Below are 72,089 nucleotides of genomic sequence, written 5' to 3'. Positions count from 1 at the left end.
GGAAATAAAAGAGGACAACCAGCAATTTTGTTTCTGGTGAAAATATTCTTCAGAACTGAAAATATTCCTTGATAAAGAGAATAAATTCATTAATAGCAGCTATGCCTTAGAAGAAATTCAAGAGGAAATCTTTCAGAATCACAGAAAATTACAGCAGGCAGGATTTTGAGCCCACAGGCCATCATGAAGGACTCAAAAGTAGTAAGCAATAAGAATAAAGCTGGAAAAAAAACACACAATTCAATTTATATGGAGTTAAAGACATAAAAACACAAATTACTGTGTTCGACGTCAGAATGACAATTACCTTGGTTGAGATGGGGAAACAGTTACTGAATAGGAAGGTGCATGGAAGAAGCATCAGCAGAAGGTAAATACAAACTTTTTTATTAAAAAATTTATTTATTAGATCTTTGTAGGTTGCATAGTTTACAAATATTTTCTCTCATTCTGTAGGTTGTCTGTTGACTCTGTTTATAGTTTCTTTAGCTTGTACAGAAGCTCTTTAGTTTAATTAGGTCCCATTTATCAATTTTTGTTTTTGTTGCAGTTGCTTTTGGAGTTTTCGTCATTAAATTTTTACTATGGCCTTTGTCTAGAATGGTATTTCTTAGATTCTTCTCCTAGTGTTTTTGAAGTTTTAGGTTTTACATTTAAGTCTTTAATTCATATTAAGTTGATTTTTGTATATGGTGAAAGGAAGGAGTCCAGATTCAATCTTCTGTATATGGCTGGCCAGTTATGCTAGCACCATTTATCAAATAGGGAGTCTTTTCTCGATTGCTACCTTTTGTCAACATTGTCAAGATCAGATGATTATAATGTGCAGCTTTAAGTCTGGGTTCTCTAATCTGTTACATTGATTTATGTGCCTATTTTTGACCAGAACCATGCAATTTTGATTACTGTAGCTTTGTAGTATATAGTTTGAAGTCAGGTAGTGCAATGCCTCTGGTTTTGTTCATTTAATCTTCAAGATGGCCCCATATTCCTGGCTCCATAACTACTTCCTCTATCAGTCCAGCACATCCACGCAGGAAAAAAAAAAAAAAGATGTGAATTTACATTTAAAACTGGATCTCTCTGAAATTGGATCCTGGCAAGCTGGATTGTAAGCAAGTTTCTCTAAAAAATCAGGCTCAAGAAAGGCCACAGGAGGACTGTGCACAGGCTAGACTGCTGTGATTTGGCCACCCCTAGTCCTGCATGCAAATGCTCCCTGGAGTCCTCAGGCTCCAGTCTACTGATGCTGATGCAATTTGTTCTACTCCCTCTGTTGATGAACCAGGCTGAGACAATCAGGGCCAAGTTAGACACGTGAAAAATCGGAGTTTAAATCTTTGTCCAGTTTTGTTAGAATCTAAAATACTTTTCCATATACATAAGCAGTGGCTTGCCAGGAGATGAAGACTCTCCCCCCTACAGATCCCAACAGAGAGATGGAATCCGGGTCAGGATGATGTCCCCATTCATTGCTTAAGCATAAAAGAGGAAAGTGGCATTGATGGTGCACAGCAGGAACATACACCCAACAGCTCAATGACCTGGCCTTTCCCCAGTGCCTCCCCTTTCACCCGGTCTCCAGAAAGCCAGGCTCTAGGAGAACTGTTCCTGAGTCCCCAGGAACATGCTAGTAGGGAGTAGAGCTCAGAGGATTACTAGGGGAATATGATATTGGTCTTCCTGCTTTGGAGACCAGATATCATTGGAGCCTGGATTGATCCACATTTTCAGTTTATCAGAATCCAGTCTCCCACATTAGAGAGAGAAACAGACTTTTTTAAAGTAATCAGATTTCCCATCACTGTTCATCCTTCATGCTGATGAACTGTGAGAAATCTTAACCAGTGGCAAAAAGAAGGCAGAATATGGGGCTCACCAAACCAAGAATAAGGTGCAGCTAGTCTCTGAGTATTAAAAAGACCTACAGCTCTGAATAACGGTGTGTCTGTAAATGGTGCATGCATTGAAGAATCACGGTACCATCTTTGCACATCTGCAGTGAATTGCTTGACCTAATACTGGTAATTACAATGACTTAGGGATATCACAAAATTATTTTGAGAACATCTAAAATGCTTATGATAATTTTTATTAAAAAATTAATTTCACATTTATAAAAATGTAGTATATCACAAAGTATTCCTCCCCACAACTGAAATAACTTCACAGTATGTTGAAGAACTGATAGCTCCACCCTCTAAGGCTTTATACAATAAACCACATGTGCGTGCGTGCACACACACACACACGTTCACACGCACAAAGACATATTTTCCTACTTACCCCCAATACAATTTTAAAATTCATCATTCCATGTAGTTCTCACAACTGCTTCAAGGTTTGGAAATAGATGCCCAATAAATTCTTTGGTAACAAAATGTCCATCTTGGAGAAATATATTCTCCGCAAACAAATCTCCGCTGCCCTGGTATGCCCTCAAACACCTGAGGACACTGAGCCTGTGCTGAGTTACTGAGATGAGCCAGCCCCTGCTGATTTGCATGTTCCCAGAGCACAGCCCCCTGCCCTGAAGACTTATTGCTAGGCTGGTCACACCCTGTGCAGGAGTCAGACCCAGTCAGGACACAGCATGGACATGAGGGTTCCCACTCAGCTCCTGGGGTTCCTGCTTCTCTGGTTCTTGGGTAAGAAAGAAGAGCACTAGGAATTTATTCAACCCAGTGTGATCAGTACTGCCTGGGTCTTCAGGGATGTCTTCTTATAACATGATTAAGTGTGTAAATATTTGTCTTAAATGTTTCTAATTTCAGGGGTCAGGTGTGACATCCAGATGACCCAGTCTCCATCCTTCCTGTCTGCATCTGTAGAAGACACAGTCACCATCACATGCCAGGTGAGTCAGAGCATTAGCAATGATTTAGCCTGGTATCAGCAGAAACCAGGGAAATCCCCTACGCTCCTGATCTATGATGCAACCAACCTGCACCCCGGCTTCCCATCGCGGTTCAGTGGCAGTGGATCTGGGGCAGATTATTCTCTCACCATCAGCAGCCTGGAGCTGGAAGATTTTGCAGCTTATTACTGTCAACAGGAGTACAGTTACCCTCCCACGCTGTTATAAGCCAGAACAAAAACCCCTTAGGGAAGTTGATGTGTGAGGCTGGGCTACCCCAGATGCTCCTCCTGGTACTTTCATCTGCTGGAAGAATTTCTCAGATGCAGCCAAGGTTTGAAGGTTTTGGTAAGAGGGGCCAGGGAGGCTCTCTGCATTCTAACTCTTTCTTCCATGTCGTCCCAGCAGCAGAGACATGGCAATGTCTCTCCTGACTTAAAAAAGGAAAGCAATTATGACACCTGGGGAATCCATTTTATGGCCTCAATCAGTGTTGATACATCAAAAGATTAAGATGCTCTGCATATTCTAAGAAAAATCCTGTAATTATAAACAGGAAATTATAATTCAAAATACAAGCCTGGGGTCATGGTTATCAGGGAAGCCGATGCTTGAAACAGGGGAATCTCTGATGGTCCACCAGAAGCCAGAGTGCATCTAACCATGAAGGTCTGGGCTGCCTTACATGTGGTCCTTGGACCTGTCTAGGAAGTCTAGATTTGAGGATGCTGATGTTCTTGGCTGCCTGCAGCACCTCTCCATGTGATTTTCTAGTTCTCAATTCAGTCCAAGGGCCTACCTGCAGATGTCAATGAATATTGAATCATCCTTTTCTGACTTTTAAATATCATGAGAGGACATCTCATTGAGCAACTCTACAAGATACCATAAAGGGAAAATGGGTTTTGGGAGATGTACTTCTAGAAATGCCTATAATAATGGGGAGTTGAGAACTAATAGTGAAGTAAGGTTAATATTCTCCCAAATCTCAAAATTTTCTGGGTATGCAATGGCCCCAGAATACCCTTGCATGTGCTTCCATGTACTATTAGCAAGTTTGGGATCATTGCAAGTTAATTTCATTTAGTCATAAAGTAAAAAGAAAAATGAGAAACTTGCTTAGAATACATAGCAATCCTTTGACAAACAAATGAAAATCCTTTCTTGAAAAACCAAACAAGAAAACAAACTTGTTCACATAGTGTCTTTTTCCTTAATGTGAAAACAATTTGCAATTTAAAATTTGTCCAGATTTCAGCCACATCCTCAGCATCACTGAGCGTGTGACAAATGCAAAGTAGCAGATGCACCTTAGATGGATTACATGATACTCTCCTTCTTAACAAGTGCCCTGCAACAGAACCACCCTGCTAAGCCCTTCTTTGATAAGTCAGATAATTGTTAACATGAACAAGAAAATAAAGGGTTAGTGGTATTAGTCACTGAGTTTTGAAATGTCATATACTTTTACATACACTTTTTCACAAATGAGGCAATTTTCCCAATTTTCAATCAAATACTATTTAGTTTTAGTTTCTTCTCAAAATATTTCTCAATAGATTATCAGTTATTCATATTAGGACCATCAATTTGATAAAATATATCTATCTATATAAGTGGATGTTTAGATATTATATTTGTCACCTTTTACCCAGGTGGTCAAATCAGAAAAGGCTATTAGCTCAGCCTGAGTGTACAATTTCTGTTCTTGACCACACAGTTGTATCCCTGTGTCCTCCTGTCTCACTAATCATCTGGACTAAATGAGATGATGCCTGGCATGAGACTGTAAGAAATAAAATAGAAGCCTATGGTCCCATTGTGCTTCTTCTACCCCACATGTGCCTGGTTGTCTGTCTCCCTGGATGCATGGCAGAATCTGGTTGGAATGAGAGTTGATCAGAACTTTATCTTCTAAGTATAGTTTTCACTTCCGGCTTAGTGATCTCTCCTGAGGGTTCCGAAGCATCCTCAAAGAGTAACACTCAAGTAACCCCACCACTGCAGGTGCAAGGATGTCACAATTGCACAGATGAGCAGGACTCAGACTCTGACCCCTCAGAGTACCGATATCCACTCCCTGAAGACAGACAATGGTGCTGTCCAAGCAGGCAGGTAGCAACTCCTTGAGTGATTTTTAAACTTCCATACCACTCATTCTGCACAACGTTTTCATCAACCCAGACTCAGGACCTCTTCTCCTTAATAGTTTTGAGAAACTCTGTTCATGTTCCTGAATCTCATTTACTATAAATCTGTTCCTTTCCTCCAAGCAGTTCAACTATTTTGCTTTCCCAGTCTTTCTCTAGGTCTCAAGGAAGCAGTTTTATTAATGGTACTCCAAATTCCAATGGAATATTCATCCATTCTGGAATTAGAGCTTCACACACAGCCAGAAAACACCCATGCAACAGTCCACATCTTGGACTGGCCCTGAAGTCAAGCCTTTGGGGTTACAGAGAGAACTTAAATGCTTACAGTTTGTATGGCATTAGTAAAGTTACTTAACCTTCTGTTGCCTCAGTTTCCATATCTGCGATACTGTGACAATAATAGGTTCTACCTTATAGGTCTATTTACAATTTAAACATGGTAAAGCACTTAGAACAGTATCCAACATATAATATATGGTTCTATAAATTTTGATGGTCTTATTGCTATAATACTTAACACCATAATAATCATCATTTTCGTAACTCGACTAACCTTACAGAAACTTATGGGTAAAAGTATCAAATTCAGTTCAAGTTAATTTCATCTACAGCCCATTAGATGATAGAATGGGGTGTTTCACTACAACTAACAACTAGCTAACAACTCTTCAACTCCTAATGATTTGGTATTGATCGATGCTAACATGCTCAGACCTTTAATCATGCCCACCCATATCTGTCCAATGGTTTTCTTCTCAACATCCATTATCAAAATGTTATCCCATGAAAGATTCAAATATCGTATAGCTGTTGCTCTTTTTTTTTTTTTGAGACAGAGTCTCACTCTCTCGCCCAGGCTGGGGTGCAGTTGTGTAATCTCTGCTCACTGCAAGCTCCACCACCTGGGTTCACGCCATTCTCCTGGCTCAGCCTCCTGAGTAGCTGGGACTACAGGTGCCTGCCGCCACGCCTGACTAATTTTTTATGTTTTTAGTAGAGACAGGGTTTCAATGTGTTAGCCAGGATGGTCTCAATCTCCTGACGTCGTGATCCGCCCGCCTCGGCCTCCCAAAGTGCTGGGATTACAGGTGTAAGCCACCACGCCCGGCCGCTGTCACTCTTTTTAATGTAATCCTTATTCCATCTTTTACATCTTTTCTCTATCTAATATTTGTGCAGTATCTCACAACTTAATCTCAAGTTTTTTTGATATGCTTCTATGCTAACGATGTAGTTTATACAATATAGTTTATTCTCTTATTTGCTGGATTCCTGTGAAAACAAACTCTTTTAAGCTCAGCCCCTTCCAAGACCTCAGAGCCACAGGACACACACACACACACACACACACACACACACACACAGAGCTAAGTGAAAATGTATTAATGAGAGTGATTTGGTAAACTGAAGTGTCACTTCACCTTTTTAAAAAGCCATCTATTTTTCCTGGCAAGAGTTTTCAAGTTGTGTACATCTGATTTTTAAAAATAAGCCATGTGTGACTTTATCAAACATTTTTCTTCTAAAGCCTTTTTTCTCCAAAAGCCGAAGTCATATTAATTATATCCTGTAAAGTCTGATTGGCTCTTCTCTGATATTTTCTCTAGGTATATCCCAAAGTCTCCATTTTATTCTAATTTTTTTTTACCTTTCACAATCATCCAAAGGCACAATTCCATTCATTAGTCAACTACATCGTAAATGGAAAATTTGGAAAAGTACCTGTTTTTAGAAATGATTGTCAGGCATATGTAACCACACATTCCTTAACTGAAGGACCTGAATCTCATATTTCCAGAAATAGTGTCTGAACTATATACATCCTGATATGGCACAGATGGTGCATCAATCTCCTCAGGAGAAGTAGCTCAGTGTAAGCTATACCTGTCCATTTGATGTCTGCAAAATTCTACAGGTAGAAAACTCTATTTATTTATCTAAATTGTTGAGTTTTAACAACTGTACACTTGTAGATAATATCAAGTTTTAATAATTGCCTCTTTTGCTATCTCCAGGCTACCAACACTTCAGTGGCAGATGGCAGAAATATTTGCCATTTAAAAGTGAACTAGTTTATTTATTGCCAGGTTTGTTGGCTCATGGCTGTAATTCCAGCACTTTGGGAGACTGAGATAGGAGGATCACTTCCATCCAGGAGTTCAAGACCATCTTGGGCAGCATAGCAAAACCACACCTCTACAAAAAATAAAAAGTATGGCCAGGCCTGGTGGCTTGGACCCGTGGTCACAGCTAGTTGGAAGGCTGAGGTGGGAGGATTGCTTGAACTCAAGAGGTTGAAGCTGTGGTGAGCTGTGATCACACCACTGCACTCTAGTCTGGGGAATGAAGTAAGACCCTGTCTCAAAAAAGTAAAAAAAAAAAAAATTCTTCAATATTCTTTATTGTGCAGTAAACTTTAAATGGTTTAAGTCTTAAAAACAAAAGTTAAAACAGGTTAAAACAGGAATAGATTATTCCTTTAAAAAAAGTCAGCAAATAACCAAATATAAAGAGTGATTGAAGCAGTTGTCTTAGCTTTGTTTAAAACTTCCTTCCCAAAAAGTGTTTCTGCTTATATTCACTAATCATTACCAACAAAAAAACATGTTGACATTATATAGCTTCTGATATGATGCATTGAGGATACATCCCATCTGTAATATTTTCTCTAAAAATGAAAGATGTGAATTTAATCAATATAAGATATCTGATAAAACCAGTTAGAGGTACATTCTCCAAAGTAATTGGCCAGTACACTTCAAAAGTTTCAAGATCATGAAAGACAAATAAAACTGAGAAACTGGGGAATACTGAGGACAGAACAATTAAATAACTAATGAGATAAAGGATTTTATCCTGGACATAAAAAGGATATGACTGGAAAATCAGTGAAATCCAAATAGGATTGCAAATTACTTAACTAATAGCATTGTATCTATGTTAATTTTCTAGTTTTGATATTTATACTACAATACACTTGATGTTGACATATGAAGAAGTTGAAGAAAGAGTATATGGGAATAATCTTTATGATAGTATTCAAATTTTAAGCCTAGAAGCATTTCAAAATTAATCAAAATATATAAATAAAAACAACTAAGAAAACAGCATGGATTCTTATTAAACAACTTCATAAAATTCATCATATTTTCCACCTTTCACTATCTGTGTTTTTCTTTTCTGTTATAGAGCACCCTGGCTCCCACTGTGTAGAGTATATTCACTTATTTGCTCAATTCTAGAATATGCATAAGGTGTTTTGCAAATTGATAGTGCATTCCTCTGAGAATGAATGATCTAGGAATTAGGGTTTCATATCGTTAAGAGCTTTCTTTCTCTTTAAAAGTGAGGGTATTGAGTTCAAATTCTCAACTTCGAAATGGTTTATGTTTGTTCATACCGCCATTCTCTTTCAGTGTAGCTATTCAGTGTAGTTCATTTAAATTTGTTTCATGAAGATATCTCTGTTTATGGTGTCACAAAGAGTTAATTAAATCCTCCCAGCAAAAATAAACAACAAACATAAATATAAGTATAAAGCTAAAAAAAAAAGTTCAAAATATGTCAGCATTCTGAAAATTGACAAAACATTAAAAAAATAAGAACTGTGTACTTTTTATAAAAATGCCAGTGTTGTGAGTAAGGACAGGAAAAGTCTGTGGATTTTGCCTAAGACTGCTGCTTTCCACCCCACTTCAGTCAGCATGAATTGCAGAACTAGAGTTTTGCTAATATATGGACGGCAGCAGAAACTAGCAGCCTACGATCAGACTTCAGTTGCGGGTAGGGGGTTCTAGAGCAAGATGCTTCAGCATTTCCAGCTAAATGTGATGGACTGTGCAGGAAATAAACAGAAAAAGCCCACGGCTTTGCCAGTCCAAGATTATGGCCCTGGTTAGGGCAAGTGGTACACCACCTGAAAGTTAATAGAGGATTCCTGGAAATGACAGACTCATAGAATTGCTAAAATAATATCTACACTCATTTCTGGTGAATTAAGAGCTGCAGACATGAATAACAGGGATCTAAGTGGGCCCAGGGAAAAGTGAAAAGAGGGACATAAAGATTGGCTGCAGTTTGTCTGTGTTCCTTAAATCACACACAAACAAATTCGCAGAATGTATATTTATGAGCTCAAGTTACTTGAGCAAAATTTCTGCCCGAATCATTGGTGACTACTACCAAGCTATGAAAATACATCGGCAGCTCTTAGAAATCCAAATTAAATATTGAAGTTCAGAACGAAAAATGAGCAAATACATTAATAGGCAAATACCAAAAAGGAATTTACATTCTTCTATATAAGTCCAGGCAAGGTACTAAAAATAAACTCAATAATGCTCAGAAAAACGAAATAGAATCCAGAGAGATGTTCAAGAGCAGTCTGTCTATAATGTGCAGTTTTAAATTTAAAAAAAAAATACTGCAAAGAACCAGAAAAGTGTGACCTATATGAAGCAAACAAAATAAGTCAACTATAAAAACAGTCTGTGGATCCTGCTACTGACTCATTTTAAATACTGACTTTAGCAAAGATTTTAAAAGTTATTAAATAAATGTTCGAATTATTATTTTAAGACTATGTTCCAAGACTTTAAAAGACAAATATAAAGACAATGACTCAATAAGTAGGGACTTTCCATAGATAAATAGAAGCTATGACAATGGATCAAATGGTAAATCCAGAAATGAAAAGTATAATAATCCTATTTTAAAATTCTCTAGCTATATCTGACAGCAGTTTAAGATTGCAGAAAAACTGGTGAAATAAAAACAACACTCAAAATTAATCCAAAGAAAGAAACAAATTTAAAGAAAAATGTTTAAGACCTCATAGATTTCTAGATCAATCTATAATATGTAATGAGAATCACAAAGTTAAAGACAGAGAGAAAGTATCTAAAAAAAAAAAATCTGAAAAGAAAAGTTGCAAAATCTTTTCAAAAATAATAATAAGACATTAATCTATACAAAAATAAGACAATGAAACCTGTTCAGGACAAACACTATGAGATTCATAATGAAACACATTGTAGTTAAAATGTTGAAAGACAGAGAAAATTTTGTATGCATCAAGATTCCCGGTGAAAAACTGACTCACTATACACAGAGAAACAGGAATAAACCCTTTGGTTAACTTTTCATTAAGACCAACAAAGGCTAGAAGAGAGTAAAACGATATAACTAAATGAAGGGGTGGGGAGAAAGGACAACCAAGAATTCTATTTCCAGTGAAAATATCCTTCAAAAATAAAAGCAAATTAAAAATATTCCTTGGTAAATAAAGATGGACTCATTAATAGCAGATATGCCTGGAAGATATTCAAGAGGAAATCCTTCATAATCTCAGGTAATGGCAGCAGAAAGCAGCGGAAGTCCACAAGCAGGAACAAAGTTTTTAAAAATAGTAAGGGGCAAGAAAGAATATTGAAAATACACAAAAACAACAGCAAACAAAAAATCCTTTCCTTCAATTTATGTGAGATTAAAGCCAAGAACAACTTAAAACTACTGTGACAGATATTAGAATGACAATTACCACAGTTGGGATAGAAGGAGCAGTTGACTAAGATGGTGCATGAGGGAATCATCAGGATAATTTGAGTTTGTATAGCTCCATCTGGACAGTAAATAAACGTAAACTTTATTCAATTGCACATTAGAGATTTGTCCCCTATACTGTGTTTTATCTCTATTAATAAAAATGACAAAAGATAAAACCCAGACTCCTAAGCATAAAAAATTAAGAATAGCCAAATACTGATGAAACTCAACTTATTAGATGTGTAAAATGTGTTTTAGAAAGTACAAAATCAATAGAAATCTGATAGATAAAATGAAAGAAAAAATTTAAATATGACACTTCTGTCACTCGGGCAACAGCAACTTTATCTTTATTAGTTACCCTCTAAACATAGAGTATATTTTATGTCACTTTGTTCATGCAAGATGTACTCCCCTCTTCCCTTGACTTTTTCCATCCCACTGCACCCACCAGGAAATTTGCATATTGTCCCCTAAGGAGGACCTTCCTTTGTGAGTCTGAGATAAAAGCTCAGCTCTTACCTTGCCTTGACCTGATCAGGACTCCTCAGGTCACCTCACAATGAGGCTCCCTGTTCAGCTCCTGGGGCTGCTAATGCTCCGGGTCCCTGGTAAGGACAGAAGGAGATGAGAGAGGAGAATAGGGTGGGAGGGTGAGCTCTGGGGGCCCCAGTGCCTCTCATGTGTGTCCTGTCCCCGTGTTAGATGTGCACGTCTTGTCCTCTAGGATGGGGCATGTAATGTTTAGATTTGTGAGAATGAGGAAGATTTCAGAAAGAGCAAGGACCTTTCCTTGCTCTGGGGAAGGCTCTAACACGGAAAGAAAGGGATGATGTGAAAGAATTCTATAGACTCCTGCGTGCTCCATAAATCTTGGTTATTTTTGAAATTGGATGATTTTGGGATATGAACCAAAATTTTCACTCACAAAAATAATGATTAAGCATGAGAAAAAGTAACTGAAGAGAAATAATTAAAATGTCTCCTAATAATTACATGTAACCTTGCACGTCTCCTAATTATTTTAGGATCCAGTTGGAATATTGCAATGACCAATATACCCTGGCCACTACTCCTGGAGAGCCGGCCTCCATCTCCTGCGGGTCTAGTCAGGGCCTCCTACGTAGTAATGGAAACATCTATTTGAATTGGCACCTGCAGAAGCCAGGTCAGCCTCCACAGCTCCTGATCTATGAAGTTTCCAACCACTTTTCTAGGGTCCCAGACAGATTCAGTGGTAGTAAGTTAGGCACAGATTTTTGCACTGAAAATCAGCAGGGTGGAGGCTCAGGATGTTGGAGTTTATTACCGCCAACAAGATACAAAAGTTCCTACCACAATGGTATAGTTCTGAACAGAAACCTTCCTGTTGGGTGGCCGCAGCCATCCACCCCAGCCACCCACATATGTTGTTTGTCTGGGGAGCAGGCATTATAGAGCAAGATGATGGAGGACTCAGGGGATGGGCTGCAGCAAATTGCTCTGGACTGTGAGAACCTGGGCTACACCAACCCTATCAGCTGCAACAGCCTTGGCCTGGCAGAACTTACATGAGAGTGAAGGGAGTCCAAGTGCCCTCTGAATAATCACACATGGCAGCGGAGAAAGCTAAATGAAAGTTCATGCTAATCCTTCCTGTCATCCCTACAATTTTTTGTCAAATAGATCTAGTCAGTGTCACTGCTTTATAAATAAGGCTGGTTCATGGTAACCCAAAACTAATGTGCCTTTTGTATCTGATTTTTTTTTGAATAGTTACTGGTACACATGTGGCTGGATTGGTTTAGTGATATATAGACTTCCTCTCTCTGTCTCCACTTCACACTTAACACTTTTTCTTAGCATGTATCTCCAGTAAAGGGACAGAAACAACATTTTATATAATTGTGCCAGGGAGTACACAAATAAAACTGCTCACATTCTTAGTTTATGGCTACTAGATAGATTTTGTTAAATCTACTTAAAAACAGAAGTCATGTGTTCAATGTCTTTGATCACTCCCCAGAATGGCAGGTTGAAATAAAAAGAGAGATTTCGGAATTTTGAAAATAGTCAACCAAGCCTGGAAGAATTAGAAGGCATGCATTTGTATGGCATATTCAACAGAATTTTGAAAAATATAAGATAATATATTTGCCTAATAAAAAAGAAGAATGTTAGGATTTGGGACTGTGGCAATGTAGATGAGCATGAAGAACACATGGCAAAGGTCAACTTTTGGTGCAAACCCAGCTCCGTTTCCCATTGTGTTGGGGTCTCTGTGCTGGTAGGGTTGAGGTTGAGCTACCAACCCAGATGGAAATTGGTAAGTATTTCTTGGAAAGAATCGCAATGTTGAATAGACTCCTGCCTGGCCTTCAGGGCTGTGCCCTGATGTCACTGCAAGCTTATGGGAAACTTGTGTATCACACAAGGCTCTATCTAGGACTTTAGTGACTCAAGGGTTAAGGAAGTTCCTGTGCAAAAACACCTTAGGTCTTGTCACATCTTCAAGTCAACACAGCAGGAAATAGGTAAGCTTCCAAAAGCTGATTTTTCCCATCTCATATATCTGAGGATGAAATAAGGAAAAAAAATGATAATTCAGAAGACACCTTACATCAAAATAATTAAGATAGTAACCAGGGTTGAGATGGGACCGTGGAGATCAGCAGGAGATGCAGTGACAGGAGCTCAAGGCCCATATCTCAGACCTGCACAAAGGATAATCAGCGCTGCTTTTTAAGGGAAGTCCATGAGATGTGGGTGGGAGGTTTCACTCTACCATTTAGATCCAGCTGCCAGCCAGATCTAACCCAGACCTCAGCAAATATCACAAGAAATCCAGCCTGGTGTCAAGGACTCAGCTCTTGTCCTTTCTGTTAAGGCAGCGCTAAGCAACTGCCAAACTCAGGTGGATTATCTTCCCCAGGAGAATCCCTCTGCCTGGGCCAAGTCGCCCCTACACTCACATTTGAGAAATTTCACTAAAGAACACAATGATAGAATAGTATCAGCTCAAATGCAAAAATGTATTTCTTCTATAGAATTTTAGGTAATCTGTTCTTCATTTCTTCTATAGCACTCCTATGTCATCAAAATCATGATGCTTTTAAGTTATTATTTATTCTATTCTGCTTTTTCTGCACTTGTTTTTGTTTCTCAGCTAAGACCTACTGCATCAGAACTGAAAGCGAACTTTTTGAAAATTTTAAATTATAATATGGGAATTTCAACTTTGTTATTATATTGGAAGAAGTTCACATTGAGAAGCCAGCAAATGTGTGTGACATGATCACACCTGTGTTGAAAATGAAGGAAAATAATACAACAATTGAAGGAATGATGGTGATCATGTCAGAGTTTGTAATGCTTGATACTACATATGATTGTCGTATTCCAGTAATTAATATATAGAACAATATGCCTTAAACATACATTTAACAGAGTGTGCTAAAGTTTTTTATGCAGGACAGGGAATATCAATTATGGTGTTATGTAATGGTAGAAGTAATACAAGTTTAAATTAACAAACAATAAAAAGCATATATTTATTATAATTTGAGACCTGTGGCAATAACGCTGGCACTGCCCATGTTTCTGGAGGCAGCAGGCCAGTGGTGCTCACAGCTGTACATAGCATCCAGTACCTGTTCTATTGCTCATGCAAATGGTCTCACCTAGCCTAACATTAGACAGCCACAGTGGACTATTGTCATTATTGCGCCAAATCTTGTTTTATAGACTCCCTAATAATCTGTTTTCCCATGATTAAATATGACATTTTGAATATATTTTGAGAGAATTAGCTTACGATATTTATGAATCTCAAAGGAATCTTTAGGGAATCTTGAAGACATGTTAGTATAAACAAATATTAAGATATTTTGCAAATATTATACTATACCAACTGAAGGTAGGTCAGACTAAAATATCTCTTATAAAGAAAGTATGTTTTGCAGGCTTTCCATTAGGTCTCAGGCCTAGTCAATGTCAGCACACATAGGACAGATTTCACGCTCAGTATTTGTACTCTCATACTTGAGGAAGCTGAAGAAGCCACAACACCCTAGGGTGGCCCTCGCCCCGATGAATCACACTACCATACAATCCACTCCCACAGAGAGTAGGCAGGACCTATGACTTGCTTCTAACCAACGTTGTACAGTCAAAGTGGTGAGATGTCTTCCCAGTGTTGTATAGTATTATATAAGCCTTTGCAGACTGGAGAAAGACACTTACTGACCTTGAACAAACAAACAGCCATGTGTGCATTGCCTGTGTCAGCATCACATGGCAGGAAATTATTCACAAGCTCTAGCAGTTGAGAGCAGACTTCATCCAAGAGCCACACGTGGAACCAACCCAAACGCTCATCAATGATTGGCTGAATAAAGAAAATGTAGTACATATATACCATAGAATACTATGCAGTCATAAGAAGGAATGAGATTATGTCCTTTGCAGGGACATAGATGAAGCTGGAAGTCATCACCCTCAGCAGACTAACACAGGAACAGAAAACCAAACACTGCATGTTCTCACTCACAAGAGGGAGTTGAACAATGAGAACATATGGACACAGAGAGGGGAACAACACACACCAGGGCTTGTTGCAGGGTGGAGGTGAGGGGAGGGAACTTAGAGGATGGGTCAATAGGTGCAGAAACCACCATGGCACACTTATACCCATGTAACAAATCTGCACGTTCTGCACTTGTATCACGTGTTTTTTTTTTTTTTTTTTTTTTTTTAGAAGAAATAAAGAGAAAAAGAAAAGAAATTGAACCCTAAGTCATAGAGATGCAAGAAAATGAGTTCTGCAACAACCTGAAAGAACTTTGAAGTGCATGTGTTCTCAGATGAGTTTCATGTGAGAACACAGCCCAGTCTGCCTTTAATATAGTCCTGCGAAGCCCTGTGGAGAGAAACAATGAGGCCATGTGCAGATCCTGACTCAGAAACTGTGAGATCATAAAAGAGTGTAGCCGTAAGCTGACAAATATGTGGTATTTGTTTTCTAGCAATAAAAAGTAACACATGTATTAAGTACAAAAAATGGACATAAGAGCAGCCACTTACATTAAAAGCACATAATGCATGTGTACATGCATATATATATGCACGTGTATGCACATATATAAACACATGCATACGTGTGTGTAAAAACTGAAGGTATAAAATAAATTGTTTCAGCTTCCACCTTATGAAACTACATAAAGAAGAACAATTTAAATCTAAAGATTAAAAGCATGAAAACAGGCCAGGCACCGTTCCTCACGCCTGTCATCCCAGCACTTTGTGGGAGCCGAGGCCGGTGGATTGCTTTGAGCTCAGGAACTCGAGACCAGTTGGGCAACATGACGAGACTCCCATCTTTACAAAAAATACTACAAAAAATTAACGGGGAATTGGTGGCTCACGCCTGTAATTCCAGATACTCAGGAAGCTGAGGCTGGAGAATCGCTTAAGCCCAGGAAATGGAGGCTGCCCTGAGCCGAGATCGAGCCACTGCACTCCAGCCTGGGTGAGTGACAGAGAGACATACAGTCTCAAAAAAAAAAAAAAAAAAAAAAAAAAAAAAAGAAGAAGAAGAAGAAGAAGAAAATAAGAAATATTACAGCAGCAATCAACAATGAAACTGCTAACAGAAAAGTCATAGTGAACACCACGCATAGCAAAGACTGGTTCTTTGGAAAGAGCTATGTTGTTTAGTTTCTGTATGTTTGGAAATTATCAGTTTATGTTGTTTTCAATATTGATTTCTACTTTGATTCCTCTGTAATCAGACATTGTATTTACAATTATTTTAATTATTTTAACTGTATTGAGGTGTTATGTGGGCAGAATATATCCTGTTACGGAATATGTTCTGTGGGCAGCTGGAACAAAAAATGTGAACTTCCTCTATTACGGATTGGAATATTCAATAAACGTCAGTCAGGTTCTGTGGGTTGATGATATTGTTGGGTTCTTCTGTATCCTCGCCTGTTTTCTATTTGTTCTCTCAGAAGTTAAGAAGGGGTACTGAAGTCTCCAAGGGTAAATGTTCTTTTAGTTTTTGCCACATGCATTGCACTATGTCACTTTATTGCTTGGTGCATACACATTTAGAATGACTTTGTCTTCTTTTGGAATGACTTTTGTTTTTTCATTATGTAAATACCTTTCAGTCCCTGGTAACTTTCTTTGGCCCTGTAGTCTACTTTATCTGATGTTAATACTTTATCTGATGCTACCTCTTTTTAAAAAATATTTGCGAGGTATTATTTCCAAATATTCAAATTGTTTTATATACTGTTATGTTTGGTGTGTCAGACAACATAGTGTTGGAAAATTTCTTATTGATTCACTCATCACTATTTTCAGATTTCATAATATGCGTGTTTAATGTAATTATTGGTATGTTAAGGCTTAAGTCTGAACTCTGTATTTTTTGCTTTATGTTTTTGCTTCTCTGTTTTGTTTCCCTGCCTTCCTGGAGGTGACTCAAATGTTTTTGCAATTTCATTTTCATTTTACTTATAGCTTTTAAAATTATTCTTGTATTTCTTTTTATAGTGATTTTTAAATTGGTTGTTACAGTATTTCCTTTACATGCATAGCTTCTCACAGTATGTTGGTGTCAATATTTTATCATTCACATCAAATAATAGAATTGTACCTTCCTTTGTGTCCTGCATTCTCCCCAATTTGTAAAGTCAAGTATAGTCCAATAACCAGCTATTTGCCTTATATTTGGTGGAGTTATGGAGAGTGGTGAGTATTGGGAATTGATGATATGAACCCGGAAAAGAGGCCAGATGTGTTTCTTGTGAAGAATCACAGAGTTGAAGGAACCACTATTCCTAGGTGGAGCCTGCAGACTGCAAGTTTCAAAGGTATGTAGTTCATCAAGAAGAATTTTAGGTCTGTGTGTTAGTCCGCTTGTGTTACTATAAAGTAATATCTGAGGCTGGTTAATTTATCAAGTAAAGAGATTTATTTGGCTTATGGTTCTGTGGGCTGTACATGAATCATAGTGCAGGCATCTGCTTCTGGTGAGTGCCTCAGGCAATTTACAATCATGGCTAAAGGCAAAAGGGGAGCCAGCTTATCACATGATGAGAGGGAGCAAGAGAGAGAGAGAGAGAGTCAGGGAGTTGCTAAGTTCTTTAAACAACCAGCTGCCAGGTGAGCTTGTTACCTTGGAGAAGGCACCAAGCCATTCCTGAGAGATCTGCCCCCATGACCCAAACACCTCCCACTAAGCGCTATCTTCAACACTGGTTATCACATTTTAATATGAGACGTGAAAGGGAAAAGTATCCAAACCATATCAGTCTGCAATTATCCAGTGTCTATTGGAGTTTCTTTGCAAAGAGACCCAAGGTCCTGTGACTCAATCCCAGCAAAACTAATATAGTCCCGAAAAGACAAAGTGTCTAGGTTTGGAAATATCTATCATGCAGTGACATGCTAACCAGAAGGCCCAGTAGAGCAAACATCAACAGGGGAGCTGTGGAGATGGACAACAACATCCATGATTTATGTATGTTGTAAGAATGGCCTGACCAGAATTATGGACAAAACAACAAAAACAACAACAACAAAAACTCCTTGAGCCCTGAGTATGGGAATTTCTGCTTTTGTAGCCTAGTATCCATAGACTCCATGTATAATCAAACAACAGCCAATGTCCCATGGAAAACATGGGCTAAGTGCAAAGGTTGTTCTGTGCAACTCCGAAGGCTCAGCCAGATTCTCCTCTCTTAGGAGTGTTCCTCTGCATGTGCCAAGTCAGAGCTGTGTCCACATGCAAACTTGGAAGATATGATAGAGGACAATACGTCAGGTGAGTATCAGTTCAATTAGATAGAATTCTTTTCACTATGGAATTTCAGATCACTTCGTGCTCATTTCTTTCACTGTTCTCTGATGTCCCTTTTTTTTTTTTTTTTTTTTTTGGATGTAGTTGGTCAGCCTACCAGGTCTTTTATTCAGTTCTACATACAAGGTGACACCAAGGTAAGATAAATGAAATTCCAGTTTGGGTGCCTCCATCTCCCTCCCCTGGATCCTGATCCAGCGACTGCCAAAACCAGAAAGAACTGGGGTAGGGTGCTTGATCATGGGGAAGGCTGTTGTGGTTTGCCTGGTAGATGGGAAAGGTTTCACTTCTTCACAATTTGAATGACATCCTTGTCCTCCAACATATGGTCTTTACCCACTTTCTCAGGATTGTGTTTCACAGAGAGACCCCAGACCAGAGCATATTTAAATTCTTTGTAAGATTTTTGTGAATCTTCATGCAGAAATCCTCCACTGTGGTCCTGGAGTAAGAAAGCACCAGTGGGGATGGGTAATCTGGTAATTGGCCTTTGAGTTTGGTGTAAATTCTCACTAGTTTCAGATAGTCCCAGATCTTTTCCAATAGGTCATTAAAATTCCAGCGGTGATGGGCAGAGATGGGTACACAGTGAGGAACCTTATAGATGATATACAATTCCTCAATAGAGATTCAGTCAATCTTATTTAACACATAGATACAGGGGATATAAACTCTGTTTCCTTCCACCACATCAATGAGGTCATCAGCTGTAGCATCACTACGTAGAGTCACATCGGCATTATGAATCTTGTATTTGGCCAGAATGCTCTTCACAGTTTCAGCATCCAGCTCACTCTGGGGGCAAGTGGCTGTGAGATTAATGCCTCCCTTGTCTTTCTTCTTAAAGCCAATGTTGGGGGGGTTGCTGTTCAAGCGAATGCCAAAGCCTTCCAGCTCATTTTCATTTATCTTCTTATGTCCCAAAGGTTTCAGGACATCCAGAACAATCAGGATCAAGTTACAGGTTTGGGCCACTGCAATGATTTGACCTCTACCTTTCCCATCCTTGGCACCTTTAATGATACCTGGGAGATCCAGGAGCTGGATCTTGGCACCTTTGTGTCTGATGACACCAGGCACAGTGGTCAGAGTAGTGAATTCATAGGCTGCTACTTCAGAATATACCCCTGCCAGGTTACTAAGCAGTGTCGACTTCCCCACAGATGGAAAACCAACAAATCCAGTTCAAGCATCACCTGTCTTGGCCACATCAAAACCTTCTCCTGGACCTCCACCACCAGCACCCTTTGCAGTAATGAGTTCTCGACTAAGCTTAGCGAGACGAGCCTTAAGCAGCCCTAGGTGGTGTGCTGTGGCCTTGTTCTTTTGAGTCGGAGTCATCTCGGCTTCTATCTCCGTGATCTTAGCTAAGGTGCTGCTCATCGTGGCGAGTACCTTGTGTGGCCTCTACACTGTCTCCCTTCACACCAACGTTCTCAATATATACTTTTGTATTGTGTTCTTTCTATGTTTTTTTTTTTTTTTTTTTTGCAGTGATTCTTTTGGCCTTTCAACTGCTAAATCACTGTCCCAGGATATGGAGATTTCTTTTCAGGCTTAATAATAATTCAGAAATGACAATTTTTGTATTAAATTGTCATAAAAACAATAAAAGGTTTTGAAATAATAAGTAAATGTATTATTTTCATAGGATGTGGTCATTATCTGAACAGAAATCTGATTCCTATATTCCAATAGTGATTGTAGAGAAAATATATGCTTTGTCCATATTCCACTTAAAAATGCTCTAAAAATGTTTACGAACTAATAATGTGCACGTCAGTTACATGTCATGATGCGATATGATGGGAAAGTAAAGGAATGTTTGAATCAACAGCACAAAATATCTTTTTTTTTTTTTTTTTTTTTGGTTAAAGAAATGAGCCACATCAGAATTACTTATCTCTTAAAGGATGATGGATTCCATGGTGAGTGAAGTTAAAATTGTATTTCTAAGCAGAAATATCAAAAAGAAAGCATAGTTTATAGAAAAGAGTTTGTGATATCTAGAAAGAATGACAAGTCTTCAGAGACTTTTTATAGTTCTTTTCATTAGTAGGCACAAACATCCAACCAAAAATCTATTGATTTTACTTCACAATCTTCAATGTGGTGACTAAACATAGTGAAATTAAAATTATATATTTAAACTAAAAAGTCCAAAAACAATGAAAAGATAGTTTATAGGAAAGCGCTTGTAAAACAAAGAATGAGGAGACTACAAAATATATCCATAAGCGGGAACACACCTCCAACAAAATTCTAATGATTTCTCCATCACAATTATTAGTTTGGAGGTTGGAGATGCTGCCCATCCTCCTGTGAGCAGGACACCCATGGAGACTTTGCACAGGGTGAGGGCCCCAAATGCAAGCCTCCCTAGAGGGAAGGCAGAGCAAAATGGCAGAATAGAAAGCTCCACTCATTGTCTTACGTGCCTACCCCCGAGCAAGGACACGAAGTTAACAACCACCTATGAGAAAAAACATTTCATAAGGACTAACAAATCAGGTGAGGGCTCACAGTACTTGGTTTTAACTTCAAATCACTGAAAGGGACACTGAAGACATAAAAGAAAGAAAGAAAGAAAGAAAGAAAGAAAGAAAGAAAGAAAGAAAGAAAGAAAGAAAGAAAGAAAGAAAGAAAGAAAGAAAGAGAGAGAGAGAGAGAGAGAGAGAGAGAGAGAGAGAGAAGAAAGAAAAAGAAAGAAAGAAAGAAAGAAAGAAAGAAAGAAAGAAAGAAAGAAAGAAAGAAAGAAAGAAAGAAAGAAAGAAAGAAAAGAAAAGAAAGAAAGAGTCCTGAATCATGGATGCCACGCATCCCCCACCCGTACTAGCATGGTGCCAGGAGCATCAATTGGCACTGAGGGAGGGAGAACACAGAAATTGTGAGGGATTGAACTCAATGCTGTCCCGTTAGGACAGAAAGGAAAACTGAACCAAACTCAGGTGATGCTCACCCATGGAGGGAGAGTTTAAACCAGCCCTAGGCAGAGGGGAATCCCCGACCTAAGCAGTTCAAACTTCAGTGTCTGCAAACCTCTCCACAAACGACTATAACACTGTGTGCCTGAAAGTAAACTTAAAATTAGACTAGGCCATAAGGACTGAAACTCTTAGGCAAGTCGTAGTGCTGAACTAAACCCAGATATAGTGGACTGGGGAGTGAGGGCATGCAACATACTGAGACATCAGCTGAGAAAGCCAAGGGCGTTCTGGTGTCACCCCTCCCCTAACCCCAGGCTGCACAGATTGTGGCTCCAAAAGATAATCCTTTCTTCCACCTGAAGAGAGGAGAGAAAAGAGTGGGGAGGACTTCTTACATCTAAAATATCAGTTTGGCCACAACAGAATAGGGCACTGATCAGAGTTGCGAGGTCCCTGTTTGAGGCCCTAGCTCCCAGATGACATTTCCAGACATACACTGTGCCAGAAGGGAACTCACTGCCTTGAAGAAAAACACCCAGTCCTGGCAGCATTCATCACCTGCTAACTAAAGAGCCCTACACCCTGAATAACTAGCAGTGATACCCAGGTACTATATCAAGGACCTTGGGTGAACGTCTGAGACTTGCTGACTTCAGGTACCAGCACAGCCACAAGGAGGCGCTTGGGATCCACATTTTGAGGACTTGACACTTGGACAACTTTTGTGGACCTGCACTGGGACAAAGGGGAGCCCACTGCCCTGAAGGGAGAGTTCCAAGTCAGGTAGCATTCACAACAAGCTGACTTAAGAGACCTTGAGACTTAAGGGAACATTGGCGGTAGTCTGGCAGTATTCCTCATGGCATAGTGTGATGGTGGCTCCTCTGCTTTTGGAAAGGTGAGGGAAGAGTCAGAAGGACTGAATCTTATGGTTTAGTGCTAGTTAAGCGACAATACAATAGAATGCCAGGTAGACTTCTAAGGTTTTTGACTCTACTCCCTGACTCCTGGACTAGTCCCTGCATTTCTGGACCCACCCAAGGCCTGGGGAACTTCGTTGCCCTGATGGGAAGGGGACAGGCCTAGTTGACTTTGCCTGCTACTGAATGTATAGCCCCAGGGCCTTGAGCAAACATAGGCAGTACCCAGAGAGTGGTTATAACAAGCCTTGAATGAAACTCAGCACTGTGTTGGTTTCAAGTTTGACCCAGGGCAGTCATAGCCATGGTGATCATAGGGGAGCTGGTGTCACTCCAACCTCAGCTTTAGGTGGCTAAGAACAGAGAGAGACTTGGTGTGTTTGGGAGAAATTAAGGGAACAGAGCACAAGTCTCTTTCTGGTAATCCAGAGAATTCTACCAGATCATCTCCAAGATAATCAAGGTGACACCTCTATGAGTTTGCAAAAAACACAGTGTAATTGGGCTTAGGGTTCCCCCTAAAGCAAATACAGCTTAGGTCCCAACACCCAAATCTTTTCAAATATCTGGAAAGCCTTCTCAAGAAGGATGGCTACAAAGAAGCCCAGACAGTGAAGAGTACAATGAATATCTAACTCTTTAATCCCCGGACATTGAAGAACATCTACTAGCATCAACACCATCTAGGAAAATGTGACCTCACCAAATGAACTAAATAAGGCCCCGAAGACCAATCCTGGAGAAACAGAGATATATGGCCTTTCAGACAGATAGTTCAAAATAGCTGTGTTGAGGAAACTCAAAGAAATTAAAGATAGCACAGAGAAGGAATTCAGAATTCTATCAGATAAATTTAACCAAGAGATTGAAATAGTAAAAAGAATCAAGCAGAAACTCTGAAGCTGAATAATGCAGTAGGCATATGGAACAAGGCATTAGAGTCCTTAAGTAGCAGAATCGATCAAGCAAAGTAAGAATTAGTGAGCTTAAAGACAGGCTGTTTGAAAATGCATGATCACAGAAGACAAAAGAAAAAAGAATAAAATACAATAAAGCATGTCTACTGGGTCTAGAAAATTGCCTCAAAAGGACAAATCTAAGAGTTATCAACTTTAAAAAGGAGGTAGAGAAAGACATAGGGGTAGAATGTCTATTAAGAGGGATAATAAAAGAGAACTTCCCAAACCTAGAGAATGATATCAGTATCCGAATACAAGAAGGTTATAAAACAACAAACAGATTTAACCCAAAGAAGACTACCTTGCTAAAAAGGCATTTTATAATGAAACTTCCAAATATCGAGGATAAAGAAAAGCAGCAAGAGAAAAGAAACAAAAAACATACAAAGAAGCCCAAATACATTTAGCAGCAGACTTTTCAGTGGAAATCTTACAGGCCAGAAGAGAGTGGCATGACTTATTTAAAGTGCTGAAGGAAAAACAAACCAAACTTATACCCTAGAATAGTACATCTGGTAAAAATATACTTCAAACATGAAGCAGAAAAGAAAAAAAGACTTTCCCAGACAAATCAAAGTTGAGGAATTTCATCAATACCAGACATTTCCTATAAGAAATACTAAAGGAGATACTTCAGTAAGAAGGGAGATATTAATAAGCAATAAATAATCACCTGAAGTTATATAACTCACTGGTAATATTAAGTATACAGAAAAATACAGAATTTTTTTATTTATTGTAAATATTTGCATTTACAGAATATAAAAATATTTTAAGACTAACTGTGGTGTGTAAACAACTGTTAACCTAAATAGAAAGGCTAAACAATGAACCAATCAAAAATAATAACTACAACAATTTTTCAAGACATAGAACAATAAGATATAAAAAGAAACAACAAAAAGTTTGTTCACAGAGGAGCCTAACCCTATAGCCACCATCACCCTGTGCCATGAGGAGTACTGCCAGACTACTGCCAATGTTCCCGTAGGTCTAAAGGTCTCTTGAGTCTGCTTATTGTGGATAGAAACAACAAAAAACAACAAAAATGGGGGTATGTAATTAAAGCACAGAGTTTATATTAGGTTTCTTTTTACTTGTTTGTTTATGCAAAGAGTATTAAGTTGTTATCAGGTTAAAATAATGCGTTATAAGATAGCATTTGCAAGCTTCATGGTAACCTCAAGCCAGAAAACATACAACAAATACACAAAAAAATAAAAAGCAAGAAACTAAATCATATCACCAGAGAAAATCACCTTTACTAGAGGAAGACAAGAAGGAAAGAAAGAAGGGAGAGAAGACTATAGGACAATAAGAAAACACATAGCAAAATGGCAGGAGTAAGTCATTTATCAATAATAGCATTGAATTTAAATGAACTAAACTCTGCAATAAAAGGATATAGACTGGCTGAATGGATAAATTAACAAGACTTGTTTATCTGTTTTCTACAAGAAACACACTTCATCTATAAAGACACACATAGAGCAAAAATTAAGAATTGGAAAAATATCTCATGCCAATGGAAACCAGTGAAGATCAGGAGTCACTATTCTTATTTCAGACAAACTAGATTTCAAGACAAAATCGTAAGAGACAAAAAAGTTCAGTATATAAGGTTAAGAGGTCAATTAAACAAGAGGATATATCAATTTTAATTATATACGTACCAAACATGGAAGCACCCAGATACATAAAGGAATTATTGTTAGAACTAGAGAGAGAGAGATAGGCCTCAATACAGTAAGAGCTGGAGACCTCAATCTTTCACTTTCAGAACTGGACAGATGTTCTAAACAGAAAATCAACCAAGAAACATCAGGCTTAGTCTACACTATAGATCACATGGCTCTAATAGATATTTATGGAACATTTCATCCAACGGCTGCAGAATACACATTCTTTCCTCAGCACAAGGATCATTCTCAATGCTAGATCATAAGTTATGTCACAAAAAAGTCTAAAAACATTTAAAAAGTTGAAATATCAAGTATCTTCTCTGACCACAATGGGAAATAGAAATTAATAACAAGACGAGAATACACAGACACATAGAGACGAACAACATACATCCGGGCTGATAGGAGGGCAAAAGGGTGGGAGGATGGAGAGGATCAGGAAATAATTAGTGGGTACTAGGCTCTTGTTGACCAAATAATCGATATAGCAAACCCCCATGACACAAATTTATCTATATAACAAACCTACATATGTGCCCTTGAACTTAAAATAAAAGTTTATTAAAAAAAAAAAAAAAGGAACTACACACTGATCTACATCCAAAGCAATCTTCTGAAGTCTGACTTTGGTTAAATGAGATTAACATTTATGTTCATTTTCACCAGTGCAGCATTCAACTGAGAGTTCAGGAGGCGATGGATATGTGGATTTTGCTATATGAAAACTGATCCATAGGCAACAACAAGAAAAACATTTAGCTCGAGCTTTTGAAAAGGAGACTCCCCCAAAATAATATTTGTCTGAATTTTTTAAAAAGAGGAATCAGATTCCTTTATTGCCAGTCTTGAGAGAAGGCAGGCTACTTGTACTTCTGCCCCCTGACTTCCTGAGCCATTTATTCATGCTTACATGGTCATCACTTTAAAGAGTCAGCACATCTATAAGAAGAGCATCTAAAATTGGTAGAATGTCATACCCAAGTGGACTTCTTTGATTGCTCAAACTCAAATATCAAGAAAAGGTAAGTAAGAAATAACATGTTGTCAGGTGCCTTAGTCTGTATATGTGTGAGCTGTTTGTATGTGCTCTGAAACAGCTGTTTTCAATCTTTATTCCACTTATTTTATGAATATGCCCAAAACTTCCCCAGCAGGAGCTCCTCCTAGTATCACACCTGAAGGAAATACAAATTGTAATTAGACACGTCTGGTCCCAATGGATTTTGGATGCCTCCCTGAGGTCACACATCAGAGCCTCCCCTCCCTTCCAAGGACTGACTCCCTGATCCTCTCCATCAAGCCCCACCCATGGTGAGGGCCTTTGTTTCTACTGTGTTGAGTATAATTAATTATTACTATACTTTTTACATGCAGACTATGTTTATTTAACTTTAAAGTGATGCTTGATTCTCCTATAAATGTGTTTTTTCATGTCCAATATAACTTTTCAACTGCAAAAATAGTAGAATTTTAATTGAGGGAAATGCACCATATATTTTTTAATTTAAAAAATGCACACATTTTTGCATTTAATGAATTTTCACTTAATGTTAGAGTGTTCAGGAACAAATACAAGCCATCATGTGAAGGTTAGGTGCACGTGAGTAAATAAGATAAATTTTTGATTCCATGTACTGATAATATCCAGCAGGGAAATGAGCCACTCAGGGAATAATAACTACATGATAAAAATGAATAGAATAATTTCAGTCGTTGACAAATCGCATACGAATCAGGCAGTGGTTAGAGGTATCTGGAAGTTGTGGACATTTATTTATGTTGATCAGGAAGGATCTCGGGGTCATTCTCGAGATGCATCTGAGTGGTGAAGAGGCAGCCAGGTGACCATACAAACAAAGATCATCATGGGAAGGGCAGGGACGCGGAGATTTCAGATAAACCACTGTTCATTAAAATAAGTATTTTTAGCTCTTTAATAGTTAAAAATAGGCCATAATAATCAGATGTCTTCTGTGATTTTGTTCCTTTCAGAGTAAAATTTACTATAGTACCCTTCATTTAAAACCTTGGTCTGGGTCACACCCATGACATAGAACCTTCCCTGCTTCAGAAACTGGAGGCCCAAGTCTGCACCCTTGTTGCTTGTCTGCATGCTCCACAAAGCCCCTCCCTGCCACTCAAGCCCTTATCAGTGGGTGTTGCCTCTGGGGTAGGATCACTTGAGACAGGGGCTGCACTGGACACTAGGCATGGGCTCTGGCCCTAAGGCCCTGGCTTCAGCTGTGGGAGCTCCATGGAACAGGCCTCATATGTCCTGTAGAACTAGATAGAGACCATTGCTCAGTGAACACAGCATTCATCTCCCACTTGATAAACCAGCAGTGTTCTGCTGGGAAGCCTATCGAGCGAGACATCATTAATACTGGGAAAGATTTGAGTTTTGTTCCCACTTCAGATTCTAGTAGCAACACTCTAGTCCCCAGTTTCAAGCTTCTTCCTCAATGTCTCCAAAGGAGAGAGTTTCCATCACTGGCCTGGAAGCAGCAGAACTCAAGGAAGTTTCAAAAGATCCACCCATGTGCTCTGTTTACCTTGTCCACGGTCCACCCCAGCTTTGTGCAGTGGTCCTGGGACTGAGACTGTTTAACAATTAGCAGCTTGGTTGTCCTGATGACACAGCTGGTTATTGCTGTCTAAAACTGCTCTGTCTCATATCCTAAACACTAGCAGTGCATAGCCACAAACATGTAACTTAGAACTAATTAAAATCTAAAACATCGTACCTCAGTTACACTAGCTACAATTCCTGTGCTCAGTATTCCCATGTGACTCATGGCTAGCTTAGTTCACAGCATGAGGATAGACAACTTTATTATCTTAGAAAATTATTTTGTGTAGAGATGATGTGGATACTTGCAGTGTTATAGCCCAGAGCACAAACCCCAGCAGCTGGTCCTCTAGAAGGCTGAGGATCCCAAATGCTTCCTAGCCTGTGTAGATGTGCAGATGCTGTGGTTCTCAGAGGTGCTCCAGAAGGGTTTCTTGGATGGGAGGAATGAGACTGGCTTGACAGATCCACACCAGGAGCCCTCTGCATCCCACTCCAGCCCCTGCCATTATGCCCTGCAGGGTACCTCATGCCCCACCCTCTCTCTTCCAAAACCACATTTTGGCATGGACCCACATCTCACATGGATCACAGAATCTAGTTCCCTAATTTGTTTTGTGACTGATATCTTTTCTGAATACCCTTTGTCCTCATGTAAGTGACTGGTTTATTGAGAGAAGGAACTATTTAGAGTTCCCTACAGATCCTGGCCGAGTGATGGATGTAATAGGATCAGCTCCATGACTACCCATGAAAAGACTCACAGTCAAGACTCATCGAGACCCAGCATCAAAAATCCTCTAAGATGCTAAATCACAAATCTGCCATTAGATGACAGACAAACTCCCTGATAAACAAAACTGAAGCCTGATCTTATAAACAGTGAGAAAGTAAGAATGATAGTGTCCCACTGTCAACAGACAGCCCCTAAGAGTAGAATGGGGTCTTATGTGTCACTTGGATCACCTGGGAGGAGCTGCCAGTGTGCTGAGCAGAGAGAAAGCCCCCTCCATGCTCTGTGCTCTTAGACTGGAAGCCCAGCATTGCCCTCTCTCCTTCCTTGGCTGAGTCCTCAAAGCGCACCTGCTATGGACTGAATTGTGCCTCACAGATTTATATTTTAAAACTGTAACTCTCAAAATAGCTGCATTTGGAGACAGAACCTATAAGGAGGTAATTAAGGTCAAATGAGGTGATAGGAGTAGGGCCCTGATTCAGTGGGATTAGTGTTCTTATAAAAAGAAACTCCGTAGAGCTTTCTTCAAACACCTCCTCTCACAAGTATGCACCCAGGAGAGTTCTTGTGAGGACCTGGCCAGAAAGTGACATCTGAAAACCGCAGAGAGGGTCCTCAGCAGAAAGAAAATCCTTCTGGACCTCGATCTAGGAGTATCCAAGTTCCTAACCTGTTAGAATAAATTTCTGTGGTTTAAGCCATACAGGCTGGGGTATTTTAGTGTCATATTTCCAGCAGATGGATCCACTGTCCCCACCCTCTCTGCGCAGGATCAGCCTCAGGAGGCACCTCGTGGACAAGGGTACCCAGCTTTGCTCCTCTTTCTCCTGCTGTTCTGACCCTCTGGTGAGGAGGGAGGACTCAGGCTTCATCCTCAGTTTGTTCGCATTAAGCAGGAACACTTTCTTGATGATGCAGTGATTAGCCTGTTTTACTTTCTGATCAGAATTGCATCAATCTGAATGAGCTACTTGCTAGTATTATTGTTTGGGAATGTCCATTTTGTTCCCCACTTAGAAGCAAGTGGTGAGGTCATGTGGTCCCAATCTTCAGGAACCTTTCCTGTGTCTCAGGAGACAGGGTCACTGTCACCTGCTGGAACAGCCAGAGTATTAATAGGTTCCTATCCTGGCTCCATAAAATCCCAAGCCTGGCTCTGAGCTCCTATTGGCTCCTACTGCCCCCTGGACAGGGAGCCGTCCCAGGTGAGGGGTGATGAGCCTGGACAGATATCACTCTGGCCATCAGCAGTAAAGCTGCCTTTAGGAGCATATGCCACTCCTACTGTCACTACTTGGGCACAAACCTCCCCCAACCTGTTGCTCAGCTGAGAGTTGCTGAAGGTCTTGGACCTTCTCAGGGTGACAGGTTGAGGGACAGCTCTGAACTCACACCCCTGTCTTCCTCCTGCCACCTTGCCTTCTTCTCTGTGGGGCACCTCCAGTGTATCTTGTCAGTATCACTGAAAGGAGAATGTCATACTATTTTCTTCTACTTTCTGCCCTTAATTTATGAGTCCAAGTCATCATCACTTCAGACAGGAGACATCTGCATTTTCAGAGTTGTGACGCTTGTTTCTCTCACCTTCTGGCCCTGTATTGAGCCTGTAATTCTGACTCCACTCCATGAGTCCTAGTGGAATGGTCATGGTCAGCAAGTTATGATGATTCTTAGAGACCAGAAAATGAAATGAAAAATATTCAGAAGCTTTTGCATGGGGCAGTCATGACCCAATGTGAACAGAGTCCTAATAGCCTGAGGCATGAAGAGCAAGAACCAAAATTAGTGTTGTCTTCCCTGACATATTTGTCCTGATATGTCCATGGCCAGAGAAACTCAAACCACTTCAAGGAATTAATGATGTCTGCTCTCCTCTTGTCTCCATTTCTCTTTTTATACTTAAGCATGAATCATCTTCTTATTTTCCTATATTCCTCCCTCTTCCAAGTTCATGAAATTAGAATTGTAGTCAAGACAGAGATAAAAACTGTGAGAAAAGACATAACATTTGGGTATAGTATGCATCTCCTCAACAGCAATATGCAGTGTTTGCAGGTTTCCCCTCCTTCTCAGGGGTTCTTGCTGGGAAGATGCTGACTGCTCCAGCTAGGTTGCTGTCAGCAGCTGCATTTGGAGGGCTTACAAGGAAAAGCTTCCAGGCAGTTAGTGCCAGATTCTGGGGAGAGTAGCAGGAGTGTAGCTCTGGCTTGCTAGCGTGGAATGTACTGGGGTAAGTCCTGGGGAAGACTGTGGGTATGCAAAGAAACAATTTAGAACTCAGATCTGTGGCCACAGCCTTAGGATCCCAAGGAGTACACTAACACAAATGGGGGTGAGAGAAAGCTAAGACTAAAGGTGTTATGGTCTACTGTAATCTTGTTTATCTTTCTAATGATACACATAAATTGACTGGTGGAAGTTTTTATACTGGAAACAATGCACATGAAACCCCACAGCCTGTAGTGAGGCATCTGTTAGTTGTAGAATAACTACTACAAAATTTGATTTAAAAATGACATATGGCTGGTAATACATAGTCTCTTCATTCTATTACGAGGTGCATAGAAACGGGATTGAATATATATCTATATCTATCTATCTATCTATATCTATATCTATCTATCTATCTATCTATCTATCTATCTATCTATCTATCTATCTATCTATCTGTCTATCTATCTATATTTCCAGTTAGGTGTATAAACACACACACACACACACACATACACCTGTACTTCAATATGCATTATCTGTTAACTCTTAGGACAGCCCATGTTACACAGAATGCTCCATTTCACAGAGGAGGAAACTAATGATCAGGCATCATGGGTTGTTTCCCCAAAATCACATGGACAGAAAGTTTTGGGGCTGGGATTTGAACCCAGGTTTACTTGACTACTATGTTCCTTCCACATGACCATGTTCATCTCATAGACCAGCTCATGGCCTATAATGAGAGAGAAAAACCATAAAGAGGGTGTGAAATCTTCAGTTCTCTGCTGCCTCTGTCTCACACCATGATGATTCTAGTCTTAAACTAGCCCCATATGTAGTTCTCTCTACAAAACACAACCATCAAAGCCCTTACAAACTGTAAACAACTTTATTTTGGATTTGGGAGCAGGGATATACCTTGTATCCCCCTGGCCCCCTCTACATCACCTCTTTTTCTTCTGTTCTCTCAGACTCAGTTTGTCCCTCTTAGACTGTGTCCTAAAAATCTAGTTTGCCCTCCAAATATGAAATCAGATAATACCCCCCGTCCCATCATATATTGTGAGAGCTGAATGCTAGACTCACAGGTACTGAGATTATACAAGAGCTAATCAAAGGATTTGACACAAGAAATTTTCTGTCTTAAAAAAATTCTGGCACTACCTCCCCTGCTTACAATAAAATGTTCTCCAACTCTTGTCACAATTGACACCAAATGACAACAAAGTGGAAATACGTGGGAAAAACAGAGGACAACCATGCAGGAAGATATCAGAAAGATAAAAGTCATTTCTTATGCTTGCATTAGTTTTGTGTTCCTGTAACAAATTAGCATGACCTTACTGGCTGCACAGAACACAAATTTATTATCTTACAGTTCTGGAGGTGAGAAGTCTCACTGAGCTAACATCAAGGAGTTAACAGGGCGGTATTCCTTCTGGAGGCTCCAGGGGAGAGAATCTAATTTCTTGCTTTTCATCTTCAAGATGCTCCAACATCCCTGGCTCCATGGGATGGAGCAGCCCTCCATCATTGCAGCAGCCCTCTCCATTGTCCCAACTCCTCTCTGACTGCCAAGTGGGAAATAGATTCTTCAGTACACCGATGCTCTCGGCTTCTGATGGTGTTACTGTCCATAAACCCATTGTAAGTTGAAACCACTGTAAGTCAAAAATGCATTTAAATCACCTAACCGCCTGGCTAACTTTTTTGTATTTTTTTAGTAGAGACGGGGTTTCACCGTGTTAGCCAGGATGGTCTTGATCTCCTGACTTCGTGATCCACCCAGAGTAGTTTTATGAGTACTCAAAGTATAATCAGTTTCTACTGAATGTGTATCACTCTCAGATTATTGTAAAGTCAAAAAGTCTTTAAATACAGTCATCATAAGTCGGAGACTGTCAGTAAGTTCAAAAAGTAACTAAAACGTAACTCAAAAATGCTCAGAAAAATAAAACTTTATCCAGACAGAGGTACAATAGTATATTATCTAAAATGTACAATTTTCAGGAAAACACACACACACACACACACACACACACACACACACACACAACCCTGAAAAGAAATAGAAAAGAATGATCAATATTGAAGAAAGAAAAGCAAAACAACTACCATCACAACAAAAATGTGTTGGTGAAAGCTGACTCATCTGTGCTAAATATTAACTTTAGCAAAGACTACAAAGCAGTTACTGTACAGATGTTCAAACAATTATTTTTGAAGCTACAATTGAAGACTTAAGAGGAAAATATAAGGACAATGATTCAGCATGTAGACACTCTAAAAAAAGAAAGAGAAAGTCTAAAAGTCTAAGAGTTACTATGACAAATGACCAAAGGAGAATTCTAGAAACCAAAAGTATAATAATCAAATCAAAAATGTATCAGATACGTGCTCACTTCGGCAGCACATACACTAAAAGTGGAACAATACGGAGAAGATTAGCATGGCCACTGCCAAGGATGACACGCAAATCCATGAAACGTTCCATATTTTACTCTTAGCGGTGGATCACTCGGCTCGTGCGTCGATGAAGAACGCAGCTAGCTGCGAGAATTAATGTGAATTGCAGGACACATTGATCATCGACACTTCGAATACACTTGCAGCCCTGAGACTACAAAAAAAAAAAAAAGTATTAGATAGGTTCAATAGCAGTCTCAGATGACAGAAGAATCAGCGAACTTGAAAATAAGAAGAAATTAATAGAAATTACTGAATCTAAAGAAAGAAAAAAATAGCATTTCAGAACTATATTCTACAGTTCCTCCTTGACAGTGAATATACATAAACTTCATTCAGTTACATGCTTAATACTTGTGCCCTTTACTCTGGGATTTTATCAACTAAAATAAAACTAATTTAAAAATCTAGGCCGGGCATGGGGGCTCAAGCCTGTAATCCCAGCACTTTGGGAGGTCGAGACGGGCGGATCACGAGGTCAGGAGATCGAGACCATCCTGGCTAACACAGTGAAACCCCGTCTCTACTAAAAACACAAAAAATTAGCTGGGCATGGTGGCGGGCGCCTGTAGTCCCAGTTACACGGGAGGCTGAGGCAGGAGAATGGCGTGAACCCGGGGAGGGGAGCTTGCAGTGAGCAGAGATTGCGCCACTGCACTCCATCCTGGGCGACAGAGCGAGACTCTGTCTCAAAAAAAAAAAAAAAAAAAAAAAAAAAAAAGAGAAAAAGAAAAGATCTAGATGCTGAAATAAATATGAAAATAATAACTAAGAATAATTGACCAGGTGCAGTGACTCATGCCTGTAATCCCAGTGCGTTGGGAGGTCGAGGTGGGAGGATCACTTGAAGTCAAGAGTCCAGCCTGGGCAACATAGTGAAACCCCATCTCTACCAAAAATACAAAAATTAACCAGGCATGGTGGTGCATGCCAGTAATCTCAGCTAGCTCGCGAGGCTGAGGCAGGAGAATTGCTTGAACCTGGGAGGTGGAAGTTGCAGTGAGCCGAGATCCTGCCACTGTGCTCCAGTCTGGGTGGGTGACAGAGTAAGTGAAACTCTGTCTCAATACACATACACACACACACACACACACACACACACACACACACACACACACACAATAAAATTAAATAAGAATAACCAAATATTTATGGAAGCTCAGCCTATTAAAGGCAAGTGTAAAAGGTGTTTGGGAAAGTGAAAACAAATTAGAAATCTCTTAGAGGAAATAGAAGAACATGATTAAATATATCCCTTTTTCCACTCAGGCAGCACAAACTTTATTAGGTTCCCTCCAAACACAGAGGACACATTATGTCACTGTGTTCACACTGGATGTCCCCATACTCTCGGCTCTTTCCACACCAGTGCACCCACCAGGGGATTTGCATACTGTCCCCTAGGAAGGACCTTCCATTGTGAGTCTGAGATAAAAGCTCAGCTCTAACCTTGCCTTGACTGATCAGGACTCCTCAGGTCACTTTCTCACAATGAGGCTCCCTGCTCAGCTTCTGGGGCTGCTAATGCTCTGGGTTCCTGGTAAGGACAGAAGGGAGATAAGGGAGGAGAATGGGATGGGAGGGTGAGCTCTGGGGACCCCACTGCCTGTCCACATGAACATCTTGACCTACAAGAAAAGGGGTATAAAGTTAAGAACTACAAGTGTGAGAAATAGAAGATTCCTCACTCTTACAGTTCTAAGCTTCATATCCTAGAAGGACAAAGGACTTGTGCTCTCGTGAAGTGTGACACAGGAAGAGGAGAATAGTGTAGGCAACTTCTTGAGTCTCTTTTGTGCCTCATGAATGTTTTTTTAAACCTGAATGTTTAGGGGTATGAGCCAAAGTCACACACACAAAAAAAATCTCTTAGCATAAAGTAAATAACAGAAAGAATATCATTTTAATAAAGTGAATAACAGAGAGAATATCATTTTAATGGTTCCCAATATTTGTACATAACCCTGGACTTCTCTCACTATTTCGGGATCCAGTGGAGATATTGTGATGACCCAGACTCCACTATCCCTACCCGTCACCCCTGGAGAGCCGGCCTCTATCTCCTGCAGGTCTAGTCAGAGCCTCCTGCATAGTGATGGAAACACTTATTTGCACTGATACCTGCAGAAGCCAGGCCAGTCTCCACAGCTCCTGATTTATGGGAGTTCCAACCGTTTTGCTGGAGTCCCAGACAGGTTCAGTGGCAGTGGGTCAGGCACTGATTTCACACTGAAAATCAGCCGGGTGGAGGCTGAGGATGTTGGGGTTTATTACTGCACGCAAGGTATACAGTTTCCTTCCACAGTGGTACAACCCTGAACAGAAGCCTCCCTTCTTGCTGTGGTTCAGTTGCTCAAATGTGTTGTTTATCTGGAAAGCAGACACTGTAGATTATCTTGGGAGAGTAAAGAGGAAGATGATGGAGAATTCAGGGGAATACATTACAGCTGAGGGCTCTTGACCATCAATATCTCAGTTACATCTCAGGTACCACAATTTTAGTCCCCATCAGTTGCAAGAGTCTTGGCCTGGCAGAATTTGCAGGAGAATGGAGGGAGGTCAAGTGCCCTCTGAACAACCAGTCACGTTGCAAGGGAAAGCTGAATCAGAGCTCATCGTAATCCTCTCTGCCTTGCCTACGTTCATTCATCAACTAAATTCATTCAGCCTGACAACCACTTAAATGAAACAGATTAGTGGCAATACAAAACTAATACAGTCTTGGTTTTGATTTGATTTAGCATTTACTAGTGTACATGTACCTTGACAAGATTTGGTGATACTAAAACAGTTTGCCTCCTGTCTTCTACCTTCTACCTTACACTTTTCTTAACATACATCTCTCTCTGGGGCAGCAGGAGGCACAGCATTTTATCCTTTTTTCAGGGAGTGCTGGAGTGTATTTATATTCTAGACTTTTTAACTACTAGATATATTTTGGTAAGTTTATGCAAAAACTAAGACCTAGTGACAAAAATCTTTGAAAAATCTTATTCACAGTATGTTGAAATGAAAAGAAAGTTCTACGAAATCCAAAACTGTGTTTTAAAAATAAATATCCAAGTTTGAAAAGACAAAAGAAAAAAGACTAAAAATGTATGTCATATTCAATGGAATCTGGATTAATACAAAATAATATATAAGCTTACATTTTGCCCCACAATCTATAGCCTCTGGGCAGAGGGCAGTAAACGAGAACGTGATGGCAGCTGTTACTGTGCTGGTGGTGGTGCGCTGGAGTTGATATATGAACCCAAGTGGAAGCTCTGCTGTATTTCTTGGGGAGAATCACAGAGTTGTGGGACTCCTGCGTGGAGTTCAAGGCTGTGCTCTGACACAACAGCAAACTCACAGGAGGTATTGCATCATGCAGTCTTTAGTGACTCAAAGTTTAGAGAAGTCTCTGTCCAAATGTACCTCAGGTCATATCACACATTCACAGGACATAGAAGACCTTGGAAAAGTAGATCCTGCCCCTGTCTTTTACCTGGGAATGATTAGAGAAAGAAAGGATCATTCAAGAAAGTTTATAGTTAAAATAAAGATGATGCTGACCAGAGCAGTGCAGGGGCTGGGAAGATCAGGAGGAGGTGTAGTGGTGGGAGCCCAAGGCCCATAGGTCAGACACACATAAAGGAAAATCAGGGCATCACGGTAGGGGAAAACTCTTGAGAATGCAGGAGGTTTCACTGTGTCTCTCTAGTCGACCTACCCAGCTACCATTCTCAACCCAGGCTTCAGCAAATGTCCCAAGGAGAAATTCAGCCTGGTGTTAAGGGCTCCACTCATGCCATATAATCCATAATCTGTAAGGTAGGTACATGCCACTGCCAAAGGTGAGATGAATTCCCCACTCTTGTAGAGATCTTCTGTCTGGGCCAAACCAGAATCTCCAATCACACTCATATTTGGCAAATTTCACTGAGGCACAAAGTGACAGGATGACACAAGGCAATATACAAAGGCATCTTTCCTCTGTGGAATTTTAGGCTATCTGTTCTTTATTTTTTCCACAACTTTCTGATGTTATAATAAACATGATTTTTTAAATTTATTTTTGCTCTCCTGCATTTATTGCAATTCTTGTGTCCATCTTCTAAGGCCTATTACTTCACTATTGAAAGTAAATATTTCAATTAAATTACAAAGTGGGAATGTCACTTTGAATATTATATTGCAAAACATTCACATCTAGATCAATAAATGCACATGGCACATGGAAATGAAGGAAAAGACAACTGCAGAAATGATAATGATCTTATCAGTGTTTACAGTAATTGATACTGAATACCAAACATGAAATACTGAATTTAATATTCCAGTAATGTATGCAGAAATTACACACATATATGCTTTAAATATACTACATTTACAATAGTACTTTAATATTATTTTGTTCCATAAAAGGCTATATGTATTATTTCATCATGTTATAGTAGAAGTAGATAGTTTGAATTAGCAAATCAAAATGATCCTGCTTTTGATTAAGGACATAAGCTATATGGAAGATGGCTGCCTATTCCAAGAAAATATATCCAGTGGCAAATGCATTTAATATATCTATGTATTATTATCTTTGCTGAGTATGAAATTGTATGACAATGTTTACATGTAAGAAAAAGAACCCAAAAGGAACTCAATCCTTCCAATGGAAAATAAATATCAGTAAGTAATTTGACATCTTTGGGGCTTTTGAAAAGGAAAGAAATAAAATCAGGCAAAATGAATATGCAAATAAATACTGTTTGTAAAACAACAAAATGTTAGGCAGTTACATATCAGTAGTACTCTATAAAAGAAATGCTAAAGACAATTCTGCAACAGAAAGAATGTAAGACTAAACAGAAACATAAAGATATATAAGAGATGGACACAGGAAAGGATATATATATGAATAAATACAAATTAATATTTGTGCACAATGATAGATGTCATGGTTTGTGAATTTTGCAATGCATATATAACCGCATTGCATGAAAAATAACATAAAAAGGAGTGCAAATAGAATAAAAAAATCTAACTCTATTTCAGGAAGTGGTAAATTAATATTTGGTACTAGGAAGTAATAAGTTGAGGATAGCTGGTATGTAATAAACGATTGTATATTTAACAAGTTAATGTAAGGAAAAAGATAATAAAATGTCTAATCCAAAGGAAAGCAAGAAAGCAGGAAATCTGAAAAAAAAAAAAAAAAAAGATGGTAGATTTAACTCTAACTACCAGTAATTTAGATAACATAAACAGACAAATTTCTCTAAATAAAATTTTTTATCAAACAAGATTAAAATGAAAGGTTTATGCTGCTTACAAAATACACACTGCAATAAGATCATAAAATGGCTTGGAAAATTAAAAAATGGAAAGTATAAATCATGCAAAAACCGAATTAACGAAATCTGACTTATACTTTAAGGCAAGGGAGAAAAAGGGACATTTCATAATGATAAATGGGTAAATCTATTAGGAAATCATTAAAATGCTAAATCTACATAGACCCAAAATATAACTTTAAAATATATAAATTGAAAATTAATTAAATAAAGTAAGAAAAAGTCAACTCCATGCTATGGTGGGAGACTTTATGCTCAAGAGATGATAGAAAAGCAGAAAATAACACAATAAGGATTTAAAAGATTTGATCAATATAATTACCACATTTGACATAGTTAAAGAAGAAAAAAAGTATATGGTCACCTCAATTGGTATAGAAAGAAGCACTGGACAAAATTTAGACCCTGTTATGCAAAAATGTCCTAGAAAATTTGAAATGGAAAAAACCTTCCTTATCTCTCAGAGAATACACAGGCAGACAGGCAGACAGACAACAGACACACACACACACACACACAACCACATTAAATACTGAAAAATTGTTTTTCTTATTTTGGAATTTTGGAATTAGATATTTTTAAAAGATGTAAAGTATCATCATTCCTAGGTAATACTGTACTGGATGTCTTACTAGTACAAAGGGCAAGAAAAAGAAATAAAATGCGTGAGTACTGGAAATAAAGAAAATGAATAGTTATTATTTGTAGATGGTATGATTGTTTGGATAGTAAACCAAAACCATAATCTAGAGGTCTTCTTTAACATTTTAATAATGTTTTGTACAGTGTCAAGACTTCACATCTTAGGCCTGCCCAGGTGGCTCACACCAATAATTCCAACACTTTGGGTGGATGAGGCAGGCGAATGACATGAGGCCAGGAGTTTAAGACGAGCCTGGCCAACATGGTGAAATCCTGCCTCTACTAAAAATACAAAAATTAGCCGGCCATGGTGATGCACACCTGTAATCCCAGCTACCCAGGAGGCTGAGGCATGAGAAGAGCTTGAACCCGGGAGGCAGAGGTTGCAGTGAGCCGAGATTGCGCCATTGCACTCCAGCCTGAGCGATAGAGTGAGACTGTCTTAAAAAAAAAAAAAAAAAAAAAAAAATGCTGGGCGCGGTGGCTCAAGTCTGTAATCCCAGCACCTTGGGAGGAGGAGGCGGGCGGATCACGAGGTCAGGAGTTCAAGACCAGCCTGGCCAACATGGTGAAACCCCATCTCTACTAAAAAATACAAAAATTAACCAGGCGTGGTGGTGCCCGCCTGTAATCCCAGCCCAGGAGGGATACTGAGGCAGGAGAATCACTGGAATCCGGGAGGCGGAGGTGTCAGTGAGCCGAGATCACACCACTGCACTCCAACCTTGGAGACAGAGTGAGACTCCATCAAAAAAAAAAAATAAAAGATTTCACATCTTTTATTATGTCTATTCATAAGAATTTAATGTTTTGTGATGCTTTTTAAAAGGCATATTTTACAATTCCATCTCCAATTTGTTGCTGGTATGATCTTTTGTACACATGGTTTTTATATTTATTGATTTTTCTAAATGTATTTATTCATTAAAAAATATGTATTTGCCTTTACTACATTCACCTGATTTTTAAATGTCCTTTGAATCCTATACTAGCTAATAACATTAAATGAAATTTTAGAAATAAAATTATATATGTTCCTTACAAAAATTCTATGGGCATCCCTACCAGATTTAGATACTTGATTTTCTGAATTTATTTTCGAAAATAAGTTCTCTGTTTATTATTGGTTCACCAAGAAAAAATAAATAAATATTTTCCTATTAACACCTTAGTCTCTATGAGAAATCATCATCTCTATGTAACTATTTTTGCAGACTGCAAGCCCATTTGCTGGTTGTCTACTGATGCTCGTGGCATAAAAATACAACAATGAGTTCTAGAGAAGACCTGATCCTGTGCTGCCTGGATCATAAGGGAGAGATCATTAAAATAATGGAGTATATACCTGAAATTTTGAATAGTCAAACATTTCAATCGGTGTAGTATTTTCCCAGAATGCATTTATTGAAGATTCAAGCACAAAAAGAATGCAATTTAGCAAGCATTTACTTAATCGGGTAAAGATAATGCAGTGTTTAATAATGTACCTTCTAGAGCTGTGGTCAAGACAGATTTTGGTGCTCCTTCTTGTTTCAGTAAAAAAAAGACAATGATTTGTTGATTTCTCCCATGTGCCTAGGAAAGGAGAGTCGCAACACATTCTAGATATAACTAATTCTGTTGTAGAGCAAAAACCAGTGGTATCCTCTCAGTAGCATTTTTTTGTCTAATATGTAAACATAAAATAATTATTAATTAATAAAGAATTATAGATGCTTTAAAATTATGCATTTTCAAATATGTTCCTAGGTGCCTCTTTTCTTGCAGTCAAGAAATTAACTTGCAGTTCAAATATGAATTCACCTGATAGGAATAGTGTGTCTTAACAAATATTACAGTACATTGCACCAAACCTTCTACATATCTAGGACTCAAAAAATATATTTGACACATTTTAAAACATGAAAATATTATTAAATTAGTACTTCACATTTAATTAATCTTTTAAGGTAATTTGTGCATTGGCTTTTTGTTAGACATATCAATTCTTCAGTTTTTTATTTCTATATTTGAATTAATTTAAATATATTTAAATTGGTTTGATAAAATTATAAAATCAAATTTCTATAAGCAACAAGGAAGTAAACTCTATAAAATGTATCAAATACTTAACCATAAATGTTTGTAATAAACTCTGAAGTTATGATTACAATATTATATTGAAACAGTGGAAAGTTCACAAAGAAGTATGTTAATGCTCACAATAATGAATAACAAATTAAAGGTAAAACTGACCTGTATATAATCGCATTACTTTATCCAGTCTATCACTGATGAACATTTAGGTTGACTCCATGTCTGCTACTGCAAATAGTGCTGAAATGAACATTCACGCCCATATGTCTTGATAATAGAACAATTTACATTCCTTTGCGTACTTACACATTAATGAGATTGCTGGGTCTAATGGTAATTCTGCCTTTAGCTCTTTGAGGAATTGCTACACTGTCTTCCACAATGGTTGAACTAATTTATATTTCCACCAAGAGTATGTAAGCATTCGTTTATTCTCCACATCCTCTCCAGCATTTATTTTTTGACTTTTTAGTAATACCAGTTCTGACTGGTGTGAGATGATATCTCATTGTGTTTTTGATTTGCATTTATCTAATAATCAGTGATATTGGACTTTTTTCCACATGACTGTTGGCCACATGTATGCCTTTTGAAAAGTATCTGTTCATGTCCTCTGCCCACTTTTTAATGGGGCTTTTTCTTGTACATTTGTTTAAGTGATTTATAGATGCTGGATATTAAACTGTTGTCAAATGCAGAGCTGGCAAATATTTTCTCCCATTCTATAGGTTGTCTATTTATTCTGCTGATAGTATATTTGGCTATGCAGAAGCTCTTTAGTATAATTAAATCCCATTTGTCAATTTTTGCTTTTGTTGCAATTGCTTTTGACGTCTTTGTAATGAAATCTTTGCTCATGTCTATGTCCTGAACGGTATTGCCTAGGATTGTCTTCCAGGATTTTTAGAGTTTTTGAGTTTTATGTTTAAGTCTGTAATCCATCTTTAGTTAATTTTTGTATATGGTTTAAGGAAGGGGTCCAATTTCAACCTTCTACATATGGCTACCCAGTTATCCCAGCACAATTTCTTGAATACAGAATCCTTTCCCCATTGCTTGCTTTTGTTAAATTTGTCAAAAAGATCCGATAGTTGTAGGTATGCAGTCTTATTTGCACGTTCTTTATTCTGTTCCATTGATCTATGTATCTCTTTTTGTATCAGTACCATGCTGTTTTGGTTACTGTAGCCTTGTAGTATAATCTGAAGTCAGGTAGTGTAATGCCTCCAGCTTTGTTCTTTTTGTTTAGAATGGCTTTGGTTATTTGGGCTCTTTTTTGGTTCCATATAAATTTTAAAACACTTCTTTTCTAGTTTGTAGAATAATCACAATGGTACTTTAATGATAATAGCATTGAATATATAAATTGCTTTGGGCAATATGGTCATTATAATGAAATTGATTCTTCCTATCCATGAGCATGGAATGTTTTTCCATTTAATTGTGTCATTTCTGATTTCTTTGAGCAATGTTTTATAGTTCTCTTTATAGAGATCTTTCACCTCTCAGGCTAGCTGCATTCCTAGGTATTTTATTTCTCTTTGTGGCAATTTTGAATGTTATTGCATTACTGATTTGACTCTCAGCTTGGCTCTTCTTGGAGCATAGAAATATTAGTACTTTTTGTACATTAATTTTGTATCCTGGAACTTGGCTGAAGTTGTTTGTCAGCTTAAGTAGCTTTTGGGCTGAGACTATGGGGTTTTCTAGAGATATAATCATGTGCGTCCAGGTGCAGTGGCTAGTGCCTATAATCCCAGCACTTTGGGAGGCCAAGGTGGGTGGATCACTTGAGATCAGGAGTTTGAGACCAGTCTGGTCAACATGGTGAAACCTCGTCTCTAGTAAAAATACAAAAATTAGCTGAGCATGGTGGTACACACCTGTAATTCCTGCTACTCAGGAGGCTGAGGAGGGAGGATCATTTGACTCCAGGAGGTGGAGGTTGCAGTGAGCAGAGATTATTCTGCTACACTGCAGCCTGGGTGACAGAGCAAGATTCTGTCTCAAAAAAAAGAAAAGAAAAGAAAAGAAATCATTTTGTATGCAGCAAGGATAGTTTGACTTCCTCTCTTCCTATTTGGGTGCTTTTTATTTCCTTCTTTTGCCTGATTGTTCTGGTCAGTACTTCTAATACTATGTTGATAGGATTGGTGGAGAGAGGGCATCATTGTCTTGTTACAGTTTTAAAGGGAAATGCTTCTAACTTTTGCCACTCAGTATGATGATGGCTGTGGCTTCGTCCTAGATGTCTCTTATTATTTTGAGGTATGTTCCTTCAATACCTAGTTTGTTGAGAGTTTTTAACATAAAGGGATGTTAAATTTTATCAAATGTCTTTTCTGCATCTATTGAGATAATCAAGCCATTTCTGTGTTTAGTTCTGTTTATGTGATGAATTATATTTATTGATTTGCATATGTTGAACCAAACGTATATCCTGGGGATAAAGTCTACTTGATCATGGTGGATTAGCTTTTTGATATGTTGCTGGATTTGATTTGCTAGTATTTTGCTGAGGATTTTTGTATCAATGTTTGTCAACCATATTGGTCCGAAGTTTTTTGTTGTCGTTGTTGTTGTATCTCTGCCAGGTTTTGTATGATACTGGCCTCACAGAATGAGTTAGGGAGGAGTCCCTCCTCCTATTCTGTCTGTCTCTCTCTCTCTCTCTCTCTCTCTCTCTCTATATATATATATATATATATATATATATATATTCTTTTTTTTTTTTTTTTTTTTTTTTTTTTTTTTTTTTTGAGACAGAGTGTTACTCTGTTGCCCAGACTGGAGTGCAGTGATGTGATCTCCGCTAATTGCAAGCCCCACCTCCCGGGTTCAAGCAATTCTCCAGCCCCAGACTCCCATGTAGCTGAGATTGCAGGCACATGCCACCATGTCCAGCTAGTTTTTGTGTTTTTAGTACAGACAGCATTTCACCATGTTGACCAGGCTGGTCTTGAACTCCTGAATTTTTTTGTGTGTCTTATCTCCTTCAGTTCAACTCTGATTTTCTTCTTCCTATCCATGAGCATGGAATGTTTTTCCATTTAATTGTGTCATTTCTGATTTCTTTGAGCAGTGTTTTATAGTTCTCTTTATAGAGATCTTTCACTTCTCAGGCTAGCTGCATTCCTAGGTATTTTATTTCTCTTTGTGGCAATTTTGAATGTTATTGCATTACTGATTTGACTCCTTTTAAGGTAATTTAAACATATCTGTCATGTAGGGGTTAAATAGCTACTGACTTTCCTTTCCTATTCAAGTTGAGATTTTCTTAATTTTTGGTATAAAGAGTGCAATTTCATTGATATATGGACCTTATAGGTGTTGTGTTATAGTACCAGACCTAACATTTTGAATGTTCTAACAAGTTCCCAGTTAATTAAAATGCTGTGGCTGCTGGACTAAAGAGGCAAAGAGCCAATTAGATAAGAGGTTTTCTATCCTACTTGCATCTATAAATATTCTGGGAAGATTTCTAAACATGTGGCTAACTGAACTCCAGTCAAGTATTTTTAGCCAACTAGGCTAGGATAAGAGCAGGCAGCAATACTTTTAAAATATTTCCATTTGATTCTAGTATGTGGCTAGAATTACCTTGGAAAGGGTGATTCACAGTTTTCAGGTGTGAAATACAAAATGAACACACACGATACATGTTGTTGAGGGAAGTGTATCATAAGACACAAAACTAAAAAATTTCCATGCATTTTCTGAGCCTTGGAAGTTCTTGCTGTAGCAGCACTTCTCCTGAAAGAGCTGGAGCAATGGAGCCACTTAGAAATATTTTCCTTTTCCTACCTTCTTTTAATTATTTGTAATTTTACTTTACATTAAGTTGAGGATTAATTATCATCTAATTATGGTATGTGTTCTTCAATCCAGACATATTCCCAGATATATTCCTCCTCTAACTAAAAAAGTAGCAGAAAACAATCTTTTCCTGATTTATTATTTGCTGAAATAGGTACATTTGGTTGCCTTCTTGTCTACTGGCATAAGAAACCCTGCATTACCATAGTCTGAGATTTAGCTTTAGGATTTTCTACAGTAGTCCCAAGTAGAAGCATCTGCTCCTTGATATCCAGGAGTAGACACCTGTGGTCTCCAGGGTCTAAAGTTGCATTACTGGACACACGTGTCCACCAGCTGGGTTCCTGTGTAGGATGACTAAAGAGTCTGCTTGTACTCCTGGCCCTTGGCTTCCTGAACCATTACCTCATTCTACTCTGGCCGTTGGCTTAAAGATTCAGCACACCTTGAGGGAGAGCATCTAAAATCTGCAAAATATTATACCCTTGTGGATTTCTTTGGGTGATTTATTTGTTAGAACCAATGGATGTTTTTGTATAATCACGTGGCTATTATTTTGTTTCTTTCCCCACAATGTAGGAACATGGCTCTGAAATATTCCCATATTAATACAAAAAAACACTCTCAGAGCACCGAGATAGCCAATTATCTTTGGGCAGGAAAGGTAAACATATATCTAGAATACAGAAGGATCCTAGTAAGGATGCATCACAGTCATCTCCAGGGGACAGTCATCTGATATCCCAAATTACCACCCACTGGTTGAAGATATTTGTCTCTGCTGCTGTGAAGTTGCATACCCAGAAGTGGCAACAGTGGGATCAACACAGGTGGGGATGGTGGTTGTGAGGCATGGCTCATGTCATTTTACACATTCATAGCCCTGTCCAGGCCATCATGGCTACTTCATTACAGACTCTATTATGCAAATATTGTGGAAGTTAAGAGAAAAGACTGAGTTCAGTTAATCTGCTTACAAGTGGATAAGCCTTCCAGTATGGTTGGTTGTTTGGCATCTTATCTGTGGAAGATATGCTCTGCTTTTTGCAGAAATAAATACAATTCTGCACATGTAATTTCTTATTCATATGAGTGCATCCACATACCTCTCCTCTGGCACTTCCTCTCTGTGATCTTCCAACTTTCTTTATCAGAGACTGTGACCAACCAGCTATCACTAATTCATGCATATACCTGACTTGGTGCATTTCTCTCTCCACACTAAGTTGATGACTACATGCTGTCCTCAAATATCTGCTAACTCAAGATAATACCTCACAGCCACCCATGATTGTGGCCATAGTGTGGGGGCAGCCCACTTTTACTTGCACAAATATATGATGCTGACCTATTCAAAAAGCCTAGATTTTCTTATTGCCGTTTTGGTTTTCTTCTTTTATTTGTTTGTAATTTTTGTTTCCCCATTTACTATTAGCTGATTGAGAAAACTCATGAGGTCACTGGAGTGAGCTGATGCAAAGATGTTAGAGTCAGAGAGAAAAATGATAGGAGGAACTGGAACACATGTCCATGTAAATGAAGCATGGCCTCTGAATCTACTTGAACCAAACCCCAAAAGTACCTAATGTTCATCCTAATATTGAATGGTGCTGAGCCCCACCTGACCCTAAAAATTGGTGAGACTGGCCTCCTCCACTTATGCAGTGCAGCTCAGTCACATACTTTTTAAATGCCTCATGGGTTACCTACCATTACACAGTGATATTCTGCATTTTGAACAAGAAATTTTTTATTTGTTTTCTGGTCATTGTTTGGTCTTTTCTAAAATCCCAGGGATTTGTGCCGTGAGTTTTATTGGAGTTTGCAAGAGAGTTCACAAAGTGTTCCCATCTAATGCAGATGCATCTAGCACCAAACAATGTTCTGGATCACATGACAGAGCCACTTGTATCAAAGCCCAAAACCTTCTGCAAAACCTTCTTTTTTTCTGAGCCCACTCCAAAAAGACAGCCTTCCAAGTTAGTTTGTAAGTGGGGAGGTGGCGTAGACCCAAGTGTGGGATTTGTTGCGTCAACACTCTAAGCAGGCCTTGCCAACACTGTGCTGCATTCTCAGTGGTTGGAGCTGCAAAGTACAGTTATTTATCCTTACCTTGAAGGGAATGAACTATTGCTACTCACACACCTTCACTAAATCCCTGATGCCTTCTCCAATGTGACAGGCCCTTAAATTTTGTAGGGTTGAATCCCACACTCTGGTCTTCATGCGCTTTCACTGAACATCCAGAGTCCTTATTATTTTCTGCTGATCCTATCTAGTTACCATGATGACGTCAAAATTGTGTTGTATGGGGTGATGCTTTGTGAAGCGTCCACAGGATCAAAGTTTCTTCAGTCTCATTGTGAATGTGTTGTCAGGAAAGTTAAGATAGCCCTGGGCCGAGACTGAGGATGTGAGCTGCTGTTCACCCCAGATGACTGCAGAGCCTCTCGGAGACTGCGATGGACTCTGCCTTCACTCTGCGGCTGGGCCCTGAGTCTGGTCGTGCCCTGACGGAGCCTCAGCTGCGCTCATCTGCAGGTGCCAGCAGAGGGCGCCTCTCACATTTACGGAAGGGGCGGGGAGGGCGTTCTCCAGACAACGGTGAAGCCTGTGTATTTAAAACCACAGGACATTCCCATAATTTGCATGTATCTCTCCTCCCACATCTGAAGTGGTCCTGCTTCTCAGTATTTTATAAGAGGGTTTTTCTCCTAGATGTGTCTTCAGCAAAACTGAAGTCAAAAGCACTGAGATGGTGTCCCCATTGCAACTCCTGGGGCTTCTGCTCCTTTGGGTTCCAGGTGAGACTATTTAGAAATAGCTGAAACTAATTCTTTGAATCGTTAATTTTCTTAATTAGGAACCAAGGACCATATGGAACTTGCCTTGTTTTTAAATGTGATTTTTTTTTTAAGTAATGCATATTCTTTCATCTTGTCCTACTAGATTAGTGGTGATTTCATTAAGCAGATGCTTATATTGTGCTAATGTTTGCTGTATGGTTTCAGCCTCCAGGGGTGATATTGTGATGACGCAGTCTCCAGCCTTCGTCTCTGTGACTCCAGGGGAGAAAGTCACCATCACCTGCCAGGCCAGTGAGGGCATTAGCAATTACTTACACTGGTACCAGCAGAAACCAGATCAAGCCCCAAAGCTCCTCATCCAGTATGCTTCCCAGCCCATCTCAGGGGTCCCCTCGAGATTCAGTGGCAGTGGATCTGGGACAGATTTCACCTTTACCATCAGTAGCCTGGAAGTTGAAGATACTGCAACATATTACTGTCAGCAGGGCAATAAGCACCCTCACACCGTGCTACAACCCAAAACAAAAACTAGCTCAGCCTGGCTGAACAGAGAAACTGAGCAATACTCTGTTTTTATGATCTTTGCAGGTGCAGTTGGGGAAATAATCTACCAAATACCATCACGTATGGCCCATTCAGCAGAGCTGACACCCAAGAGTCAGTGCCTCATACTTTCATCTTTAGCCACAGTCACTTTCAAACTAGGAGAAGAGTTGTTGAAGATTACTTCCTCTGTTTCTTTCCATAGGTGTACATAAATTGTCCTTTACAAGTTGGTAAAAACTTTGGATTATTCTTCAGGGCCACAGTTATTCATTTATGACAAAAGTGCTTTAAAGGGTAAAGAATAGGAAACAGTCAGGTGATGGCCTGGAGCTCTTTTGACAGAAGAGCCATGGACTCAGGTTTCAGCCATTGTGGGTTCAAAGGAATGAGACATTGTTCCTATTTCCAAAGCAGCTCTGTGAAGTCTGACGTTTGTTAAACCAGATTAACACTTAAGGTTCACTTTCACTGAATATTTGGGTTTTGATACATGAAACTGGTCCATCAGGAACAGGGTAAATACCTAGCTATGGCTTTGGAAATGAGGACTATCCCAGAAACAATATTTACCTGGAATAAAAAGGGAATCAGCGTCTTTTGTTGCCAGTCTTAGAAACAGGACAGGGCTACAAACCGAAGAAGGTTGAAATTAACAACTCTTAATTCCTCCATAAGAACTGCTTCACCAAAATCTGAGTGTACCAAAGCAAAAACTACAAAGAGAAAGTAGCTTCAGGAACTCAAGTAAGATGTAAAAACAAAAAGGACATTTGATTTTATATCTTGTTTGATATATGAAACACAGGGAGATCACCCATGATCCTTGAAATGTTCTTTTCTGCACGTCAAAAGCATTGTCTGTCTCCTCTCTTTTTCCACCTCTATTATCCAAACTGCAGTTTGAAAAAAATGTATTTTAAAAATTTTCATTATTCTTGATTGAAAGACCAGTATCTTATTGCTAACATTTTTTAATACCAAGAGCAACTAAATTCATTTTTTTTTAGTTTGTTTCCTATGTATTTATTCATTTATTTAAAAATAACTTTGGAATACAGTGCAGTCATTGAGAATTCAGGCATATACTCAGTGACATTTTTGTTAAAGATTTTCATCACATTTGGTCACATAAAGTTACGTCAATTTTCTATCAAATTTTTAATAACACAGATATTTTATTCCAAAGAAGTGAAAAAATGCATTGTAAGAAATAATGTGTTTCAGACACTGCCATCGACTTTCTCCACAAGATGTTTCAAGTTAGAGAACATCTTCTGGAAAAAAACTTGAATTTTGTGCCATGGTTGGTTAAACCCAATGTCAAGAAAGGCTGAGGAAGAGACAACATTCTGTAAGATTCTTTAGTTTTTGTGTGTGTGGGCTGTTTGTATGTGTTCTGAAGCATGTTGCTTTCAACCTGTATTCCACTTCTTCTATGGATATGCGGAAACCTTAAGGAAAATAAAGTTGTATTTAGAAATATCTGGACACCTGCCTGAGGTCACTTTTTGGACCCTCCCCATGCATCAAAGAACTGACTCCCCTACTCTCTCTATCAGGTCCCATCCACTGTGAGAACCTTTCTTCCTTCTGTGTTGTGTACAATCAATCATACTGGACATTTTACACGGAAAGTAAATTTTCAAAATGATGCTTGTTACTTCTCTAAATGTGTTTTTATAAATTCATGTCCAATTAATCTTTTTCAACTGTCAAAGTAGTTAAGTGTCTCTAGTTGAGGGAAATGTACCATGTATGTTTCCAATAAGAAAGACAGACATATTTTTTAATTTAATGAATTTTCACTTAATATCAGATTTTTCAGGAACAAGTAAACGCCATCATTTGGGGGTTAGTTGCATGTGAACAATTAAGACAAATTTTGATCCCAAGTACTGATACTCTGTAGGGGAATAAGCCATGCAGAGAACAATAACCACATAATGAAACTGAATAGAATACTTTCAGTAGTTGACAAACTGCATAAAAATTAGGCAATGATGTGTGGTATCTGGAGGCTGAGGCCACTTATTTTTGCTGATGGGGAAGGAAGGTCTCAGGGTCATACTGAAGATGTATCTGAGTGATGAGAAGACAACGAAGCGACCATGGTGACCAGATCACCATGAGGAGGTCAGGGACCGGGAAATTTCAGATAAACAACTGTGTATTGAAAAAAGTATTTTTTTTAACCTCTGTAGTAGCCAGCCAATCCTATAATAATCAAATGCCTTCTGTGATTTTATTCCCTTAAGAATAAAATTTATCCTAATATCTTTCACCAAATACTGTGGCTTGGATCATACCCGTGACAGAGAATGTTCTCTTGCTCAGAAGCTGGAAGCCCAGATCTCTCCTTTGTTGCTAGTTTGTGGGCTTCCTAAAGCCCCTCCCTGCACTCAAGCCCTTATTGGTGTGTTGATCGCTGCCTTTGGGGTGGGACCATCTGAGGCAGGGGCAGCACTGGACACTGGACATAGGACTCTGACCCTTAGTGTCCTGGTGTCCTGACTTCAGCTGTGGGAACTCTGTGTGACAGGGTTCATATGTCCCATGGGACTGAGATTGAGTCCATTGCTCAGGGAGCCCAGCATTCACCTCCTTCTGGATCAGTCAGCAGGACTCTGCTGGGAAGCCCAGAGTGAGATGTCATTAATACTGGGGAAGATCTGTATTTTGTTTCCACCTCAGATTCTAGTGGCAACACTGTAGACCCCAGTGTCCAGTCTCTCCCTCAGTGTCTCCAAGAGAAAGAGTTTCTATCACCTGCCTAGAAGCAGTAGAATCCACAAAAGGTGCCAAAGATCCACCTGCATGCTCTGCTTTGACCAACACACGGCCCCAGCTTGATGCAATGGTCCTGGAAAAGACTCTTGCTTGTTAATTAGCAACCTAGTTGTCCTGATGACGTTGTTGGTTATTATTGTCTAAAACTGTGCTGTCTCACATGGTTAACACTAGCAATGCATAGCTGCAAATATGCAAATTAGAATTAATTAAAGTTAAAAATGTAGATTCTTAGCTATACACACTGTATTTCAAAGGCTCAGTAACCACATATGATTAACGGCTACCCTTGCAGAGCATAAATAGAGACATTTTCATCATCTTGGAAAAATTGTTTTGGCTGGTGCTGACCTCAGTGATGACATGTGGCCACTCAGAGTTGTGCTTATAGCACAAGCCTCAGCAGCTTTCACTCAGAGGGCAGTGTGGCCCTGGATCCTTCCTAGCTGGAGCAGCCACTGTGGTCCTCAGAGATGCTCTGGAAGGGTTTCTTGGATGAGAATAATGAGACTGGGCTGACAGTTCCAGACCAGGGCCCTGTGTTTCCCATTCCCACCTCTGCCATTATGTTCTGCAGGATTCCGTGTGGCCCATCATCTCTTTTCCAAAACCTTTGGCATCTCACATGGGTCACAAAATCTAGCCCATAATACTTCTGTGACAAATAAGCTTTCTGAGTAATTTTTGTCCTCAACTATGCAGCTAGTTTTGTTGAGAAGAGAAATTATTTTGTGAATCTGGCCTGGTGATGGATGAATCTGGCCTGAGATCCCCTTCATTAATACCTGTGAAAAGACTCACAGTCAAGACTCACTGGGACTCAGCATCTGTAATCCTATGTAAGAGACTGAGCCACAATCCTGACACTAGATGGTAGACGAACCCCATAATAACCCTAAGATCTAAGCCTGATCATAGAAATACTGGGAGAGCTTAGGAGTGATAATGTTTCATTATCAATAGCCCCTAAGGCTGGAATGTGGTCTCTGTGTTACCTAGAGTACCTGGGAGGAGCTGCCAGTGTCCTGAGTTGTGGGAACCACTTCTGTGCTCTGTGCTCTGAGACTAGAAGCCCAGCCTTGCCTTCATGCCTGCCTTGGCTGTGTCCCCAAAGTCCACCTACTATGAAGTGAATTGTGCTTCAGAAATGCTTATCTTGAATCTCTAACCTCGAATATAGCTGCATTTGAAGAGAAAGCATAAAAGGTGGTAATTGGTGTTAAAGGAGATGATAAGGGTGGGGCTGTGATTCAATAAGATTAGTGTCTTTATAAAAAGAGACCCCATTCAGCTCTCCTCCACCCCCAGCCTCCATGCATGCAGTGAGGAAAGGCCATGTGAGGACATGGACAGAAGGTGGCATCTGAAAATCAGAGAGAGGGTCCAAAGCATAAAGCAGAAATTTCTGGACCTTGATCTTGGACTTACCAGCCTTCCATACTGTTAGAAATAAGTTTCCTTTCTTTAAGCCATCGAGCCCAGGGAATTTTGGTGTGGCAGTCCCAGCAGGCAATCTACTGCCCCCACTTTCTCTGAGCAGGATCAGCCTCAGGAGGCACTTTGTGGACGTTGGGACCCAGGGTTCTTCTCTTCTTCCTTCTGTTCTGACTGCCTGGTGAGGAAGGGGAACTCAGGCTTCATCCTCAGTTTGTAGTAAACATGAACATTTCTTTGATGATGAAGTTGTTAGCCTGCTTTTTTTTTCTGATCAGAATTGCATCAAATTGAATAAACTACTTGCTTCATATTAATATTTGGGGATCTGCATGTTTGTTACCCACTTGGATGACAGTGAACTTGTGGTGTGAATACCATCTCCAGCCCCCTCCCTGTGTCCCAAGTGAGAGGGTCACTATCACCTGCAGGTCTGGCTGGAGTATTAACAGCATTCTAGTCTGGCATCAGCAGAAACTAGACCTGGCTCTGAGCTCCTGCTGGCTCCTGCTCCCCCACTGGACATGATCCCTGTCTGGGTCAGGGGCAGTGGGCCTGAACAGATGTCACTCTGGCCATCAGCAACCAAGATGCCTTCAGAGGTAGGTGCTCCCTCCTCCTGTCCCCTATCATGAAGAAATCTTCCCTAGCAACAGCTCTGCCCAGGGGCCGCTAAGGGTCTGAAACCTCAGGGGAATAGGCTGGGGGACACCTCTGAATTCTTATGCCCTCTTTGCCTCACATCCTCTTCCCACCTCCTCTATGGGCACCTCTAGTGTATCTTGTGGGCGTCGCTGCACGGAGCGTCAGGATGTTTTCTCCCACCTCCTACTCCGAATTCATGATGAAAATTCATCCTCACTTCAGACATGGGCTGTCCACGCCTTGTTTCTCTTATATACATGCGCCAGCACATTGCTGAACCCTAGTTCTGACCCCACTCCATGAATCTTTGTGGAAGGGTCATGGTTGGCAAGTTGTGGTTACTGGACACCAGAAAGTAAAATGACAAATATTAAGAAGCTTGCACATGGGACAGACATAGACCATTGTCAGCAGAGTCCCAGCAGCCCAGCAGCTGGTAAGCCGTGAAAGCTGGGCAGAGAGATCCCACATCACCCCAGTCAGAGGAGAACTGCCAACAGGCCATGAGGTGGCTTTATCCTGTGACTGCACAGCCATGGAGGCACGTGCGCTGCTCTGTCTGATGGGAACAACCAGAGGAGGGCTTGTTTACCCTGAGCCCTGCACACAGAACAGCCCTTTATTCAGAGCTCAGACCCACTTTTTCTGCCCCCATTACTCATTGCTGTGTTCCCCAGACCTATCTGGGGTCACTCCTGATCCTCAGCAATGAATAGGGACTGCTGTCATTCCAGCAGGGCCATGGGGATGGTTCCTGAGCTTCATGACCCTGGGCTTTGTAGTGAGGAAAGGTCCACGGGGTGGAGCACCCATTGCTGCTTTCCAGTATTCAGACCCAATTTATTAAAGTTTGAAATCATACCTTAGACTGACAGTTAAAGTTATAGACATTTATATATAAATACACATAATATATTTATTCATCAATAGATGCATAGTATATATACATGTATCGATACAGCTTATTTCAAAAACATTAGATATATTTAATATGTCAAGTTTATATTAGAAATACATATAGACATATACATAATGTTATGTTTATTTATGTAGCATGTGTTCCTTTTCCTTCTAAGCAAAACAGAATCTGGCTGAGAAAATACTCTGGAGACATCTGCTGACCTCTTGGGCTCCAGCAGAATCCTATCTACTCGGGACCAGTGAGGACAGCTGGCCCGGGAGCCCAGGCCCGGCCCTAAGGCCCTGATCTCTGAGACTTTCACCCTGGCCACAGGCTCCATGCTTGTTACAGCACCCATGAGTGTGTGAGCAGTTTCCTTCCCTGGAGTTCCTGCCAGGCAGCCCCATGGGCAAGGCCTTTGGTTACCCCCAGGTCCTCAGCCCCATGGCTCAGGAGAGTAGCTGTTTCTGCCACAGCCCTGGGCAAGAGCCCAGCAGCTCTTGTGTAGCACAAGCCTGGCCTTAGCCCTGGGTTGAGGACCCTATTCCAAATCTCTCCTGACCTATTGCAGCACCTGAAAGCCTGTCATGTTCTTAAACTCATTAAGACTTAAAAGACTACATTTTCACAATTGCTGAAACTAAGCATTGCCACCTTGAAAATTAGAAATTGGAATCCATTGTCATTCTCAAAGCCTAGCTTCTTCCAAGCACACCAGATGAAGATGCACATAGGTTCTCTCCTCTCCACACAACTTTACTTAGAAGCACAGTGAAATTTAAAATGTGGGGAAGCTCTTAGCACCGACACAGTGGCTATCTTTCTTTCTTTGGTACATAGGGCACTAGCTCTGTCCTGGTGTTTAGGACAGTGAGCTTCTCCCAGCCCAGGACAGGAGCAGGGCTTAGGGTCACGTGTGATCAGTTCCACAACAATATGTCAGGGAAGTGAAGGAGGAACAGGGCTTCCAGGAAGGATTTTGATCCCTCATAAGAAGAAGGAAGGTAAAGAGCTTTGCTCTGCACTTTTCCATGAATACATATGAGAAGACGTGATGCTTAGAGATGTTGCAGCCTTTGTGAGACCATGAGACCATGACACATTGAGCTCACATCTGAAAACCCAAAAAAGGTGGAAATGTTTGAAAGAACTGCACACAACCACAGACTCACTAATGTAAAGGATAGCTCTTCCCCTTGTGTTAGTTTCTAATGATGCCATTTAAATTACCACAATCTTACTGGCTTGTAACAACACTAATGTATTACCCTATAGTTGTGGAGGTCAGAAGTCTCACTGAGCTAATACCAAGGTGTCAATAGGGCTGTAATTATTCTGGAGGCTTCAGGGGAGAGAATTTGATCCTCTACTTTTTATTTTCAAAGTGCTCCACATTCCTGCTTCCATGGCCCCTTTCTCTGTCACTCCTACATCCCTTCCTATTGTTTCAGCCCTTCTCTGACTGTGGCTCTCCCCCGTACCTATTAGAGAAACCCTTGTGATTATATTGGTCGCACCTGGATAAACTAGGATGATCTTCTATCCAAAACATTCCTAATCACATCATTAAATCCCTTTTTACTATGTAAGATAGAGTTCATAAGTTCTAGAGACTAGGACATGGACATATTTTGGGATGAGAGCATTTTCCGTTTCACGGACAATAAATATCTTCCCCTAAATTGCTATTCTCTAAAGTAGAATTTTTAAAAATTACAAGGCACATATATGAAGCAAGAGAGCTGGAGAAAATCTTACATTCAATGCTATCTAGTCTGTGGGTTTTAAATGTTGGGGTATCCTCATTCCACCGTCTCTAATTTTGAGTTCTTGAGGTGTAGATAGTTTTAGAGGATTTTTTTGTAACCCAGTGTAAACCAAACAGTATCTGATACAGGTCTCAATCATTTTACAGGTTTTGTTTTGCCAAAGTTAAGGATGATGGCCTGTGACAGATCCTTAGAAGGTCCTGAGAGCATGTGCTCAAAATGGTTGGGTTACACGTTGGTTTTATATTTTTTAGGAAGACAGAAGTTACAAGCAAAGGCATCAATCAGTATATGTAGGGTTTACGTTGGTTTGGCCTAGAAAGGCCAGACATCTGGAAGCAGGGACTTCTAAGTCATAGGTGGATTCAAAGATTTCCTGACTCTCAATTTGTTGAAAGAGTTAAGCTCTGCCTAAAGAGTTAAATTCCTCATAAAGAAATGCTTGAATTTAGATAAAGGAGATGTGGAAGCCAGAATTCTTGTCATGTAGATGAAGCCTCCACATAGCAGGCTTCAGAGAGAATAGCTAATGAATATCTCTTGTTAAAACTTAAAAGTTGTCAGACTCTCCAGCAAAAGATCCTGTAAGGGGAAGAGATTCTCTACAAAATGCAATTTTTTTCCTACAGGTGACACCTTTGTAAGGCCATTTCAGAATATGTCAAAGAAATATGTGTTGGGGTAAAATACTGTGATTTTCTTCAGGGCCTATTAACTTTCATGTGATGCTATACCAGAGTCATGTTGGAATTTGGTGTGCTATTGCTACAGAGAGTCTGCTTTGTCAATTTTAAGATCTCTGTTTTAATTGCAGTACTGGTTGGTTGTGTCTGAACTACAAAGGAAGGAGGGTATGATGAGGCATGGCCAACACCCCCTTCCCAATATGATCTAAACTAGTCTTTTATGTTTCCTTGAGGTTCCCTTGGCCAGGAGGGGGTCCATTCAGTCAGTTGGGGGATGCCTAAAATTCAAATCTTGCTTTACACCAGAAAAAATAAATTACTGCACAAATTAAATCTAAAATAGGTTGGTCAAGGAAAAGATGGATGGTGAAAGACACGTCAACAAGCCACCTAAATCTTAGGATGACTGAGGCTCAGCTCCATGTAGAAACATGGAGAAAATGCCTCTGGCTGTTCCACCTGAGAGGGGAGAGAGCTGGGGTATGTATACACTTCCTTCTGTCCTCACAAATTTCTTTTTCTGTTTTGAACTGCTATAACATAATCTCCATTACTGGGTAATTCATAGAGACCAGAAATTTGTTCTGTCACATTTCTGGAGGATGGGAAGTTAAAGATCAAGGCACAGGCAGGTTAGGTTCTGCTTTATCTAGTTTAAGATGGCAACCTGAATGCTGAGTTCCTCTAGAAGGAAGGAAGACCATATCCCGGCATGACAGGAGAACAGAAGAGAGAGACGGAGCCCACTCCCACCGTCTCTGTTTATGATGGCATTAACCCATTCATGAGGGTGGATCCTCATTCCAGGCCCTCTGTCCAGCTGTGCATGCAGGCAGAGTTACCTTCTCCAGGATCAGATAACAGAAGACACATATGTGGTCACTGGAAGTCAGTAGAAGGACAGTGAAGGGAAAAGGCCTAGAGTACGGACAGGGACTGCCACATTCATCAAGGAAAAAACACATGTACAGTTAACCCTTGAACAACATGGGCTTAAAAGTTACAGGTCCATCAACAGTTAAATTTTCTTCTGCCTATGCCACCTGTGAGGGAGCAAGCACTTAATAAGTAGTAAATATATTTTCTCATCCTTACGGTTTTCTAAATAACATTTTCTGTTTTCCAGCTTATTTCATTGTTGTAAGAATATAGTATATTATAAATACAACATAAAAACCTGTGTTAATCTACTATATTATCACTGAGTCAACAGTAAGCTACTAGTACTTAAGTTTTAGGGATCCCAAAGTGATACACAGATTTTTTGCTGCACCAGTGGTTAGTGACCCAACCTCCATGTTGTCCAAGGGTCAAGTGTACTTTCAATTTGGAGCTGCATCTCTCTGGAACAGGATCTTGGTAGGTAGTTTGCAAGTGAAGGATTACAGGAAATAATATCTCTTAAAATGCTACATGGTATGATGATTATTTCAGACTGAAAATGTTTAGAAAACAACAAATGTACAAAGGGGCTTTTCCCTACATCTCCCTTATCTGTCTAAAGTCAGATTCTCCAGGAGAAAAATAATTGTTAAGAAAATCCTCTCTGGGAATTTTTTTTATCAGGGAGGGTTAGTACTCAACAGAAGTCAAACTTAGAAGAGACTGAAAGTTGACACTTTTTTCCAGACATCCTATTACCTATTCTTTTAAAGGTCCACTTAAAAAAAAAATCTTAGGTCATTTATTCTCCTTAAGTTGTCTGAACTCTCCACTTCCCTCTCACCTATAAAGGATGTATATGCACCCAGAACTCACTGTAATATCTGGGTGATAATTCTGTGATTTTTTCCCTGCATGTTAAATAAACTGTCTTTTTTCTCCTACGAATCTGTCTTTTGTCCATTTATTCTCACCAAACCTTTAGAGGACAGAAAACACTTTCTTTCTTTCCCCTTACACAGGTATCTTCCCTTAAAATTCAGGCTGCTTACAAGATAGCAGAAAAGTTTGTGCACAGGCTACAGCACTATAATTTGACTCCCATAGTCGGGCATCAGTATTGCTCCCTGAAGCCCAAGGCTACAGCCCACTTGTACCGATGCAGTTGGGTCCACTTCCCCTGCTGCTGAGCCAGGTCACGATGCTCTTGGCAACTTTGGAGATGTAAGACAAAATGGGTGTTCAGTTGTATCTGGATTTGAGTGATTTATCCATGTACATGGGAAATTGCTTGATAGGAGATGGAGCCTCTCTCACCTAAAGACACCAAGAGGGAGGCTGACATCTGGGTCAGGGTGATGTCCTCACTCACTGCTGAAGAGCAAAAAAGGAAAGTGGTATTGATGGTATGTGACAGGGACATGCACAGAGCAGCAGCTGCCCTTGTTTGGAGGGAGAGTTTCCTGGCCTGTTTCCCCAGGCCCTCTCTCTCAACTGCCAGGTTCCAGGAGAGCTGCTTCTGAGTCCTCAGGAACATGCTGGTGGAAAGTGCAGCTCACAGCATTAGCCGGGGAATATGATCTTTATCTTTCTATGTTGGAGATAATTATCACCGGAGCCTTTATTAGCCCAGGGGTTCAAGTTTATCCTAGGTCGGGCTCCTACAGTTGGAGGCAAATACAGTGACTTTTGTTGAAGTAATCAGATCTGCATCATTATTCAGCCTTTCATGCTGATGAACTGTGGGAAACAATATTCAATAGCAGAAAAGGGGAGAATATGGAAGTCCCCAATCCAAAACTAAGGTGCAGCTAATTCAGACTCTGGGTTTTAAAGACACCTATAGCTCTGAATAATGATGGATCTCTGAGGGACCCACGCATAGAGGAAACAGCCTGTCATTTTTGTGTATCTTCAGTAAGTTGCTTAATCTTATGCTGGAAAGAAGCATGACTTAATACCATTACAAGATATTTTCAGTAATTTAGCATTATTTTGATACATTTTATTTTTAAATTTTTAAAGAAAGGAACAATTTTACATTCATAAAAAAGTTGCAAGTACAGCACAAAGTACCCCCTCCTGTAACTGGAAATATTCGAGACCATACTGAAAACCTGATGACCCCACCCTCTAACACTTTACCATGTTGTAACCTCCCAATGCATTCACCATGCCTGCTGCCTAGACAGAGCTGATTTATCAAGATAGGGGAATTGCCATGGAGAAAGAGTAATTCACGAAGAATTGGCTGTGTGGGAGACTGGACTTTTATTAGTACTCAAATCAGTCTCCTAGAATATTTGGGGATGTTTTAAAAGATGATTTGGCAGGTAGGGGCTTGGGAATTGGAGTGCTGATTGGTCAGGTTGAAGATGGAATCATGTGGGCGTGGGGGTGGTTGAAGTGAGGTTTTCTTGCTGTCATCCATTCCTGGATGGGATCACTGAACTGGTTGATTCAGATTACCCGTCTGGGTAGTGTCAGCTGACCAAGCAAGTGCGGCGTCTGCAAAATGTCTCCAGCACTAATCTCTTAGGTTTTACAATAGTGATGTTATCCCCAGGAGCAATTTGGGGAGGTTCAGACTCTTGCAGCCGGAGGATGCTTGACCCCTAAACCATAATTTCTAATCTTGAAGCTAATTTTTAAGTCCTACAAAAGCAAACTGATCCTAGGACAAGAAGGGTGTCTTTTCAGGAAAAGGCTATTATCAATTTTGTTTCAGAGTCAAACTATAAACTAAATTCCTTCTCTAGGTCAGTTCAGCCCATTTCCAGGAATGCACAAGGACAGCTTGAAGGTTAGGTTAGAAGCAAGATGGAGTCGTTTAGGTCTGATCTCTTTCACTGTCATAATTCCCTCAGTTACAATTTTTGCAGATGCAGTTTCAAAGTGTTCCCTATAAACAAGATATTCTCCTAAATAGGCCCAATACACCAATAAAATACATTACTCCAGCTAGTCCTCAGGAATATTTCTAATTTTGACAACTATTTAAAAAATGTTTCTTATGAAATGGTCTCCAGGAAGAAACACAATCTCTGCAGACAAATCTGTGCTATCCTGGTCTGAGCTGGGACACTGGGGACACTGAGCCTATGCTGAGTTACTGAGAACCAACCCCTGCAGCTGTGTCCAGCCTGCCCCATCTCCTGCTGATTTGCATATTCCCGGGTCACAGCCCACAACCCTGAAGACTTATTAATGGGTTGGTCACACCCTGTGCAGGAGTCAGTCCCAGTCAGGACAGAGCATGGACATGAGGGTCCCCACTCAGCTCCTGGGCTTCCTGTTACTCTGGCTCTCAGGTAAGGAAAAGCATTAGCAATTTACTCAGCCTAGTGTGGTCAATATTGCCTAGCCATTCAGGGAAGGTCTTACAACATGATTTTTTGTGTGCATATTTGTTTTTATGTTTCCAATCTCAGGAGTCAGATGTGACATCCAGATGACCCAGTCTCCATCCTCCCTGTCTGCATCTGTGGGAGACAGAGTCACCATCACTTGCCGGGCAAGTCAGAGCTTTAGTAGTAGTTTAGCCTGGTATCAGCAGAAACTAGGGAAAGCCCCTAAGCTCCTGATCTATGGTGCATCCAGTTTGCAATCTGGGGTTCCTTCGAGGTTCAGTGGCAGTGGATCTGGGACAGATTTCACTCTCACAATCAGCAGCCTGCAGCCTGAAGATGTTGCTGCTTATTACTGTCAACAGTATTACAGTTACCCTCCCACAGTGTTACAAACCTAAACATAAACCTCCCAGGGAAGCAGGTGTGTGAGGCTCGGCTGCCCCAGCTGCTCCTCTTGGTGCCTCCAGTGTTCCTTAGATGCAGATTTAATGAAGGATAGAAATGATTACACATGAGGATTCTGTTTTATGGACTCAACTGAGATTCATACAGCAAAGGAAAAGTCACTATAGATATTCTAAGCAGGACTTATTAGAATACAGAGAATTGTCTGAACTATTGTTGAAGTCAAAATAAAATGTAGAGATTTATCTCTACATTTATTATTTTCTTTGGGAAGACAGAGTGGCAATATGGGGCATACAGGAAGACTGGGTGGTCTTACATATGTCAGAGGAACAAAGAGAAGAGGTTTTATTAAAAATAAAGAAAAACGTTAGGTATTACTCTTTGAGAAAGTTAACTGGCACAGGTAAGCGTTGGAGCCGGCAACTGAGACTGGTAAGCAATGTTAGTGGGCAAAATTAGTCCTTGAGTTTTAGCAAGTTATCTGAGAAGATGTAGATAAAACTGGTTTCAAGTTACAACAAGCAGTCAGGCTTACAGAGAATTACATTCCAGGAGCAGTGTTTCATATCCAGAGTGCTTTTTCACCCTGGCTTCTTGACTTTGTTTTAGGTGGGTATTGCAGGAACGACCCAATTCCTATGATGAACTTCCACACTACAAACTTTTAAAGTCCAGCATATAAAAGTTGGGAAGCTTTATACTAGAAACAGGAGATTCTATGGTGCTCCTTCTGTAGAGACAGCTGCACCTGTGCAGGTGATAAGATCATGAGCTGCACACTTTGCCTTACTTTTTTTGTTGTTGTAAATAAGTTGCCTGATTCAATGCCATATTATGGAAGAATTTCTTAACTGTGAAGAAAGCACTTTGAAAATCCTCAAATAATATTTCATGCAGAAATATAACTGACAAGAAAGACAAATGCATGTACAGGAAAACATCTGCTGCCCTCCTCATGTTGGATGAGGCCTGCTAAAAACACCTGACACCAGCTGTTAGTCTGATCCTTGATGTCTGGTATAATCTTAGGTTATTCTTCTTGGAAAGGTGGATGCTCAGAAGTGCCGGTATCCCCATGAGTCCCAGTATGTGGCCAGGGTTACTTTGAAAAGGTTGATTTGTAGTTTAAGGTCTGAAACAGAAAATGAGCACATATGACACATGTTGCTGGTACAAAACTAAAAACATAAGCATGCATTTGTTGAGCTCTGGAGCCTGTTATCTTCTGGAAGAGCTGGAGCCAAAGCTGGGTCACATATCAGTCTTGGATTTATTTAAAAATGTTTTATTTTATCAGTTTTGTTCTAAATGACTCCTAGTTTTACTTTATATTAATTTGAGGATAATCATCTGATTTTGACATGTGTTCTTCACTGTCTTTCAGTCCAGACATATTCCCTGACATACTCCTGTCACCATATAAGGAACAGAGAGCTATCACTTCATGATAGGTTTACTGTTTAACTTTGCTGAAATAGGTAATTATTTGGTTGCCCTTGTGTGTGTTGGCATGGGGGAACCCTGCATCACCATAGCTTTGGGTCTCAATTTAGAATATTCTATATATTGTACTTGAGGATACATGTAAAGGCATTCATTCCTTTGTACCAGGCCCTGTGGTCAGCAAGGTCTAAAATTGCATGACTGGAAACCCGTGTAACCCAGCTGTGTTCCTGTGAATCATAAGAGAGGTTGCTCCTATTTCTGACCTATGACTTCCTAAAGCATTGCTTCATGTTAACATGGTCATCAGTTTAAAGATTCCGGAGCTTGCAGTGAGCTGAGATCCGGCCACCGCACTCCAGCCTGGGTGACAGAGCAAGACTCTGTCTTAAAAAAAAAAAAAAAAAAAAAAAAGATTCAGCACATGTTGAAGGAGAGTATCTGAAGTCAGTAGAAGGTCATAAGGTCATACCCACATGGACTTCCTTGGGTGAAGTATTTGATAGGACCAATAGATGCCATGATCATGTGTCTGTTATTTCATTTCTTTCCCCACGTTTTAGTGCCCTGATTATGAAATATTCCCATATCAATAAAACATACAGACTCTAAACACGGTAATAGTCAATTATAGACGAGCAGAAAAGGCAAACATTTATCTAGAACACAGAAGAATCCTAGTACGAATGTGTTACAGCCACCTCCAGGGAAAGTGATCTAATATCCCAAATTATCACCAAATTTCTGATGGTTATTTGCCTCTGCTGCTGAGAAGTCAGGCACCCAGAAGTGGCAACAGTTGGATCAGCACTGGTGCAGATGGTGATGGAAAGTCACAGCTCATGTGTTGCACATGTGCACTCCAGGTCACCACAGCTGTTTTGTATAAACAACTATTATGCAAATACTGTGGGAGTTAAGGGAAAAGTCTAGGTTCAGTTAACCTGTGTAAAGGTGAATGATTCATGAGCATGGATTGTTTGTTGTTGTTTCACCTATGGCAGACATTCTCTGTTGTTTTGATACAATAAACAAATTTCTGCACACAGAATTTCCTACTCCCATGAGTGCACTGACATGTCTCTTCTCTAGGGCTTCTTGTCTCTGATCTTCCAATCCGTTTTCTAGGATGCTGGCCAACCAGCTTCCCAGGAATCCATGTATATAATTAACTCACGCTTCATTATTCACATTAGTTTGATTACCGTGTGTCCTGCTCAACTACCTTCTGACTCCAGGTAATATTTCACAGCCACCTATGATTATGGCCATAGTGTGGGAGGAATTCACTCCTATTTACATGAATGTATGGTGTAGATTCATTCAAGAAGAAGCCTAGCTTTTTTCTTTGTCATTGTGGTTTTGTTTGTTTGCCTTTGTTTTTATGTTTTTCCCCTCTGGCATTAGCTGAATGGGAAAATCCACGAGGTCATTGAACATTAGCATAAGAGAGGAAAGTTATATGGGAAACTGGAACACCTGTCATTCTAAGGGAAGCACGCTTTCTCTGAATGTCTTTTCACCCAATTCTGAAAGTGCAAACTCCATGGTAATACTGAGTAGTTCTGAGCATCACCTGGACATATGAATTTTTGAGACTAAAATTCCCAGTGGATGAGGGGCAGCTCAGTCACATAGTTACCTATTGCCTCATGTGCACATCTCCTAGGACCCTGAGATATTCTGAGAGCTGAATTTCAAACAGAAAATTGTTTGTTTGTTTGTTTGTTTTCTGTGCATTACACTATCCTCCCCTAGAACCCCAGAGATTGACGCTGTGATTCTATTTTGGAGCTGGCAAGAGAGTTCACAGTGTTCTCATCTAATACAGATGCATCTAACCCAAGCAATGTGCTGGATCACACGACCCAAGCAACAGAGCCACCTGTATCAGAACCCAAACTTGCCACAGAACTTCTCGTTCTCTGAACACACTCCAAACAGACAGCCTTGCGAGTAAGCTGATAAACAAGATAGTATAGTAGATCCAAGCGTGGAATGTGTTGTGACGACACTACAGGGTCGGCTTGCCAACACTGTGGTTTGTTCTCATTGGTTGGAGTTGCAAGACGAAATTATTTTCCCTTACTTTGAAAGGAATGATCAGCATGACTCACTCCCCTTCTCTAAATCCCTGATATCTTCCCCAACGTGACAGGCCCTTAAATTTGTAGGGATGAATCCCATCCTCTGTTCCTCAGGTGTTTTCATTGTATATTGAGAATCCATATTATTTTCTGCTTATTGCATGATCTCATCAACATATTGTTGTGCGGGGTGTTGGTTTGTGAAAGGTCCACAGGATCAAGGTTTCTTAGGCCTATATTGTGACAGAGAGCAGGGGAGTTAATGTAGCCCTGGGCCAAGACTGAGGATATGAGCTCCTGTTCACCCCAGATTACTGCAGAACCTCCCAGAGATTGCGATGGACTCTGTCTTCACTCTGCAGCTGGGCGGTGGGTCTGGTCAAGCCCTGTCAGAGCCTCAGCACCATGCATCTGCAGGTGCCAGCAGAGGGCGCTTCTCACACTCATGGAAGGGGCAGGGAGGGCGATCTCCTGGCAACGGTGATGTCTGTGTATTTAAACCAGTAAGAAAGCCCCATAATTTGCATGTATCCCTCTTCTCACATCTAAGGTGGTCCCACTTCTCAGTATCTATAAGAGGTTTTTTCTCGGAGATGTGGCTGAAGCAAAACTTGCAAGTCAAAAGCAGCGAGCGAGATGTCCCCATGGCAACTCCTGGGGTTTCTGCTACTCTGTGTTCCAGGTGAGAATGTGTGGACAAAGCTAAAAGTGGGACCATTATTTCAATCAGTGATTTATTTTTTCATTAGGAACTCTGCATCTTATGAAATTTAGCGTGCTTTTTAATGTGAATTTATAAAAAGTAATGCATATGCTTCCTCCTTTAACTAGATTAGTGGTGATTTTGATATACATACAGTTATGGCATGTTAGTATTTTCTGTGTGTTGTTAGCCTCCAGGGGTAATATTGTGCTGACCTATCCCCAGCCTTTCTGTCTGGGACTCCAGGAGAGAAAGTCACCATCACTTGCTGGGTCAGTCAGGGCATTAGCAGTAACTTACACTGGCACCAGCAGAAACCAAATCAAGCTCCAAAGCTTCTCATCAAGTTTACTTTCCAGTCCATGTCGGGCGTCCCCTTGAGGTTCACTGGCAACGGATCTTAGACAGATTTCATTCTCACCATCAGTCACCTTCCAGGTGAAGATGCTGCAACTTATTACTGTCAGCAGAGCAATAGTTTTCCTTACACTGAGTTACAACCCAGAACAAAAACGAGCTCAGCCTTGCTGAACAGAGAAACTGCGCATATCCTGTTCTTCTAATCATTGTAGGGGCATCTGGGGCAATGATCTATGCAATACCATGACATCTGCCACAACCAGCAGAGTTGAAACCCAAGAGTCACTGTCTTATAACTTCATCTTTAACAACAGTATTTTTCAGAATATGTGCACAGCAGTTGAAGATTACCACTCCCTTTTCCTTCCATAGACTTACATAAACTATTTTCTACAAGTTGGTAAACAACAAACAAACACACACAAACTTTGGATTTTTCTTCAGAGAAATAGTAATTCATTTATGGCAAATAGGTTTTAAAGGGTAAAGATTAGAAGGGGAATAGGTGATGGCCTGGAGATGTAGCGACAAAAGAGCCCATGAACTCAGGTGTCAGTGAGTGTGGGTTCAAAGGAGTCACACAGTGATCTTATTTCCAAAGAAATCCCCTGAAGCCTGAGGCTTTATAAGTCAGATTAACATTAAGGTTCACTTTCATCAGTGTAGGAGTCAACGGGGAGTTCAGGAAGCAATGGATATTTAGGTTTTCATGTATGAAAACTGGTCCATAGGCAATATAAATATAGACATTCAGCTAGGGCTTTTGAAAAGAAGACTGTCTCCAAAATAATATTTATCTAAAGTAAAAAAAGAAATGAATCATTTATTGCCAGTCTTAGGAGCAGGATAGGGCTCCAGGCCTAAAGAGGTTGAAATCAAGAATCCTCAATTCTTCAATGTGAAATGCTTCACCAAAAGTTGAGAGTACCAAGGCACTCCCAAGCAAGAGAATGTAACTTTGGGAGCTTAAAGAAGGTGATAAAACTAAATGGACATTTTGTTTCATATCTTGCTGGACATAGGAATTACAGGAGGATCACCCATGATCCTTAGAGAGAATTTCTGTTCTGCACATCAGAAACATTGTCTTTCTCTTCTTTCATTCTCATCTAAAATCCAAAGTGCTGTTTGAAGATGTATTTTTTTAATTTTGCCTTACTTAATTGTAAGACCAGTGTCCTACTGTGAACACTTGGTGATTCTAATGTAAACTAAGTTCATTTGTTTGACGTTGTTTGTTGTGCACTTATCTACACATTCAAAAATAACTTTGGGGATATGATCTAGTCATTAGCGATGCAGACTGACATCACAGTAAGTGACACTTTAATTAATGATTTTCATCATATTTGGTCACAAAAAGCTATATCACTTTTCAATAAACTTTTTTTTTACCATACAACACATATTTTATTCCAAAGTGAAAAATATGATTAAAAAAATATGTCTACATTATGGCTTCAGGCATATGATGTTTCAAGTTGGAGAACACAATGTGGAGGATGTCGAATTTTGAGCCATGATTGGTTAAACCCAAATAATCAAGAATGGGTGAGGAAGATAATATATTTTATAAGATACTTTAGTTTCTGTGTATCTGAGTTGTTTAATAGTATTTTGAAATATACTGTTTTTAGTCTTTATTCCATGTATTCTCTGAATGTGCCCAAAAGTTTTCCAGCAGGACTTCCTTAAAATATCAAACCTTAAGGAAAAGAACATTGTAATGAATCATATTAGGTCCTGGTTTTGGATGCCTGCCTGAGATCACTCATCATCTCCTCCTCTGCTTCTAAGGGCTGACTCCCCCACCCTCTCCAGCAAGTTCCACCAACTATGAGGGCCTTTCTTCCTCCTGTGTTGAATACAATTAATCATAATTGTATACTTTACATGCAAACTATGTTTATTTAACATCAAGATAATGTTTGCTACTTCTGTCAATATGTTTTCCCACGTCTAGATAATCATTTTCAACTGTAAAAGTCGTTTAGTTTCCTTAGTTGAGGAGATTGCACCATATTTCTTCTAATTAAAAAAAGAAGTATATAGTTGCTTTTAAGGGATTTAAATTAATGTCAGAGTTTTCAGAACCAATAAATGCTATCATTTGAGGGTCAAGTGCATGTAAATAAATAAGATAATTTTTGATTCCAAGTACTAATATTCAGTAGGGGAATGAGCCATGCACAGAACAATAACTATATAATGAAACTGAATAGAATAATTTCAATAGTTAATAAATTGCATAAAAATTAAGCAATGGTATGTGGTATCTGGAGGTAGAAGCTGTTCATTTAAGCTGTTTGGGGAAGATCTTGGGGTTGTACTGAGGATGCATCTGAGTGGTATGGCAGCAGCCAAGTGACCATACAACCTGCAAAGACCACGGAGTCATCACGGGAAGGGCAGAGGTTGGGAGATTCCCAATAAATTACTGCACATTGAAAAATTTATTTTTACCACCTTAGTAGTATAAAACCCAAACAGTCCTATAATAATCAGATGCCTTGTGTGTTTTCAATTTCTTAAGAATATAATTTATTGTAATATCTTTTATCAAACACCTTGACCTGGATCACACCCAGGACATAGAATGTTCCCTTGCTCAGAAGCTGGAAGCCCAGGTTTGTACCCTTATTGCTAATTGGCAGACTCCCCAAAACCCTTCCCTGTCACTCAAGCCTTCATCACCAGGTCCTGTGGGGTTGGATCACCTAAGGTAGGGACAGCACTGGACACTGATCATGGTGCTCTGGCTTCAACTGTGGGGGCTGCATATGACAGGGTTCATATGTCTCATGGAACTGAGAAATACTATTGATTAGGGAGCACAGCATTCACCTCCCACTTGATCAGACAGCACCACTCTGCTCAGAAGCCTACAGAGAGGGACATCAGTAATACTAGGGAAGATTTGTGTTCTGTTTCTACCTCAAATTACGGGAGAAACACTCAGCTTCCCAGTTGCTAGCTTCCCTTTCAGTGTCTTCAAGATGGAGAGTTTACATCATCCATCTAGAAGCAGCAGAATCTGGGAAAGGTTCCAAAGATTCACTCATACGCTCTTTCCACCTTGTCCACCCCAGCTTGGTGCGATGGTCCTGGGATCATCTCTGCTTAACATTTAGCAGATTGGTTGTCCTGATGACATTGCTGTTTGTGACCGTCTCAAACTTCCCTGTCTCCCATGCAAACACTAGCAGTGCCCAGCCACAAACATGTACATTAGAATTAACTAAAATTAACAATGTAGTTCCTTAGTTGTTTTCACTACATTTCAAGTGCTCAGGAGCCACATATGACATATAATGGCTACCCTTGCAAAGCATAAATCTAGACATTTTCATCATCTTAAAAAATTATTTTCATTAGTGCTCATCTAAATGGTTACACTGACACACAGTTTTATAGCTCACAGCACAAACCTCAGCAGCTGTTATTCCAGAGAATCAGGTGGTCTCAGATGCTTCCTGGCTGGTGCAGCCACTGTTTCAAGAATGAGAGGAATGAAGCTGAGTAGACACATCCAGACCAGGGGCCCTCTACTCCCCAGCCTAGCCCTCCACTGTGCCCTCCAGGGCCCCTCACAACCTCACTATCTCTTTTCCAGAACCACATCATTGGCATCTCACATGGATCACAGACTCTAGCTCCGAATTTTTTTTGTGATCATCTTTTCTGAACACACCTTATCCTCAACAAGGTGACTGGTTTATTGAGGAGAGGAATCATTTTGTGTTCCCTATAGAATGCAGCCTATTGATGGACGTAATAAAATCAACTCCATGAAAACCAATGAAAAAACTCAATCAAGTCTTATTAGAAAGCAGCATCTAAAATTCTATTTGATATTTTGTCATAAGCCTGCCATTGAAGGGTAAGTCAAAAACCTTGCCATTGGACAAACCCCATAATAAACATAAGATAGGAAGTCTGATCTTAGAAATAGTGAAATTAAGGGTGGTATTGTTCCAGTATCAGCAGGCTGCCCCCAAGGTGGGATGGGGTCTCATGTGTGACCTGAATCACCTGGGAGGAGCTGCCAGTGTGCTGAGTGGTGGGAAAACGCCCTCTGTGCTCTGAGACTGGAAGCCTCGCCTTGTCCTTCCTACTGCCTTGGCTGTATCCTCAAAGTGCTCCTGCTATGAACTGAATTTTGATTCACAAATTCATACTTTGAATCTCCAAACTCCAATATTACTGTACTTAGACATAGAGGTTATGAAGAGGAAATTAGGATCAAATGAGGTCAAAACAATGGGGTTTTGACTTAATAGGATTTGTATTCTAATAGAAAAGAAATATCATTGAGCTGTTCTTTAACCCCTCACCAGCCTCCAAGCATGCACCGAGGAAAGCATGCACTTGCTTCTCCTACACAGGCCCCAGCACATTGCTGAACCCATGAGAGGATGTACCCAGAGAGGACATCTGGAAACAAGAAACAGGGCTCTCATCAGAAAGCAAATCCTTCTGGACCTTGGTCTTGAAACTTCCAGGCTTCTAATACATTCACAATACATGTCTAATAAGTTAGTAATAAATGTCTGTGGTTGAAGCCATCCAGCTCAGGGTATGTTGGTGTGGCAGTCCCAGTAGACTCATCCACTGTTGCCACCTTCTCTGAGCAGGATCAGCCTCAGGAGGCACCTTGTGGACTTTGGCACCCAGCTTTTCTCCTCTTGTTCTTGCTGTTCTGACTGCCTGGTGAGGAAGGGGAAGTCAGGCTTCAGCCTCAGATAGTTTGTATGAAATATGAACTTTCCTTGATGATGAAGTTGTTAGCCTGTTTTTCCTTCTGATCAGAATTGCACCAAGTTGGATGAACTACAAGCCTGGTATTAATATTTGGGGGTCTGCATGTCTGTTCCCCTACTTGGATGACAGTGAGCATGTGATGTGCATGCTATCTTCATCCCCCTCCATGTGTCTCAGGTGAGGGGCTTACTGTCACCTGCAGAGCTGGCCAGAGTATAAAGAACATCCTAGCCTGGCACCAGCAGAACCTGGGCCTAGCTCTGAGCTCCTGCTGGCTCCTGCTGGCTCCTGCTACCCTCCTGGACATGATTCCTGCCTGGATCAGGGACAGTGGGTGTGAACAGATGTTACTCTGGCCATCAGCAACCAAGATGCCTTCAGAAGTAGGTTTTTACTCCACCTGTCCTTGTCCTGCACAAATCTTCCCTAGTAACAGCTCTGCACAGGGGCTGCTAAGGGTCTGAAACGTTATCAGGGGAACAGGCTGGGGGATACCTCTGAATTCACATCCTCTCTTTGCCTCACACCCCCTTCCCACCACCTCTATGGGCACCTCTAGTGTATTTTGTGGGCATCACTGCATGGAGCATGTCCGGATGTTTTCTCCCACCTCCTACTCCGAATTCATGATGAAAATTCATCCCCACTTCAGACATGGGCTATCCATGCCTTGTTTCTCTTACATACATGCCCCAGCACATTGCAGAACCCTAGTTCTGACCCCACTCCATGAATCTTTGTGGAAGGGTCATGGTTGCCAAGTTGTGGTTATTGGAGACCAGAAAATAAAATGGCAACTATTGAGAAGCTTGTATGTGAGGCAGACATAGGCTGTTGTCAACAGAGTCCCAGCAGCTGGTGAGCCATGAAAGATGGGCAGAGGGGAAGTTGGGAATGAGTCATGGAGGGTCTTCATCCTGTGACCATGCAGCCTCTGAGCCACATGTGCTGCTTCGTTTGACAGAAATGACCAGAAGAGGACTTGTCTATGCTGAGCTCTGGGGACAAAACCTCCTTCCATTCAGGAGCCAGACTTACTATGCATCTCCTGGACATCTGCTGCTCTGTGATTCCACAGACCCCCTCAGGTCACTCATGATCCTCAGCAATGGGCAGTTCACTGCTCTCTGCCCAGGGGGATATCGAAGAGAGTCCTGAGCTTTATGACCCTCAGGCCCTGGAGTGAGGAGGGGCCGTGAAGTGGTGCACCCAGTGCTCATTTTTAATGTTCACATTCAATTTATTAAAGTTTAAAACTATACCTTATACTACCAACCAAAATTATATCTCTTTATATATGAACATGTACCACATATTTATTCATAAATAGATACCTAGAATATTCAAATATATAAATACAAGTTATTTCTAAAATATATGTATTCAATATGTAAAATTTATATTAGAAATTCTTATTACAGATACACATAATGTTATGTTTATTTGTGTAGCAGGTGTTTCTTTTCTTTCCAAGCAGAACAGAGTCTGGCTGAGTAAAGACTTTGAGGACATTTGCTAACCCTCCCTCTTTGACTCCAACAGAGTCAAAGTCATTCAGGACCCTGGAGCCCAGGAAAAGTCTCTGACACATTCACTCTTGCTGGGCTGCAGGATATATGCTTAATGCAGCTCCTCTGAATTTGTGAGCAGTTTCCTTCCCTCAAGCCCCTGCCAGGCAGCCCTGTGGCCAGGGCCTGTGGTTCCTCCCAGGTCCTCATCCCTTGGCTCAGGAGAGCAGATGCTTCCCCCACAGTGCTGGACCAGTGCCTGGCAGCTCTGA

General features: G+C 40.1%; 2 pseudogenes and 2 gene segments (V, D, J or C); 3 read left to right on the top strand and 1 right to left on the bottom strand.

Annotated features, from left to right (window-relative positions):
- The first annotated feature begins 2,593 nt into the window (after positions 1 to 2,593).
- Positions 2,594 to 3,085, top strand: LOC104676475. The segment is given in 2 exon segments: positions 2,594 to 2,648; positions 2,775 to 3,085. Coding segments are annotated over 2 exon segments (366 nt in total).
- A 15,601-nt stretch (positions 3,086 to 18,686) lies between these two features.
- Positions 18,687 to 19,786, bottom strand: LOC104676474 (annotated as a pseudogene).
- A 13,122-nt stretch (positions 19,787 to 32,908) lies between these two features.
- Positions 32,909 to 33,064, top strand: LOC115894468 (annotated as a pseudogene).
- A 27,369-nt stretch (positions 33,065 to 60,433) lies between these two features.
- LOC104676472 lies at positions 60,434 to 60,945 on the top strand. The segment is given in 2 exon segments: positions 60,434 to 60,508; positions 60,629 to 60,945. Coding segments are annotated over 2 exon segments (372 nt in total).
- The last annotated feature ends 11,144 nt before the right edge of the window (positions 60,946 to 72,089 follow it).

Source organism: Rhinopithecus roxellana, chromosome 17, assembly GCF_007565055.1.
Source record: "Rhinopithecus roxellana isolate Shanxi Qingling chromosome 17, ASM756505v1, whole genome shotgun sequence".
NCBI lineage: Eukaryota > Metazoa > Chordata > Mammalia > Primates > Cercopithecidae > Rhinopithecus > Rhinopithecus roxellana.
The sequence above is the reverse complement of the archived record's forward strand: the minus strand, read 5'-3'. Positions and strand labels throughout refer to the sequence as shown.